Genomic DNA, 62,529 nt, shown 5'->3' on the forward strand with positions numbered 1-62,529 from the left:
GAACTTTTCTTCTTAATTTTTTTATTTACTTTAAACCAACTGTCCACTGTGCAGTTAATGTATAAAGTAATCTTTCATGAGTTCACACAGGTGTCCTAGGAGAATAAAAACAGGTGTTTGACAACCATAAAGTGTCCTGATAATTCCCGATAAAGTGTAATTTTTAAGAGATTTCAAAAGTTTGGGGTCGGCAAGATTCTTGATGTTTTTCAAAGAAGTTTCTTCTGCTCGCCAAGGCTGCATCTAAAATACAATAAAACAGTAATCATGTGAAATATTACAATTTAAAATAACTTTTCTATTTGAATATATTTTAAAATGTAATTTATTCCTATGATGGCAAAGATGGATTTTCAGCATCATTACTCCAGTCTTCTGTGTCGTGATCCTTCAGAAATCTATTTTAATATGCTGATTTGCTGCTCAAGTAACATTTCTTATGCGGCTTAATATTTTTGTGGGACCCTTGATTCTTTGATGAATAGAATGTTCAAAAGAGCAGCATTTATTTTAAATTGAAATCTTTTGTAACATTAGGCCTATTTTTACTCTCACTTTTTTTCCGTTTAATGCATGCTAAATAGAAGTATTAATTTGAATACAAAAAAAAAAAAAAAATGTGAATGATTGTATTGTACATTTGATGTTTTCTTACCGAAATCACATTAATTTAACTACTTTAGATGTGACTGAAGTGTCCAAATACATTGCATTTTGAGGCCACTGTGCATCCAAGGTTAATGTGGGTGTGTTGTACCTGTAAAGGACAAGCCCAGTCTGAACCAAAGATTCTGAATCAGCACTTTCTCTTTAGAGACTTCGACGCCCAAGTCATGAGGTGTGAAGATCCATCCATCTTTCATTCTCCAGGTCTGACAGCATCTGTTACACGAAGCTTACAACAGTAGCGGAAGGATCACCTGCTAAGCATTGGCAGAGGCGCGTTTCACACCGGCACCTCCAATTAATTGCTCCGCTCTCCGGCTGGGAACGTGGGATGTTTTGATGGAAAAAGGCTGCTTGTGATGCACAGGGCTTTCACCGTCTTGCTGCAGTTCCCGTGGCTAACACTCTAACAGGCGCTGGGCGAGCAGGAAGAGACGCCTGGAGAATCAGGGATGCTCATAGTGGGTTAATCATACACATCCTCCACAACTGGCCCACGTCAACTTCCGAATCGGCACGATTGCTCGCTCCATCCGCGGACCTTTTGCAGGTATTTACATCGCATTTCTTAGGGTTTTTGGAGGTGCGCGGTCACGAGCAGGCGCTGTCCAGCGACGGTGGTGCTGAAAACGGCTTGTGTATTAGATACTGCCGAGCCTTTGCGGCGGGGGTTCAAGTAAGGTAATGCACCAAGACTACTGAGGTCGAAACGACTGCTAACGCAAAACACTTTGTAGAGATCCTAGCGAGCTTGGGCCATATGACTACTGTCCTGCACTGGATTAAGGGAGTCATTGGTCGCTAAGTACAAAGTTACCTTCTGGATCTCTGACCCCCGGAAGTTGATAGGTATATATTTTTTTTAATCTAAAATACGCACGGTGGTGATAGACAGTGACGCAAATGAATTGAATTAGCTCAGCACTGTGGGTTTGCTAGTATGACAGGCTAATTGTCGCTATCAGCATCAGTCGCACGGAGGGATTTGATGATCTGTCACTGTGGAAGATGTGAGTGACATTTGCTCGATTATTTTAAGTCAAAGACCAGCGATGAAAGAAAATACATGTGCCAAACCGGTTTCACATTGCACCTTCTGAGCTGAAGGACAAAACGTTCTGATCAAGTTGTGCATGCTTTATTGAGCTGCAGTCTCGTCAATTTATTAAGTCTACGCGTAAAATGTGTTATGTTTATGTATAAAGGATAGATATTAATATTTTAAGCGTTTCATTTATTATCGTCATTATTATTATTGAAACCAATGTTTATTTTAATTACAGATCTGGCAGTAAAACAATATCTGCTCTCACGTTTTTGAAGTGCCAAGGACAAGGACAAGAACACTTGAAAAGCCATCATGAATTTCCTGATGAAGGCAGCTTTGGGAGGTGAGTGTATATTCCCATTAGAAGATTAAAGTTGCAATGAAAGACTTGAATCAGTGCTGTAGTGCTGCAGCAGCGGTCACGTGCGCGCTCCCTGAAAGTCGTTCGCTGTTCAGCTTTACGCACCAGAGAGAAGGTTATGCTACTGTCTGAAGCAACACTAGTCGGCGTTGGGCTTCTCTTGCCGTGTCAGAGACACACTGTATACCTCTGTTTGGAGGACACTGTCCCGTACAGTATGCCATTTGCGTCTCATCATCATTATTAGGCGCTTTCTACGAATGGGGTACAGAAGACCTGAGATTTTTTTTTCTACCTTTCGAAGAAATTGTCCGTGGAAGAAGGTTCTTAACCTTCAGTCTATTCATTTATTGTCTATATTAATTAAAGATCAAAATTACTTAGACCAATTTTATTAAATTAAAATAAACAATGGCAGAATGGCTAACAGGGTTACACATTTAGTCTAGCTAATTTTTACTAAAAAAACAAAATTCTGGTAATAGTTGAATGGTTAAAGGGATAGTTTAATAATAATGTAAATAATTACTCACGGAACACAAATGAAAATCTTTTTGATGAAATCTGAGAGCTTTCTGTCCCTCCGTTGACAACTACGCAACTACCACTTTGATGCTTCAAAAAGTTCATAAAGAGATCTTAAAACAAATTCATATAAATTGAACCGATTAGTCCAAATTTTCTTAAGAGACACTATCGCTTTATATGAACAGCAGGTTGAATTTAGGCTTTTATTCAGAATATAAACATTCATCAACGCACACATCAGTTGTGGTAAACGTAAGTTCAAGCATGTTCACTTGACATGCAAAAAACCAATGAGGTTCATTCTCGTGTTGCGCAGCACGTTTGAGCTTCCGCAAAAACCAATGAGGTTCATTCTCATGTGTTACGCAGCGCGTTTGAGCTTCAGCAAGAACCAATGAGGTTCATTCTCGTGTTGCGCAGCACGTTTGAGCTTCAGCAAGAACCAATGAGGTTCATTCTCATGTGTTACACAGCGCGTTTGAGCTTCAGCAAGAACCAATGAGGTTCATTCTCATGTGTTACGCAGCACGTTTGAGCTTCAGCAAGAACCAATGAGGTTCATTCTCGTGTTGCGCAGCACGTTTGAGCTTCAGCAAGAACCAATGAGGTTCATTCTCGTGTTACGCAGCGCGTTTGAGCTTCAGCAAGAACCAATGAGGTTCATTCTCGTGTTGCGCAGCACGTTTGAGCTTCAGCAAGAACCAATGAGGTTCATTCTCGTGTTACGCAGCGCGTTTGAGCTTCAGCAAGAACCAATGAGGTTCATTCTCATGTGTTACGCAGCGCGTTTGAGCTTCCGCAAGAACCAATGAGGTTCATTCTCATGTTACGCAGCGCATTTGAGCTTCAGCAAGAACCAATGAGGTTCATTCTCATGTGTTACGCAGCACGTTTGAGCTTCAGCAAGAACCAATGAGGTTCATTCTCGTGTTGCGCAGCACGTTTGAGCTTCAGCAAGAACCAATGAGGTTCATTCTCATGTGTTACGCAGCACGTTTGAGCTTCAGCAAGAACCAATGAGGTTCATTCTCGTGTTACGCAGCGCGTTTGAGCTTCAGCAAGAACCAATGAGGTTCATTCTCATGTGTTACGCAGCACGTTTGAGCTTCAGCAAGAACCAATGAGGTTCATTCTCGTGTTGCGCAGCACGTTTGAGCTTCAGCAAGAACCAATGAGGTTCATTCTCGTGTTACGCAGCACGTTTGAGCTTCCGCAAGAACCAATGAGGTTCATTCTCATGTTACGCAGCGCATTTGAGCTTCAGCAAGAACCAATGAGGTTCATTCTCATGTGTTACGCAGCACGTTTGAGCTTCAGCAAGAACCAATGAGGTTCATTCTCATGTGTTACGCAGCACGTTTGAGCTTCAGCAAGAACCAATGAGGTTCATTCTCATGTGTTACGCAGCGCGTTTGAGCTTCAGCAAGAACCAATGAGGTTCATTCTCATGTGTTACGCAGCGCATTTGAGCTTCAGCAAGAACCAATGAGGTTCATTCTCATGTGTTACGCAGCACGTTTGAGCTTCAGCAAGAACCAATGAGGTTCATTCTCATGTTACGCAGCGCATTTGAGCTTCAGCAAGAACCAATGAGGTTCATTCTCATGTGTTACGCAGCACGTTTGAGCTTCAGCAAGAACCAATGAGGTTCATTCTCATGTGTTACGCAGCACGTTTGAGCTTCAGCAAGAACCAATGAGGTTCATTCTCGTGTTGCACAGCGCATTTGAGCTTCAGGAAGAACCAATGAGGTTCATTCTTGTGTTACACAGCACGTTTGAGCTTCAGCAAGAACCAGTGAGGTTCATTCTCGTGTTACACAGCACATTTGAGCTTCAGCAAGAACCAATGAGGTTCATTCTTGTGTTACACAGCACGTTTGAGCTTCAGCAAGAACCAGTGAGGTTCATTCTCATGTTACGCAGCGCATTTGAGCTTCCACAAGAACCAAGACAGAATTTTCATTTTTGGGGTGAACTAACCCTTTAAGCTTAACAAATGCAGTAAGTTTGTGTAAAAATCTACAAGAAATTTGAAAGATATTGCTCACTTGTTTGGTAACACTTTACAGTAAGGTTCATTAGTTAATGTATTAACTAACATGAACAAACCATGAGCAATACATTTGTTACTGTATTTGTTCATCTTTGTTAACTTTAGTTAATAAAAATACAGCTGTTCATGATGTTCACAGATTTTAATAAAGTATTAGTAAACGCTGAAATCAACATTAACAAAGATTAATGAATGCTGTATACGTGCAGTTCATTATTATTTAATGTTTACTAATGTACCACTTGGTTTCCCATCATAGTAAGGGTCCAAATGATGTCACTTCCTGGGTGTCACCAATTTTAAGTAATGTTACATGTTTAGAAATTGGCGAAAAATCATGTGGGAACAGGGTTAGACACAGCTAAATATTATGTTTTTGTTCAATAAAATTAGATTTTTGATTTGAATTGATTTTAAATACATTTTTCAAATTATGTGCTTATAGCTACTTTTCGTGTTCGGCTATTTTTATGCAATATAATAGTTTATTAAAGTCACCCTGAAATCAAAATTATTTGTATGCAATATTGCCTCATTCTAAATGATTTTTTTGTGCACATCATTATTATTAGTATTTTTTTTTATTATTATTAATGTGTACTAGTAATTTATTTTACCCTCCCTTTTATAACATCTCTTCTCTGATGACGTGTTTACTGGCATGAGGGTGGGACAACCTGTCACTCACGTGAAATCACAGCAATAGCAATATGGAAGAAAAGACTATCGCAACTTCCGTTTCATGATGACTTAAAATATCTAACAATTATTTCTGGACTGTGCCATAGGATTCATACCATGAAGTACCATATAAATACCATGGTGCATGAATATAGAGGCAAGGCTCTGGTTCATATAATAATGGACCATCTCTCACCTTCAGTATGCCTAATGTGAAAGCTTGTTTGTGTGGAGTGATGTGGTCCTGTGATGTGGATGCCCAAATGGCCATGCAGTTCAAATATTTGCTTCAGCGCTTTCAGACGCGAGCTGGAGTGTGTTTACAGTAGAAGAGCTGATGTCACCACTGGAGCGAGGCCACAGAGCAGCTGACAGCAGCAGAGGACAGTGTGAAGAGCACCAGCTGCCCTCACTGTTCACAAGACTAAATATTTCAGTCTCAGAGCAGTATATTAAGGACAGTGAGTCTTCAATCACAGACTTGTGTGAAAATACCAGCTTTGTTTCAACGTTTCAGAAGGAGAACCATTTCGATGCCATCTGTCGAGGGGTACAAATCTGGAAAAGAGCACATGCAACACCATATGTTAACACTGTAAAGTGAACCAGACTGGTGAATTTTTGTTTCACCATGTCTATATGGTTGCTGTTGCTCTTTTTTTATATACTCTCTTTTTAAAGGGGTCATATAATGTCATTTTTGTACAAGCTAATATGATTCTTTAGGGTCTAAATTAAAAGTTTGTAATATACTTTAATTAAAAATTCTCATTAGTATTGTAAGAAAACACTCATTTTACCTGGTCAAAAACAGCTCTGTTTTCAGCACGCCGTTTCAGTGCATGTGTCTTTAAATGATAATGAGCTTTGCTCACCCCGCCCCTCTGTTCTGTGCGTAACCATAACGCGTCGTTCATTATAAACGTGGGATTATGAATTATATTGATAACGTCGTACATAGAAAACATGCCATAATGTTTCCTGAGTGTAAAAATAGCCACATTCATCGTGAAGCGTGCAAGCTATTTGCAAAGATTAATATAAAGATTAATATAAAGGTCAATAAAACGTTACACTCACTTGTTCTTCTGGAGGTTCAGCAGGAACACGAATAGTTGGTACTGATCCTTTTTTCAGGAGCAGCTTCTTAGCAAAAACAGCTTTATACTGACCCTCGTTCGTAAAGCAGTCTGGTGTGTGAAATGATTCGCGCAAACATGACAGCATTGACGTTGATCGTGGGGAATATTCCCTTCGAAAACAAACTCAGCCACTGCGTCTTCAGCGGTTCGGATTTAGAAACATCATCAATATGACTGCTGTGTTCGTTATTACACCCAAGAACAGAACACCACAATCGTTAGACGCCATTCTACTCAGCACTCCAGCTATCAACAATGAACGTGCCGGTCGGCAGTATTGAAACGCTGCTGTCAATCAGCCATCGTGGGAGGGGCGTCGATTTTGTGACGTCACAATATCGTACAGCTTGATTTGAGACAGGAGGAAACATATAAGAAGATTAAAAAAAAAACACTGGATGGATTTTTATCATTTTAAGATGGTTGTGTACAGGCACTGCCAACACACATTTCAGTACAATCAACTTGTAAAAGTGCATGTACCATTATATGACCCCTTTAAAGCTAAAATTCAAGGATAAAGGACACTATGGATTAAATTTGCCCCAAATTCACTCACAGGAGTCAAGAACATGACTTCCATAGACATACAATACACTGAAAAATAAACAGGCTCTCAAGAGCGCATACAGACACAGAGAGCATATACATATACACTTATACCATACACAAATACCACCCCCCCCTCCCCCGAAAGTTGGTCCACCAATTGTTATTTGATCTCAAAGTAATACAAAAATTAAAAATTAAAAATAAAAATACTGTATTTGGTTAACCTAATAAGATAAAAGATACTTGGAAAGTTCTCAGGCAATCCAGCCACTTATGGTGTTACAATATTTTTTGGTCTATTTTATTTTCTTACCTGTTTTGTGTTTGGACATCTCATTCTTTATGCGTTCACTCTCCTTCTCCCTTGATTTTGCACTAGTTTAGAACATTCTTCGCCTTGTGGAATGTTCTGATGATGCACAGTTTGTGTTTCAGTGGGTGGTGAGAGCCAGACCACAGAAATTGTTGATACATAGCACTCCCCCTCTTCTTCACATCACACAAAGCCAGATCATTGGCGCATATATCCTCGTTTCACATTTCAGACTTCGCTGAAGACGTCTTGGGAGATCTGAAACTAATGTTCTCTCAGTACTATAGAGGCAAGGTGACATTCCCTCTGTATATTTTTGGAAGTGTGTCGAGGCCTCCCCGGGACAGAGGCAGTGGTACTGTGACCAGTCCATAAATTATTCCTGTTCCTGCTAGGATGCTCTACAGTGTTACTGTTTAATTCCACAGACAGTACTTCATTCAGTGGTTGGATAGATTGTTCATCTGATATTTTTCTCTGATGCTGTGGAATGTGTGTGCGCCTCCAGGTTAGACCAGCTCTGGTGAATGTATTATTTATAAGTACACTTTTGGGTTGGGCTTTTTTGGCTTCGTCATCATTTTATTTTTCTCCTGATAAAGTGGGATGGTGTTTTTCAGTTTATAGCAAACCAATGTCATTTCAGAACTTCCAAATATACACCACCATTCAAAAGTTTTTGGGTCAGCAAGATGTTTTTGTATGTTTGTCTTGGAAAGAAATTCATTTTATTCAGCAAGGATGCATTAATCTGATTCAAAAATGACATTTATAATGTTCATCTATTTCAAATAAATGCTGTTCTTTTGAACTTTCTATTCATCAACAAATCCTGAAAAAAAAAAAGTGTTACTGTTTTCATCATTGATAATACTAAGAAATGTTTTTTTGAGCATCAAGTCCAGCATATTAGAATGATTTCTGAAGAATCACGTGACACAGAAGACTGGAGTGACTTTTCAAAAACTTTTGAATGGTAGTTCTCCTACACTACCTAAATTATAGGCTATTAAAACAACAATATACATTTTAATTTATAACATAACTCATCTCTTATCTGTTTGCAGGAGGCCCCCCTGATGTTGGTAAAATGCTGGGAGGAGAGGAGGACAAAGACCCTGAAGCAGAAAAAGAGAAGGAAGAGGAGAGACAGGAAGCTCTCAGACAGGAGGAGGAAGAGAGGAAGGCCAAACACACCAAGATGGAACAAGAGCGGGAAGTCATAAGACAGGGCATCAGAGACAAGGTTAGAGCAAGCAGTAGAACATCTTACATAAAGCCATCATTATCAAATGCCATCTAGTTTCATTTGCTTCTTGGAAGATAATCATTAGCCATCCTTAAAGTCTCTGCCAAACCTTCTAAAGTCAACTCAAGTCAATATTCATTAAAGGGACAGTTCACCCAAAAATCATTTACTCACCGTCATGTCGTTCCAAACCTGTATGTCCTTCTTTCTTCTGTGGAACATAAAAATAAATTTTGAAGAATGTTGGTAACCAGACAGTTTCAGTTCCCATTGACATTAGCAGACTGTTACACCTGGCATTAAGATGTGTTTTGGCCGATCAGAACACAAGTAGACGAGGGAGACACATACCCGTTAACACCTGGTGTTTTAATCCGTCTCTTTTGTCCACTTTCAACCACTTCTGTCCTGGGGCCGGTTTCACAAATCTATTTTAGACCGGTCTATAGTGTTAGACAAGTCTAAAATTTGCTCATAGACTAGTCTAATGCAAGTTAGACTGTTTCACAAAAATAAAGACTGACTTAATTTAGACCAAAAAAATGACACACCTTACCCCCAGGCTAACTTAGGTCTAAGACTATATGTTACCTTGGCAACCAGCAGTAACAATCAGTTACATTACAAACAGCCAAAAGAAAAGGGAAAATGGCTCATAATTTAAACATTTCTTCTTGTTACTACATTCTCCGCTAAATTTCACAAGTAAAATGTCCTTGTAACTGTTATACTCCTCCAACAAATTTTTTCCACTGGGGTAAACTGCACTGAGCGGTTGAATGCGCTTACTCGATCTGCCATGTTTTTTGTTTTGAAAAGTGTCTTATTTTACCCAGAATGCATTGCAGTGTAGTCCTACTTAAGATAGTCAGAGTCTTAAGTGCTTTGTGCAACGGTCTGATTTAGATGTCTATCTGAAGTCTGAATATCTACTATATAAGCCATAGTCAAAGTCTATCTTTGTGAAACCGGCCCCTGATTTCTTCGAGGGGAGGGTCTATGGGCGAGTAAATGTATGTTTGTTTGTTTTTTCAGATCTTTCGATCTAATGGACAAAATAAGCTTAAGTAATTTACATATGAACGATGAAACAATGGAAAAAGCATAAGGAGAGCAGCAGCTTTAGTTTCTGCTCTGACAGCCGCAAGACCACGCCGAACACTAAGTGCGTGCAGGAACGGCGAGAGAACATTGTGCTTGATATGTTTTCCGTCTTCCACCCAAACTTGGGTCTTCAGCCGACAAAGTTTAAATCCCGTCTGGCTATAGTGCGCTTCTCATAATGTTTACGCATTAGGTCAGGTGGAGAATAGGCGGTCTTTTGTGGCTGTTCAGACACATTCGACCACATGAGCAATTACACTATGAAATCAATGCGTTTTCAACTAACTCTGTAAGTGGTCAAAAGTGGACAAATTCAAAACATTTACACCTGTATTTAGTGTCATCCACTTGTGATACGATGGACCAAAATGCATCTTAATACCAGGTGTAAACAGGGCCTAAATGGGCAAAAAATTCAATGGAAGTCAATGGGAACCAAAACCGTTTGGTCATCAACATTCTTCAAAATATCTTCTGTTATGTTCCACAGAAGACAGAAATTCATTCAGGTTTGGAACAACATGAGGGTGGAGTAAATTATGACAATATTCATTTTTAGGTGGACTATCCCTTTAATGACCATCAAAAAAATGCTTAAAATACCCATTTTAAAATTATTTAAATAAAATAAATGCACACAACTTCCAGTTAGTTTTGTTTGGCAATATCTTGCTAAACTTGGTATTTTGAGTATGATAATCATTCAGTACCATATCACATACCATTCAAAGGTTTGGCCACATTAACTTCATTGAGTTATTAGCATGATTGAAATGAGAGTTTCTGTAGCTGTAAGCACTTTTATGGCCTAGGTAATGTTTTTTATTATACAAATATTTGTAATTTTTAACATTTAATGTCATGTTCTATGGTTGTGTATCAGTACGGCATCAAAAAGCGAGAAGTGGCCGAAGCCGAGGCGCAGGCGGCCATGGAGCAGGCGAGCGAAGGCAGTCTGACCCGTCCAAAGAAAGCAGTACCATCCGGCTGCGGAGACGACGACGAGGAGGAAAACATCATGGACACGATGATGAAGTATCTACCGGGCCCGCTGCAGGACATGCTCAAGAAGTAATACTCTGAATAATCTTGAGCACACCCAGCTAGATATTATTTTAACGTGTACTGACTTCGGCGGGAAGAGAGCACACTAGAGCAAAACACCATTTACCTTTCACACATTTCGATTCGTGAGGATCTTTAGATATTAGTGACCGATCAATCAAGCGAGAGGGGTTAATTATCAGAATATAAGCCATATTTTATCTTTGCGCGGAAACCTGAAATCACATCATCTCTTTGGCAGTTATTTATTATCCAATACGTAAAAAGCAATATATATATGCATGAATTGTTCGAGTGTCTGTTCCACCTGTCCGTGTTCATTTAGCGTTCGAAATGAGGAAAAAGTATCGTTAACTTTGTTGAAGACATTCTAGTCTTGCATGTGTGTGTCCATAGTGTTTGTGTGCTCACTGACATCTTGTTTTGAGATTGCGATCAGATAAAGGCGGCAATAACATTTTCCCACGCTGTAAGCTAAATGACAACAACCTTTATACATTTGTCACTATGCCATTTAGCTCATTCTGGTGAATCTCGTCACTCTCGCACTGTAGTATCATCAGTCTGGAACATGTAATGCCTCAATTCAGTTTAACAGTGTTGTCGAGATGCGTTTTCACATCGTCATTGCGCTTTACGTCAGATTTACGACTGAAACTCAGTTTCACAGGGACACTCTATGTGTTTTGAATGGACTGTAATTTCTCTGTTTGGAGCCATGGGGGAATTTTTGTCTGTGACCTACAACATTCTCAGCAATAATAACATATTCTGTTTGCTTGGCTTGCAGTAAAACAAGAAATAAAATCGTATGAATTGTATGAATGGCTCTAATGTTTTAAAAAAAGATGAAAAGTGATATGTCTGTCTCAAGAATTGATGTGTATGGCACTACAATAAAACAGTCACACAAATCTAGTGTTTGTGTTTCAATACTGAAAACAGAATTTAATGGAATTTGGGATATTTCAATATTTTAAGAGGAAATGTGTAGTTAGCATGATGTACGTTTGATTTTATGAACAGATATTAGGCAGATTGAGAGACTAATATATATACACACACCGATCAAATGTTCGGTGTTTGGGATTTTTTTCGAAAGAAATTAATATTTTTATTCAGCAATAATGCATTAAATTGATCAAAAGTCGAAGACATTGTTAATGGTACAAAAAATTTTTTTAAATACATGCTGTTCCATTTAGCATTTTCTATTAAATCAAAGAATCCTGACAAAAATGTATCATGGTAATTATTACTATTGACAGTAACTAGTGCAAAATGCCCGTGCAAAATCAGTTTTTGTGTGTGTTTTTAGTAATTGTTGGTTTGGTGTGTTTGAGTGCTCATTGTTACAATTACACAGCAAAAGTTTAGTGACTTTTTTTTATTTGTGCATGGTAGAAAGCACACAGTGAACTCTGAGAAAATGCTATGCTTGAGCAAACAGTTTGTGAATAGGCAACTACAAATGATGCCCGTGAAAGAGACTGTGAACGCATTGAATAGGATATGTTTAGTTGGTGAATAGCATAGGCTACTATTACATAGTAGCAATAATGTTAAGCGCACCAGAATGAAATATAATATTCAGAAGTAAACAGCATAGCTGACTTACAGATTCAGTTAACATCCACAAATGAATAAGCGGATCGATTCAGGGAGCAGTGCAAAGTGCCCGTGCAAAATCAGTTTTTGTGTGTGTTTTTAGTAATTGTTGGTTTCTTGGTAAAGAAAACACATTTTTACTCAAATTAATCAAAATGGATTTATCACGTTCTGGAACCAAACTATAATATTCAGAAGTAAACAGTGTAGCTGACTGAGTGTTTATGTCAGAATGTTTATTTTTAAACCACAACCTTCTAAAAATGATATATTTAACGATATCTTTTGCATTTCTCATCCAAACAACGTCAAACTTGGCACTGCACTTACTCGTGCCCGTGGCAAGACACCTGGCGAGTTTGAAATCCATCGGACTAACGGTTCGAGAGATATGCGAGTAACAGACAGACACACAGACAGACAGACACACAGACAGACGTTTCTGTAATTTATAGATAGATAAGAAATGTTTGATTGAAGGATCATGTCATTGTCACGTGACGAGTAATGATGCTGAAAATTCAGCTTTGTATCACAGTAATAAAGTACACTTGAAAATATATTAAAATAGAAATCAGCTATTTTAAATTGTAATAATATTTCACAATATTACTGTTTTACTGTATTTTCAGCCTTGGTGCGACTTCTTTCAAAAACATTAAAATAAATCTTACTTACTCCAAACTTTTAAATAGTAGTGTATAGGTACTTGCATGTTAATCCAATTTCACACTGCAGTAAACTAAAAATAAAATTTACATTAAACAATCACATACATTTTAAACTTGAAGAAAGCACAAAAAGCACAAAGTCTCAAATGATGCTAACACATGAAGCCTACAGATTCTTTGTATCTGAAAAAGGTGCGGCCACCATTAATACACTAAACCATAAAGTGGCACTGTTAGTCAAACTTTTATGAGCATAAATATTTAAATAGCATTCCCGGTATGAATGTGATCACTGAAAAAAAAAAAAAAACTTTTCTGCTGAGGGCAACATTTCCACGCAACTTTTTCAATCTTTATTTACTCAATAAACCACATACAGTAAGGTGCACTAACAAAATGTACATTATGTGCACCAGCCCAGGTACTCTATGGCAATGGTTATGGGCCTGCTTCCAAACACGGGAACAAGACAATCAACAGTGAATTTTCCCTTTTTGGTTCTGAACAAGACAAATGTCCTATAAATGTTCTGTCCTTTAAACAGTAGGAAAATGTTTACATCCATAAAACATACAGACTTTTACTGTACTGGGAGAGTGCAAAAGGAGTAAGGCCTGATCACGGACAAATATCTGAGAAAAACACACACACACACACACGCCCTGCTAAATCACTGCACATGCAAGATTGCAAATGATGCCTAGTCTCACGAAATCTGCCAAGAAATAACCAGGTCACATTTTATCTCAAAAACAAGATGCATGAAATGCTAATTATATTTAGCAAAACAATTATATTATTTAAATTGTTAAGTACAATTGTGTTGTTTGTAATGAACTTTGACCTAAAAACATTACTATAATGAGAATTCAGGAGAAAATGTGCTTAATTGCATGATGCCATCACAATACTTAATACTGGCATGGTAATTTGATAAATGTATGTACTGTACATCCATCTGGTACTGTTCGCGTGTCAGTGACTGATTTATTTTTTACAATTATTTCAATGAAATGATTGTACTACATTTTAGTTCTTATTTAAGTTTTATTTTATTTTTATTTAATATTTTGTATTTTTAGAGGATTTAATGGTACTAAATGTGTATATATATATATACACACACATACATACAGTGGTGTGAAAAAGTGTTTGCCCCATTGGTAAATATGATCAAATATTGCTGTAAAAAATAAATCTGCATTTTTAATCCTTTTGATATTTTATTTAAAAAATTAGCAAAAATCTAACCTTTCATTGAATTGAAATAATTGAAAGTGGGGGGAAAATCACATTATGTTTGCTGCCAAAAAAGCTAATGTTTTTGTTTCATCTGACCATAGAACCCATCCCGTTTGAAGTTCCAGTAGTGTCAGTTACTTTTCAAATGTTCTATGGTCAGATGAAACAGATGGCAGCAAACACTTAAGATGGGTTTGGTGCACACAGGGATAAAAAAGTACCCCATGTGTAAAATGAAATACTCTGCTGTATCTTTAATGCTGTGGGCCTAAATTTCTGCCAGAAGTCCTGGACATCTTGTTCAGATACATGGCATCACGGATTCGATCAAATACCAACAGATAAAAAATCTAAACCTGACAGCCTGTTCTAGAAATCTTATAACGGAGAACAGGATGAGAGATTCTGTATGGAGGAATGGTCTCTGATCTCTTGTCAGGTGTTCTCCAAACTCATCAGGCATTATAGGAGAAAACTCAGAGCTGTTATCTTGGAAAAAAGAGGCTGCAAAAAGTATTTAATAAAAAAGCAAACAATTGTTCCCAACGTGTTTTGGAGAAAAACATTTATTTCATAATGTGATTTCCCCCTCACTTTCAATTATTTTACTTCAATGAAAGGTTAGATTTTTGCACATTTTTTACATAAAATATCAAAAGGATTAAAAATGCAGATTTATTTTTTACAGCCATATTTGATCATATTTACCAAGGGGGCAAACACTTTTTCACACCACTGTATGTATGTATGTATGTATGTATGTATGTATGTATGTATGTATATACAGTGAGGAAAATAAGTATTTGAACACCCTGCTATTTTGCAAGTTCTCCCACTTGGAAATCATGGAGGGGTCTGAAATTGTCATCGTAGGTGCATGTCCACTGTGAGAGACATAATCTAAAAAAAAAAATCCAGAAATCACAATGTATGATTTTTTAACTATTTATTTGTATGATACAGCTGCAAATAAGTATTTGAACACCTGTCTATCAGCTAGAATTCTGACCCTCAAATACCTGTTAGTCTGCCTTTAAAATGTCCACCTCCACTCCATTTATTATCCTAAATTAGATGCACCTGTTTGAGGTCGTTAAATGCATAAAGACACCTGTCCACCCCATACAATCAGTAAGAATCCAACTACTAACATGGCCAAGACCAAAGAGCTGTCCAAAGACTCTAGAGACAAAATTGTACACCTCCACAAGGCTGGAAAGGGCTACGGGGAAATTGCCAAGCAGCTTGGTGAAAAAAGGTCCACTGTTGGAGCAATCATTAGAAAATGGAAGAAGCTAAACATGACTGTCAATCTCCCTCGGACTGGGGCTCCATGCAAGATCTCACCTCGTGGGGTCTCAATGATCCTAAGAAAGGTGAGAAATCAGCCCAGAACTACACGGGAGGAGCTGGTCAATGACCTGAAAAGAGCTGGGACCACCGTTTCCAAGGTTACTGTTGGTAATATATTAAGACGTCATGGTTTGAAATCATGCATGGCACGGAAGGTTCCCCTGCTTAAACCAGCACATGTCAAGGCCCGTCTTAAGTTTGCCAATGACCATTTGGATGATCCAGAGGAGTCATGGGAGAAAGTCATGTGGTCAGATGAGACCAAAATAGAACTTTTTGGTCATAATTCCACTAAACGTGTTTGGAGGAAGAAGAATGATGAGTACCATCCCAAGAACACCATCCCTACTGTGAAGCATGGCGGTAGCATCATGCTTTGGGGGTGTTTTTCTGCACATGGGACAGGGCGACTGCACTGTATTAAGGAGAGGATGACCGGGGCCATGTATTGTGAGATTTTGGGGAACAACCTCCTTCCCTCAGTTAGAGCATTGAAGATGGGTCGAGGCTGGGTCTTCCAACATGACAATGACCCTGAAGCACACAGCCAGGATAACCAAGGAGTGGCTCTGTAAGAAGCATATCAAGGTTCTGGCGTGGCCTAGCCAGTCTCCAGACCTAAACCCAATAGAGAATCTTTGGAGGGAGCTCAAACTCCGTGTTTCTCAGCGACAGCCCAGAAACCTGACTGATTTAGAGAAGATCTGTGTGGAGGAGTGGGCCAAAATCTCTCCTGCAGTGTGTGCAAACCTGGTGAAAAACTACAGGAAAACGTTTGACCTCTGTAATTGCAAACAAAGGCTACTGTACCAAATATTAACATTGATTTTCTCAGGTGTTCAAATACTTATTTGCAGCTGTATCATACAAATAAATAGTTAAAAAATCAAATTTAAAAAAAATTTTTTTAGATTATGTCTCTCACAGTGGACATGCACCTACGATGACAATTTCAGACCCCTCCATGATTTCCAAGTGGGAGAACTTGCAAAATAGCAGGGTGTTCAAATACTTATTTTCCTCACTGTATATATATATATATATATATATATATATATATATATATATATATATATATATATATGTATACAGTGGTGGTCAAAATTGATGGCACCCCTGATAAATCTGATAAAAAATGGCTGTAAAAAATAAATCTGCATTGTTTATCCTTTTGATCTTTCATTCAAAAAATTCACAAACATTTCACAAGATCCAGTCGTGTCTGACCACTGAATATGCTGGAGTTTATTTTTGGAGGAGCGAGGAGGATTTTTCTTGAAACCCTCCCAAACAACATGTGGTTGTGTAAGGGTTGTTTGATTTTTTTTTTTAGGCTTTCTGACCCCCAAGACTCAACTAATCTCTGCAATTCTCCATCTGTGATCCTTGGAGAGTCTTTGGCCACTCAAACTTTCCTCCTCACCATCCATTAAGACAATATAGACACACGTCCTCTTCCAGGAGGATTCATAACATCTTTAGTTGAAAATGGGGATTTTCAATTCTTCAGATATTTTCTTACAGCCACTTTCTATTTTGTGATGCTCAACAATCTTTTGATGCACATCAGAACTATATTCTTTGGTTTTACACATTGTGATGGATGAGCAAGGGAATCTCTGGGAAGAGAGGGAAGTCATAGCTGGACAATTTCATGTTCCTAGTCACCCTGGTGTGCTAAAAAAGGTAAATATTAATGGGAATATACTTCAGAGATATTTTTTTCATAAAAAATTCTAGGGGTGCCAACAATTATGGCCAGCGTTTTTTGAAGAAAAACATTTATTTCATATAATATATATATATATATATGCAATAGTTATAACTAATTTTTTCATTTTTTGAGCATAGACGTGAAAATTAAACTTCAAACTTAAACCGTCATATATATTAAATGCTTTTGAGCTAAGACTTAAGTTTGGTCTCTTTTTAAAAATACCATTTAAATTTTTTATATGATATATATATTTTCCAAAACATTTACTCTAAAACTGTGAGAAAAATCAAAGCCATAAATCTAAACAAGTAAGCTTTCGGTAAGAATTTGTTTGTGCGCAATAACATTTCCAATAGATAAAATTCGTCTTCCATTTAATTCCAATACGGTCATTTTTGACCTCGAACTAGTGTGGCTATTTTTTTCAGGACCATTTAACCTTTTTGAATCATGTCCAGATGGATTTGTTTGGTGTGTGTTCACACAACAAGTGCAAAAACCTTTACTAAGTTTCGTACCATTCTAATAAAGTTAAAAAAAACACTAAAAAAACCATGACGTTACTTCGTGAGAGCAGGCATAGACAACAATACATAGTTTTATTTAAGTTTTCTATTGTGTGTTATGATCCTCACTCAAGAGTAAAAAGCATTTGAGGAACACTACTACAGGGAACACTGTCTACACGTCAATCAAATTCATTTTATTATAAGTGGTTATAGAAAGAGACTATTAGTATAATAAAAAAGAGAGATATTGCTAATTGTGGAAAATGAAATACAACATGAAAGATGTTTTCTCTCATCAAACAAAAAATATAAAATCTATAAATAATTTCATAAATATGATGGAGCGGTGCCAATACACAGAGCTTGGATTTTGTGCTGCTTTCAGGTGACCAATAAAGGTACATTCATACTGACTTTGCAAAATGAATTTGCATTAATTTTCAATGTGAGTTGGTGATTTGAAGCGACAAATATGGACCAACAATGCACTTCCATTGGTATTCGCCGCATAGCGGAGCTCACATGATTCTACAGTCAAATGCGCATACTAGAAACCACAGTACAGTGACTTAACGACAAATTAACCAGTTGTTCAACATTTAAAGAGAGAAGAACATTTCAAAATTACAGCATATCCCAAAAACACACAGTAAAAACATGCTTCTATGCAACGTGCGTGAGGACTACCACTATAGTGAGAACTGAAGTGAGAACTCTCAAACTGGCCCGGAGAAGGCAAAACCACAGCTACAGTCAGTCAAGTTGGAAGTTTGATGCACTTGGTGTGTACCAAACACAGCATAATGGCAGCATTTAAGGTCAAACTGTTTACAGCAAGAAGATTATATCAGCCGAGGACATTGTGATAAACTGAGCGCCATTTTCATCTTTACTGCTTCCATCAACACAAGTAGGTGATTTTTCCCTACTAATGTTATGGCAGGTAGTTTACACATTTATTAAACGCTCTGGTAAACAGAGTGGTGTGGTACCTTCGAGTTTCCAGATCTGGGGCTTTGAAATAAAGCATTCTGAATTGAATAATTTTCTTTAGATGACCCTGTGGGTTACCTGTAAAAGGAACAGAAATGGAGGGAGGATATATGGGATGAGATGGGGTGTGATGTGATGTACAGTGTACTGGTGCAGGTCCCAGGCCATAGAGGGCTCTCCCGCGGCTGCTACACGTTTGTCCGACATTTAGGAAAGATGGGCCCTCCTTCAAGCCTTCTCTTTCTTACTGCACACACAAACAAAAAAGGGTCGATCACTTTTGAGGTCATAAAAAAAGGTGACATACTTAGGAATTATACTTTCATTATAACAACCTACAAAGGGTTCAATAATAAAGATTTTATGTTCTGCTTTGTTTTTACTTTTACTTGCCCTGTCAGAATTTCCACTAGCCCAGCGTCATTTCTTTAAATTCTTAATGTTTTTTTTTATAAATAAAATAATTTAAAAACATTTAATAAATGTAATTTTTTTTCTAAACATTAAAAATAAAATAATGTACTATAATAACTGCCATTTAAAACCATACTGTAACTGCATTAATGCTATGAATTCATACATGCATTTTTTGCTGGAAAACTTTTCTTCCAAGACTATTAAAGGACATTCTTATAATTTCTCATAAAAACTTTATATAAGACATTGGGAAATCCTTATTGCATTTGTAGATACCACAGACAGAAACTGGAAATTGCAATTAAAGGAATAGTTCACTCAATTATAAGAGTCATTTGTATGGCTTCAAAAGACTTGAAATATAGCGCAGGTCAAATGGGATCAAAAGCTCCAGTCCCCAATCACTTTTATTAAATTCTCCTTTAAAAAAAAGCCATATGCATTTGGAAAAATAATCATAATTTGGGGAGAACTATTCCTTAAAGAAAAAGCTCTGCATGCACAGCAAGCCAGAGGCCATTTTCAATAATGTTTATGTAGATGTGGCATCAGAATACTCTCTCTATGCAGAAGAAAGTAAAGACTAAACCTGAAAACCTGAAGACAAGCCATCTGACAGTCGGACAAACAGCACAACACAACAGCACAGACGAACAAAACGACCAAGAAACAACCAGATAATGAAACAGACAGGTTTTGAATTCACTTTGACGGAGGGAAATGCAGTAGTGGAGATGCTGAAGCGGCAGAAGGGAGCTTGAGGAAAAGTATAAAAGTTCATAACGATCCAGAGACTTGAGGTATTGCGAAAAGGCGAATAAGAGCAAAAAGACAGCAGGTAGTGCCCAGAGGGAGAGAAGGAGGGCAAGACTCTGTTTACTTGGGTTTTGATGTGAACTTGAACTTTTTACAGAAGGCTCTTTCCAGCTCAGGGACCGACAGAGTGAATGTGATCGCGCCATCTGCGTCCGACCGAACTACACGTGCTGTAAATACATACATGGCATGAACACACCAATACTTACACTACCATTCAAAAGATTCGGGCCAGTAAGACGATTTTTTAAAGACATTAATACTTTAAGGAAGGCTGCATTAAAGTGATAAAAAGTGACATTTTTATTTCAAATAAATGCTGTTCTTTTTTCTATTCATCAAAGAATCCAGAATTTTTTTTTTATCATGGTTTCCACAAAAATATTAAGCAGCACAATGGTTTTCAACATTAATAATAATATGACATGTCAACTTTGCCATCAGTTGTAATAAGATTTCACAATATTGCCGTTTGTACTGCATGTTTAACCAAATAAATGTAGCTTCGGTAAGCATAAGAGACTTCTTTCAAAAAAAAGAATTTTTTTTTTAACTGGATTGTACCCATTTCAGCACATCCAGCACACAAACACACATGCGTACACACACACACACACAAAACAACAATCAATGACAGCATCAGAGCGTGTATTTCTTACCAAGGTCATTGTTGCTCATCATGGCATTAGATCCACGCAAGCGTGGGCCCTGCTGGGTGAAATGGTATCCGAATTTCAACAGAGTAGTGTTCTTCTCCAAAATGTTAGCTATCTCCATCTCAACCTTATTACCCAAAGGCTGGCTCTGTATCACACATACACAGATGATATACATGTAAGATATAAATACAGAATATAATGCAATAACTCTATTAATCCAGTTCTACCACTTGGCTTCATTTGCCCCTCCATCCCCATTACCTTCAGACTGAACCCCTGACCTCATCGATAACGGCTCAGACCTGTGTATGTGTGTGTGAGCGTACCTGGTTGTCAATCTTTAGCTCCTGCAGTGTAGTGTTGCCCTTTAAGGATTCCACGAGTGCCAGAATTCCAGCTCCAGTAATGAAGTTTGACTCCACGTTTAGACTCTTCAGAGTGGTGTTCACTTTCAGCATGTCTGCTAGTGCCTGAGAACCAAACAACATTACACGTTTAATATCGACACTACCGTTCGAAAGTTTGGGCTCAGTAAGATTTTTTTATGGTGTTTGAAAGAAGTCTTTTATGCTCACCAAGACTGCATTTATTTGATCTAAAATATAGTAAAAACTGTAAAATTGTGAAATATTATTACAATGGGGTTTTTTCTATTTTAATATATTTTAAAATGTAATTTAATCCTGTGATGACAAAGCTGAATTTAGCATCCTTCGGAAATATTCCTTCATTCTAATATACTGATTTGGTGCTCAGGTAACATTTCTTATTATTAGCACATTTAAAAATGGTTGTGCCGCTTAATATTTTTGAGAATTTTTATTTTATTATAATTTTTTTTAATATATTATATATATATATATATATATATATATATATATATATATATATATATATATATATACACACACATATATATATATATATATACATACACACATATAAAAAACTGAATTCTTTGCTGAATAAAAATTAAATGTGTGTGTATACCGTATGTATGTATGTATGTATGTATGTATGTATGTATATGTATATGTGTATATATATATATTAGAAAATTCGAAACTTTGAGAATGAGCATGCTTCTTTAACTCACAAAGGCTACAGGATCGTTACTTCTGGTGCCAACGATGCTCAGGCGCTCCACAACACTGTTCCCTTTAAGAGCTTCAGCATACGCTTTCAAAGTTGGGATTGGAATATTCTACATATCACCAGAAAGAAAAAGAAAAACATAACACATAACAGGGCAAACCATCAAAACGACAGGATAGCAGACACATAAAAACACACTATTTAACAGAAAGTATAAATAAAAGAGTGAAAGTGGCACCTTGATGTTATTTAGGTTGACCTCAATAAGATCTGGATCATTGCTTTTGATTCTCTGTAGTGTTTCCTCTACATCTGTGTCATTGGGCTGTTCATCTGGCACTGGCTTATACTGAGTGCACTGGATTACACCTGTGTTTATAATACAACTCTGAATTACAACAAATCATGTGGTTCAGTGGCAGATATAACACAATACTATATCACACGGCACACACCTATTTAATGTGATCCCAAGCCACATTACAGATGTATGGGTTTGCATTACATTTATTTACATTTTACATATATGTATTTGGCAGACACTTTTATCCAAACTGACAATGCATTCAAGATTCAAATTGTGTTCTACTGTTCTTACTATTTTCTCTCTACCTGAAGAGAAGCTGGTTAAAATTATTCGCGAAAATGTCCTTTAAAAAATGAAAGGTCGAGCATAATTTGTTTGTAGATGCCACATGGTTTGATATTTTGCATTTGACATTCAGGCATGTTTAAAGGTGCAGTGTAAAAAAACGTTTGCAATTTTTACAGAAAGAAATACTGTAAAAACGCTACAGTAAAACATTTTAATTGGTTGACTACGTTACCTTTCCATATACGGAGAAAAACTGTAAATGGTTTAACATTACACATTACATACACTGCATAGATATTTTACTTCTTATTTTTGTAATCAGTAATGTACATTAGTGATATTTTATGTCATTTAGTTCATGTTTATTGCATTATATTAGCGTCAAGTGTGTTACCCTGATGGTGATTAGTCTTTGTACGTATGACCCTGTGCACTGTCTATGCGAGCATCGACCATGTTTTAAGAACAGGCCACTTACGATGAACTGATTCATATGGCTTTCTATTGTGCCACCTGTATTATTGTGGTGGTTATTGATACATTTTAAGGTAAAAAGGCAGATTTTGGTAGTTAAAGTAGTTAAGTTAACATTATATCACTTAATGGTTATAAGTTGTATACAGGCATCCCTGTAAAACTGGAAACATTTTCAAATATTTTTTTTATGGTGAATTACTGTCAACCACAGCTGCCAGTTTTTTTAATTTAACAGGATTTCTTTTTATTACAGTGTGCCTTAAGTTTCCAAGCACTTTCAACTTAACTTTATCCAATATACTATAATATATAACTTGTACTAATATATATAATATGTAACTTGTATTTTACAGAATACAATGCAAACACTTGATTGATCACAAACAATCAATCAGACAAATATAAAGCTTCAAACCAGACAAAACCATTACAGGATAGGTGCTGTATTCACTTACTGTTCAAACCCTGTTTGTTGACGATAGTACTGCTGGCCAGTGCTTCATAATACTGCTGGTTGCTCATCAGTGTGTGCATGCCCAAGATGGCTGCAGCAAGAGAAAAAGATTTTTAAATTTATATATATGATCCTCTGAGTGAAACAGGCAGTGTTTGCTATTTACGACTTGTTCATGTAAATCATATGTTAATCATGTTTTTCAAGGTATCAACTGAAAATCATTCACATTTACCTGACGAAAATATCTCAAGCAGAACAGTAATGGCATCAAATTAACTAGACCAGGCCAAAAAAAAATCAAATAAAATGAAAAAGGATCGCAAAACATCTAAACAGCAAGTCAAGAGGAAAGTACAATTTAAGAGTCGGGAATGTATGCTGCATCTGACAGTTGACCGTGGGCCAAAGACAACTGAACTAACCTCATTCCCATATGAAGCTGTAACCGGTCTGTACACATAAGATGTTCAGACTGTCAAGCCAACTCCTTAAATCCTGCTGTTTTTGAAACATGATCCCAAAGGGGGGAAAAAAACAATTGACCTCATTTTTAGGGAAACCACTCCATCATGTTAAATGGGAGTAGGGTAGCTGACAGTGGAGGGTTTTTTTTTTTTTTTTTTTTGCCAGCAGAAAAACTTTGTTCCCCTTTTTTGGTAGCCAAGTGTCCTTAGTGCACAAGGATGAGTCATTGTTAAGAACTCAAACTTGCATACGCAGTTTCAGGAACTAACACATGCATGCTTCACGTAAAGGACTAATTCACTTAAAAAATAAAAATGAATCATTTACCCTGTTGTTCTAAATCTGTATGATTTTGTTTCTTCATGAAACACAAAACAAGAAATTTTGAAGAATGTTCATGCTGCCCTTTCCTGTACCAGCTGAAGTATACAGTGGAGAAGGAAAGGAAAGGAAAGGAAAGGAAAGGAAAGGAAAGGAAAGGAAAGGAAAGGAAAGGAAAGGAAAGGAAAGGAAAGGAAAGGAAAGGAAAGGAAAGGAAAGGAAAGGAAAGGAAAGGTAAATATGGAACATCATGACTACTACAAGATAACAGTTTTCATTTTTGGTTACAGCAACCTTGAAATAACACTTAAATCACCATGCAGATAACATAATATGCTGAACATCCCATGCAAATATTCAGCTAATGTATAAGAAACATTCTGGAAATGTTAGAGCAGCACACGATGTTGCAGATTAACCTACTGGAGTGATCCGTGGCTTAGAAACGGTGGAGCAGGGGAGAGGACAGAGAGAATTAGGAATGAAGATGTGAAAATGGAGTGGAGAGGACTAAAGGACAGACCAGACAGAGGCACATCGTGAGATAGACACACACAGAGGAGGTTCAAATTAGTCAGTGAAATTACAGATGGATTGACTCATTTGAATATGAATTAATATTGAAATTAGTGAACTGAATTTAATTATTCCTTAATAAAGATTAAGTGAGGTTACAAAATAACAGTAAAAACTGGATTCTTTCAAATCCATTAGGGATTATGTGCATACCTATATAAAGTCCGAATTATATATTTATTTTAAAAATACAATTTTATAATTACATTTATAAAATGGTGTCTTGGATTCAAAAAAGCATAGTCTACTACATACAGGAATTAAATTGATAACATTACACTGTACCTGCTATATCGCACAATTCTGCATCAGTTGCACTAGATAGCGCCTCTTCTAGTTCAGGCTCCAGAGTGACATCTTCAAGGATAGGGTCCACTTTTGTCTTTGGCTCCCACACTTTTCCTACACACACACATATACACAAACAGAGAGTGAGTGGAAAATGCCTTCATGTCCTACATGTGCCGTCATTTCAAAATCATGATTTTGCCCCCAAAAAACTAATTTCAAAATGTCAGTATACTTTTAAATAAAGAAGACAATACCTTCAGTGAAAAACAAGTTTGATGCATAAATGAGACGGAGACATGGAAAAAAAAAATTGAAGAGAGATTGGAAGTAAATGAAGACAAATAAAAAGTAAATACCACTTGTGAGCAATGTAACTGTGTATCATTTCGGTAACACTTTACAATAAGGTTCCTTTATTAAACATTAGTAAATGTATTAACTAACATGAACTAACAATGAGCAATACATTTACTACTGTTTTTGTTCATCTTTGTTAATGTTAGTTAATGAAAATAAAGCTGTTCATTGTTTGTTCATGTTAGTTCACAGTGCATTAACTAATGTTAACAAGATTTTAATAAAGTATTAGTAAATGTTGAAATTAACATTAACAAAGATGAACAAATGCTGTATAAGTGCAGTTCATTATTAGTTAATGTTAACTAATGTAGTTAACTAATGAACCTTATTGTAAAGTGTTACCATCATTTCTAGCTGTAATTTCATCATGTTATGCAAAACGAGTAAAATACAAACTGTGTACGGTATGAATCTTTAATTTAGATTCATACAAGTGATGTGACATTTTTATTAGTTGAACAAAGTAGTTTGTTGTTTATTTAAAATGTCATTTCACTACAAAATGTCAAACACAAAGCTGGAAAAGTCAGTCTAAAGGCAATGTTTATAACTTTCAGGTTAAAGAGAGAGAAAAAAAATGACAAAACTTCTGTGATGTACAGTACATGTCACACACTGTTGGACATTATTAATGGACAAATGACAAACTAATGAAAGTATAAAAAGAGTTTTATAAAAGTTCTAAATGCAAGTCGCTTCTGACCTCTTTTTTCGCCAGTGTAGGGAACAAGATCATCTCGGTCTGGATGTTCTTTGGCTTGTTTCTCCAGGTGAGCTAGAAGGTCATCTCTCTGGAACGTTCCGGTCGGAGATTTCTTAGTCTGATCCCTCTGTCTATATCCTGCTGGCAACAGTGCGTTCTGAAAACAATACAATTCATAAAACATTACTTTTGTTATCAAACTTTCATAAAAAGCACACAGAATGTAAGATAGCATATTAGAATAAAAGATGAATTTGCCATATCTTAAAATGTCATGGATTCTAATACCATCACTTTACCAAAGTACAGTCACAGGAGCCAGTTTCCATCAATTTCCATCTTTTGCAACTATTTGATACAGGTTTTATTAGATGAAGGGTGTGCACCTAACCCAGGTTTTCTAACTTTCAGCCACATACTGAAAAGGCAAACTCCATCACCGCCTGAATAGTGAGCAATGATAACATTCTTTTAAGTCAGGGCCTATCAGCCCATATCCACAAAAAAGGGCCGCAGAGCTAAAGGGGGGGGATGTCAACGTATCTGCATGTTAAATGTGATAGAATCCAGAACACACGGCATTTCAAAGAGAACTCAGAGAGAACAGAACTTTATATGGCACCTCAGTATTGTTTATTCTTAGCGCAGGTAAAATTGAGCAAATGGAGACAAATTAATTCTAAAGTGACATTTAAAATCATTAAAGTAGAGATTTCCACTGCTAAATTTATAGCACAATTTAGTGTTTCGGGAAAAGGCTCGGCTTTGGTGGAGAATGTTTATTTTTGTTACATGTGAACGGATTAACTTTTGTTCCAGCACCAGTATTTATGGTAAACTTCTGCACCTCTGGCTGAACATCTCAGTAAGGGAGAAGAAATTCTCTTTCCCCTCTTCTCTGTTGCTGAACATTTATCCTACGTCTGTGTCTAAATCTGTCAAGAAGTGCTTAGATGCTGGAGTGAAACCAGATTCCTGAAGAGAAAATAAAAAAAACTGTGGTCTGAGTGAGAAAAAGAACACTATATCAACAGAGAGAACCACAGCCTTACGACAGTGGATTCCCTTAAAAACACTAGTGCAATACAATACAGCACACACAAACCACTATAAAACAGCACACACAAACCACTGTAAAACAACACACACAAACCACTGTAAAATAACACACACAAACCACTGTAAAACAGCACACACGAACCACTGTAAAACAGCACACACGAACCACTGTAAAACAGCACACACGAACCACTGTAAAACAGCACACACGAACCACTGTAAAACAACACACACGAACCACTGTAAAACAACACACACGAACCACTGTAAAACACACACGAACCACTGTAAAACAACACACACGAACCACTGTAAAACACACACGAACCACTGTAAAACAACACACACAAACCACTGTAAAACAGCACACACGAACCACTGTAAAACAACACACACGAACCACTGTAAAACAGCACACACGAACCACTGTAAAACAGCACACACGAACCACTGTAAAACAGCACACACGAACCACTGTAAAACAACACACACGAACCACTGTAAAACAACACACACGAACCACTGTAAAACACACACGAACCACTGTAAAACAACACACACGAACCACTGTAAAACACACACGAACCACTGTAAAACAGCACACACAAACCACTGTAAAACAGCACACACGAACCACTGTAAAACAGCACACACGAACCACTGTAAAACAGCACACACGAACCACTGTAAAACACACACGAACCACTGTAAAACAGCACACACAAACCACTGTAAAACAGCACACACGAACCACTGTAAAACAGCACACACGAACCACTGTAAAACAACACACACGAACCACTGTAAAACACACACGAACCACTGTAAAACAGCACACACGAACCACTGTAAAACACACACGAACCACTGTAAAACAACACACACGAACCACTGTAAAACAGCACACACGAACCACTGTAAAACACACACGAACCACTGTAAAACAGCACACACGAACCACTGTAAAACAGCACACACGAACCACTGTAAAACAGCACACACGAACCACTGTAAAACACACACGAACCACTGTAAAACAGCACACACGAACCACTGTAAAACAGCACACACGAACCACTGTAAAACACACACGAACCACTGTAAAACAGCACACACGAACCACTGTAAAACAGCACACACGAACCACTGTAAAACAGCACACACGAACCACTGTAAAACACACACGAACCACTGTAAAACAGCACACACGAACCACTGTAAAACACACACGAACCACTGTAAAACAGCACACACGAACTACTGTAAAACAACACACACGAACCACTGTAAAACAGCACACACGAACCACTGTAAAACACACACGAACCACTGTAAAACAGCACACACGAACCACTGTAAAACAGCACACACGAACCACTGTAAAACACACACGAACCACTGTAAAACACACACGAACCACTGTAAAACAACACACACGAACCACTGTAAAACAACACACACGAACCACTGTAAAACAACACACACGAACCACTGTAAAACAACACACACGAACCACTGTAAAACAGCACACACGAACCACTGTAAAACAGCACACACGAACCACTGTAAAACAGCACACACGAACCACTGTAAAACAGCACACACGAACCACTGTAAAACAGCACACACGAACCACTGTAAAACAGCACACACGAACCACTGTAAAACAGCACACACGAACCACTGTAAAACAACACACACGAACCACTGTAAAACAGCACACACGAACCACTGTAAAACAGCACACACGAACCACTGTAAAACAGCACACACGAACCACTGTAAAACAACACACACGAACCACTGTAAAACACACACGAACCACTGTAAAACAACACACACGAACCACTGTAAAACACACACGAACCACTGTAAAACAACACACACGAACCACTGTAAAACAACACACACGAACCACTGTAAAACAGCACACACGAACCACTGTAAAACAGCACACACGAACCACTGTAAAACAGCACACACGAACCACTGTAAAACACACACGAACCACTGTAAAACAGCACACACGAACCACTGTAAAACAACACACACGAACCACTGTAAAACAACACACACGAACCACTGTAAAACAGCACACACGAACCACTGTAAAACAGCACACACGAACCACTGTAAAACAGCACACACGAACCACTGTAAAACAGCACACACGAACCACTGTAAAACAACACACACGAACCACTGTAAAACACACACGAACCACTGTAAAACAACACACACGAACCACTGTAAAACAACACACACGAACCACTGTAAAACAACACACACGAACCACTGTAAAACAACACACACGAACCACTGTAAAACAACACCGTCCTGTCAAACTAACTCCACCATGATAGTCTAAACTCAGAAATGTCAAAGTCCAGACAATTTTTTTTTTTAAATAAAAATAATAGATAGATAGATAGATAGATAGAAACAACACAGTCCAGTCAAACATACACCATTACACAAACAAACAAGTCGAACAAACACCAAGAAATAAAGTCCAGACAAACATACCAGACTAGGTATCAATACAATGCACTCAAACAAACACCATTATGTGTGACAGAAAATAGTCTAGCCAAACAAACATGAATATGAATGAAACAACACAGTCCAGACAAACAAAAACACAAAAATAAAGTTTGCTTCTTAAACAAAAAATGGCACTGAAAAACAATCTTCAACACCAAATAAAACAAAAATGGGATACAACACAGTCAAGGGCGTAGATTTGGTTTGAACATTGGGGGGGTTGAAGTTTGGGTATGCCTCCTGATGCCTCCTTTTCATGTGGTCATGGTATAAATATTGGGGGGGTTGTAATGCATAGATTTAAATATTGGGGGGGGGGGGGGGGGGGGGGGGGGTTATCTCCCCCCCAACCCCCCCACAAATTGCCCCTGAGCACAGTCCAGTCAAACAAATACCATTACACACACACACACACACACACACACAAAACAGTCCAGCCAAAAAAATAACACCAGGAAACAACACAGTCCAGTCAAACTAATCAGACTAGGTAGCAAAAGTCCGGTCAAACAAACTCCCTTATACATAAAAAAAAAAAACCAGTCCAGACAATCAATCACCTCTAGGAAACAACACAATCAAGACAAGTAGTCCAGACAAACAAACCAGACTAGAAAACAACAATCCCGTCACACAGCTTAATAGTTTTCAGTGCCAAAGCACTACTTAGTGAAAATACAAAAATTACAGAAGACAGGATTTGTTATAAAATAAGTCTATCAACCTTTCATGATGCAAAGTATTCAGAGGCAACTAAACTATGTGAGCACATTTATGAACTGTGTGTGAATTCGTGCAGCTTTTAAGGTCGAATGTGAGATGTTTCACCTTATTTTAAGTGCACTTACATCAGGATCAAGCTCTTCAAGTTCATCCTCAAGTCTCCTGAGCTCCTCTTCACTGAGCTTCTGCAAGAGCTCATCCTCATCCACATCCCGGTACTTCTCCATCTCTTTACGGAACATGATGAATAAGATAAAAGAGAAGAAGAGGACAGAAGAAAAGAAAAAAGAGAGAGGCAGGAACAGTTGAGCCCCCCAACCACAGGACCTTGGTGAAGACAAGAGAGAAAGATCCATAATTAGGCCTATTCTAAATTCAAAGTTTATGATTTTCTGCAGTATTTAAGTGGATTATTCTAGACAAATTCAAATCATATGGGTTATGGAGCGCACAGGTGTACTTCATATTAACTGAGGACACGCTATGCTAACATTGGACAACTAGAAAAAGCACATATTTTGTCTTAACTTTGGACAGTATCTGATCTGCTTTTTAAAACTTAAACGTTTGAATGTCTCTGTGCAAAATGTTTTACTTATGCTTGCTTTTTTTAAATGCATGCTAATTTTATTTAATATATATATATATATATATATATATATATATATATATATATATATATATATATATATATATATATATATATATATACATTATGATCTTAAACAACAGATAAATTGAGTTTATAATAATAATATATCTTATGAGGGGAAAAAACCGAGTAAAACTGAAGACTGGCCTCTGCTCTTTGGACCATCTCCATTGTCCTTGGTAAATCCAATAGACAAGGACATTGACCAGCAAACTCCATCACGGTATAATGCAAATTTATTATTAACATACCGCCTCTAGTTTAGGTTTCAAGAATCAATAAACTAGTTATTATATACACACTTCAGTCTTCCAGACAGCTCCTCAAACAAATTGTTTTCCACTTCAGTAAATAAAACTACAATTAGTGATCTCTGAATAAAGTTGTGTTGGTTCAGATACGTAACTTTGACATTTGAACCGCAAGCTTAATCATTAATAAAAAAATAATCATCTTCGAGCTTCATCTGTCCTGTTAAATGCGTATTTGTATGTTTCATGGCTCTATGCAATGATGAAAACAAAGCGTTAGTGCCGGAGAGTCTATCATTCTCACTTACTTCAGACAGCGCTTATCCCACACTATATATAGCGCATGTGACAGCTGAATACTTTGACCAGATATGGTTTCTTTTCGGAGCCGCTATTTCACACAAATGTGCTGCTGCCTCAAGCAATGATTTCTCAAATCCAAGGTTCATAGAAGAACAACGCCTGACACGGCGGAGAAAGTCCAAATATTAAAAGTAGTCGCTGCTCGAGCCCTCTTTCAAAAAGTCCAGTAGTCGGTGGCGATCAAAGAGTTTCCACAAACCCGGAGATATTCGCCCCGCCCACCGCGTAGACCTGCCAATCACTGACGCCATTCATCCAGCCCACCAATGAAGCTCCAGAGACAAATGAGTCACCCAAGTGTATCGAGTTGTTGTCTTTTCGTTTAATGGTTCGAACCAAATATTAACTTAGAAATTAAACAAACATGAGAACCTAAATACAAATGTTCTTTTACAATTAGGCCATTTTTCCTTTCAGAAGACACACAGAAAGAGCACAGCAAACAAATCAAAGTGCAAAATCAAGAGTATAAACAATACAAAGCAGTAGTGTCTCACACAAAATCAACATAAATAAATCAAATTACTCCAAGACAAATGGCCCATCGTAAAGACAGTAAATGGAAGCTGTTCAGGTAAGAACGAGTTAATTTGGCAATGGTATAATATTATTATTTATCACAACAGCAAAAACAGGTAAAGAAATCCCTTTCCCAGGGCACTCGGAACGATAACTGAAACTATTCGTGAACGTGTAAATAAAATGAGCTGACACAAACAAGCAGGCTTTTGAATTCTAGATCCAGATTTCTTCAGGCTCAAGTTTTCAGCATGGTTCTGGGAAAGGGTAGTTGTAACAGTCTCAAGTAGCACTGCTGATCTCATCTAAAAACTCCACCATAATGTTGTGGATCCAGATGTCATTGTCCTCTTGTGTGGTGTCCACCAGGTAGACAGAGATTTTGCGCTCCCAGGGCCACTCCCCCTCCTCAACTGACTCAATCTGGGCCACCAGCGGCTTTTTCTCAACGTGGTTCCGGAACACCATAGAAGCTTCCTCACACCAGACCCCTTGCTTGACACCTGAAAACAAGTATTTTGCATGTAAATCAGAAGCATTAACACACGTGAATTATTTTTGAGGTAACTTGCAATAGGGATGGGTGATGCATCAAATACTTACAATCTATTTTCTATTTGGTTAATAGCATAAAACATCAATACTGACAACATCAGTATTGTGATGATTTTAACATTTTTATTTGATTGTTAGCTTTCCTAAAGAATATGCAACCAGCCTTTTGTCACGACTGGTTTAAGATAAATATACTTTATGAACTGATTCAATTTAAATCAGAGATGTTATTAATCACCGATTCCATACTTAATTTGTGAAATCATTCAAAATTGTTCACAGAAGTTCCTGTGTGGAATTTCACATGCTTTAAAAAAAGTAGCTGTAAAACAAACAAAAAAATGTGCAGCTAAATATTACTATTTATTATACTGGTGCATTTATAAATATAGCAAAATATCCTTCCTTTTGATCTTTTAGTAAAAAAGGCTTTTTTTTAACCATACTTCCTTTAAAAAAAAATTGATCTACTATCCAACATTTCAGTGTTTGGCTGACATATATGGCTCCTCTGAAAGATACATCACTTTAAGCCATTTCAGAGCAAATACAATGTGTTTATTAAATATTAGTAAAAGTCTGAAAAATAATAAAGATATAATTTTGTTTTGGGTCCATTTGGCTCCAGCTTCTCTCTTACCAGCCAGCTGAGCAAAAATGCCCTGGAATGGCAGCTGCCTGAACTCATCAATGAGTGGTTGGAGCTGGGAATAGTTGATCAACTCGTACTTCCCGTAATCCAGTTCATACACAGAGACTAAGCCATTGGTCAGGACGCCCTTTACCAAAACACGATGCCAACTATAGATAAAGAGAGGTGACAAGACGAAGGTAGTGCGAAAGAAAGAAAAAGGCAGTCAATTATTTAGTTGTGTTATTTAGGTGACGAATTACAATCAGAGGTGCCATTCAGATCTTACTTGTTGTCGATCTTGGCAGCGTAGACGTTATTTTTCTGGATGTTGATTTGGGTTACTTCCTGTTTGTTGTAGAACAGGATCATCTCTCCCATCAGCACTACTAGCTTGTACAGTTCCTGCCACGGCTGCAGCACAAAGTGCCCAGGGTGACATGCAACCGACACAAACACATCCATATTTTGCCCGACCAGTGGTAAGTCCATCTGAGGGGGCAATGTGAGGGCCTTAGACTTCGTGGGAGATGTATAGGGGCTGTCCCCTGCCTCTGACAGGATAGGTTGGGAAACCCTGGCGATCTTGCTGAAGTAGGCATCACGTTGCCAGAATGGACATGAGGCTAGCTGGTGGTTAATGCTGCTCTGACGGTCATGAGCTCCATTTCCACTGAAGAGGTAGACGTGCACAGTCCTGGTCTCATCAAGCTTGACTATCTAAACACACAACAAACATGCCAATAAATGGACACTGCAATATTTAGTTTTTCTGTAACACGAAAATACAGGAACTTTCTCTAGATGACCTGAATAACTCTACTTGGAAAGAATTATATACACACATCTATAAAAAAAAAATAAAAAATAAAGTTTTACTCTGAAGACATTTTTTAGTGCAAACTATCCTTTTCAATCTGAATGATTTGGGAAAACGTGGAAACATTTGGGTGTTAAAATTTGATTAATCAAAGGCTACATTCCCACTGTTTTGACACGTTCACTATAACTATGAAATAATAATAATAATGATTAATATGCAATAAAAATAAACAAAACATTACATATTAATCAAAATGATTAATATTTACATAGTTACTGTAAATAAAAATAAAAGTTAAATAGTAATAGTATTTTAAAGTACAGCTGTAAAATTACAATATTTACATTACAGTTTGTTCACGGAAATTTTGCAATGTGATAAATCGCACTAATGCGATTTAAATATATTGTGCATCGCTAATCAATAATTAAAATCTATTTTTCAGTAAACAATAAATGAATGTGCAAGACCTTCATGCAACTGGGGACTTTGTTGTGGACTGTCTCTCTCAACCACAGAACAGCTTCAGGAGGCCAAACACCCCCATCTGCATTCAGATCCTCCAGGAGACACTTTATAGCCTACAGGGGCAGAAATATAAAACAATTCATTTTATTCATAAAGCAGACTAATGCAATTACAGCACTCCCTACATGCTAAACGAGTTATTTTATTATTCAAAAACAAGAAAAAACAAAAACTCACAGCTTGACTCATGACTTAAATGAGACAATGGCCTGCACAGTTGTAGTAAGTGATGAGCATGAATGGAAATGAGTGAGGGGAAAAAATAACTGAGATGTGTGTACCTGAGGTGGTATGGTGATGAGCTCTCTGAGGTAGATTGGTGGGATCTCCCTGAGCTCGCTAACCTCCAGAGAAGCAGGAAGTCCCAGATCCAAAAACTGGATGTCCAACACTTGACTGCCATGAAGGGTAACGATCTACACACAGATGAAACGCACATTCATATAACCAATTGAACTAATTTAATTTTCACTAGGGCTGCACAATACTGGGGGGAAAAAAAACGGACAATGCGATATTTAGTTTTTCTGAAACATATTGCGATATAAAAACACAGGAATGTTTACACAATGACTTGAATAGCTCTATTTGGAAAGTGATTTTGTAGGAGAGTACATCTGCAAATAAAATATAAATGCTGAATATTTACATCTATTTCTTCATTTTCAAACGTTAGTCTATGAGTCCATGTTTCTCCTTTGCCGCCAACAGGTTCAAAGACACTTCTCATTACAAATCTAGTGAAATGAGTGCCACACGTGCACTCAAATGCACGCTATTAGCAAACCAAACTCACAGAATATACAAAGATGAGGTTTGTGTGGAATAGCATTTACTGCCAATTTATATGTGCGAGTACAGTTGGGCATCGTTTGATTTTATCGATTCCGATTTTATCAATTCAGATTCTTTTAGATTTCAGTAAAGTAAAAAACAATTTAGTCAAACATTTATATCTAACATATTTATTATGTCTTTTGGCAAAACGTTTTGTTGCAGATGATTTCCATTAACAAAAATCAGCAGCATACAAAAAAAAATTAGCAGCCTAAAGAACACTAACTTTTTCCTATGGTTTTAACAAAAATACCAAAGCAAAAACAACTGGACTAAATAATAAAAATGTTAAACATTTCTAGACAAGTGAACAATAATACTATAAGAACAAATACAAATTAACAATAGCACAAATAAATACAAAAATTGTAATCAAATGCAAAATAACAATGCATAGTTTTCTTTTTATACAATATAGATAGATCAATTCTGATTACAGTTAATAAAGTTATTCAGTCAAGATGAGTGATTTTTCCCTTTGTTCTATGATTAACGTCCAATATACTATTTGTTACACGTGCGTTTTCTTTCTCAACTGTTTACATTCACATAAGACCGAAACGACTGCGTTTACAAGGAGATTTTGACAATTTTTGTATATGTGTGTTCAAGCATAAGCGTAACTCAAATCAGTATTGCACACTAAGAGAGGAGTCCCGCTGTGTGCGTGCACAAAGAAAACAGAAAACGCATCTTCTTGCGCTTGAAAATGGTTTGAAATCACATTTAAAAAAGCGCACACAGGAATCGATACCTGACCTTTAAGCATCCGATTCCAGAATTGGAATCGATTTTCAATTTCCAACCCTATGTGTGAGGAGATTTAACTCCAGAGTTAGAACATGACATGAGTGATGAAGGGAAAAAGTAGAATGTCTTCTCACCTCTGCTCTTGCCCATTTGCCCTTGTATTTAGCTAGACACACTTTCCCGCAGAATGGTTTGGACACCAACAGCTCCCATGTTAACTTAAAAACACATAAGAGACATGTAATGCTCCCATGATCATATACAGCTAACAGAAGCCTAAAATCAAAGACACTGAATTTAATTATTTTACCTGAGAGATGAAATGTGCCTCAATCTTGTCCATGATGTCTTTAAGTTTGGCCTGGCCTCGAGAAGGCAGCTGACAGTAAATACTGCCATCAGAGCACACATTTGTCACACACACGTTTGTGTACACACTGTTCACCTGAAGAGACAAGAGGGAGAAAAACACATTATTATTATTCATTCATTTTGTTTTGTTTTTTCAATTTAATAATTTAATGATTTTATTTATAATTGACCTGTAGAGGATTCTCCATGGACTTATCCTGCAGGGCCTTCAAGCATACAGCGCTCACATTGACATCATCGTTATGAGAAGTGTCATAAAGCACAATAAGCGGTGTGTCCCCTCGCTCCAGAATCTCAGCCAATAGCGTACGACCAACAGCTAATGATTTCAGAGTTTTCAGGACTACCGCATCTGTACTAAATTGCTCCAGACCTAACAAGCAAGTGAATGTGAACACAAAAAGGAATTAAATAACATGTTACTCTCACACATATACACAAAGGCCTCTGATAAATGTTACCTGCAAGTTGACATATCGTTCCCTGAAAAGGAAGAGTCAGGAATTGATCCCTCAGCTGGAATATCTTCTTCTTGCTGACCACCTCAAAGAACCCATGATCCACACAATACACCTACGAAAAGGAAAGATGAAGTTATAGATGCACAGGTCGACTGCTAAAATAACTAGAAGCAGATGATCCAGGAAGCCTCACACATTCAAGTTACAAATAGCCGTATCTGCTCTTAAGTTGTCAATGAAGTGGATGGAGAAGTGTCTGGTACCTTCACGTTGTCCTCTGTGACCTGGTGAACCTGAGCTCTTAGTACTGCATCTTCCTCCATAGCAACTGTCACCAATTGTCCAACTTTTGGGGAGAGAAGACGAAGTCCAGCGCCAACTGTATTATAGAATTGAAGCATAGCCTCCTCCATCACCTCCAGAGCTTTAGAGTAGCCTTCACTGACAAACCTGAAAAATAAGACAGCATCATGAATCCACAATCTAAAATAATGAAAATAAAAGAACTAGAAATTCATCTTGTATCTAATAATAAAAGAGTGGTTTTTTGAGCGTTACCGGAGAACAACGTTGTTGGTGCTGCTGACCTCCATCACCAAAACAGATAGATACTCTGCCGCTGGGATAACCAGAGGAGGCACATGTGGATTGCTTTCACAGTGCATAAACAGCGGTGGCGGGCGAGGACGGGGCTGTGTCTGCACCTGGCATGGTAGTGCGTACAGTATGGCTCTCTTTCGATTGTCCGGCATGGGGTACTCAACCATACACGTATCTGCCAACAAAGACAGATCCTCCAACACGTACTGTGGAAACTCGCACCTGAGAGACGAGCAGAAAATATATATTTTTTTAAAGGTGCAGTACCTGGAAAAAACCTCTCTCATACATCTCATTAAAGCAATGATCAAAAGTGACAGTAAAGACATTTATAATGTTACAAAAGATTTCTATTGCAAATAAACGCTGTTCTTTACCATTCAAAGAATCCAGGCCAATACTGTGAAATGTGTTTCCACAAAAATACAAATTGCAGAACAAATGTTTTCAAAATTGCTAATAAGAAATATCTCTTGAGTAGAAAATCTGCATATCAGAATGATTTTTGGATCATGTGACACTGGAGTTATGATGCTGAAAATTCAGCTTTGCAATCACAGAAATAAAAACTTTAAAATATTAAAATAGAAAACATTAAGTTATTATAAATTAATATTTCACTGTATTGCTGTTTTTAATTTATTTTTGCTCAATTAAATGCAGACTTCTTAAAAAAATATATATATATGTTTTTAAAAACGTACCGACCCCAAAGTTTTGAATGGTAGTGTGTATACTACATTTTGCTACACTAGCGCTTTTAATGCGTTATTTGGCCAAGATTGAATATTCATTGATATTTCTTCATATTTTATGCATTAGCATACTTCTGTTCGAAATGTCCATTGCATACTGGATAAAGTATGCACTCTACAAATATACAGTAATCAGCATAGCATCCTACCCAAAGGCCTCTGGGAAAAGTTGTGGAAGTGCATGAGCCCACAGGCCATGGCTGTATTTATTGAGCAGCTGCCGCAGCTTCTGCTTGATCTCTGGAGTCAGAGGCTTTTGAGAGGGTGGAGTGGATGGAGGGGTGATGAGCGAGTTGGAGTGAGATTTGGGTGTTTCAGGGAGAGTAAAATCCAGCATGGTGGAGTTGGGCGATGTTGGACTCAAGGGTGCTTGGGATTTCTGGGTTGAAGGAGGAATGTTAATGGCAAGAGTTCTGAGGATGCGGGTAGTTTGCTGGGCAGGTGATGGCTGTTTCCTAAACGCAGTGTTAGGAGACTGTTTGCATGGAGCTACAGAAGGCACAGTGCTTGGTTTAGGGGCAGGATCCATGACAGGGTACACCAGGCGGTCCACTATGTTATTGCTGCCTGGCTTTTCAACCTAAAGGACAGCAGAGAGAAAGAAAACAAAATGATCATTTATCATATAACAATCACCAACTTTATTACATTAAAGGTTCAGTAAGTGATTTCTGAAAACACTGTTGATATTTGAAATCAACCCAAACAAACACACCCTCCCTTCATTGCATGAACACAAAATGCAAGATTGGATCTCTTAATCACAGCTGAAGCAAAGCAAAATAATGCTTCGCAAAAATAGGCTAGTCAAGCTAATGCGCAGTGGAAGCGCACGTCTGACTGTTTCTATAGGAATTTTTATTCTTTTAGTAATTTTGTCATATTTATTTTATTTATTTAAATTTAGTTAGTTATTTAGTTAGCCAGAATGGTTTCTGCAGGTTTTATGAAGGTATATTTAATAATCTAAAACCTTTTCAAGATAAACTAAAGAAAATTTTAAAAATAAATTGAAGAGGAAATATGTCAGTGTGTTCTCTAAATGTAAATGTCTATAGGGAGTAGGGGTGGAGCCGAACCCGAATACGGTATTCGGAAAGGCACAAATAATGTGTTTTTTACGAATACTTATTTCGAACAAATACTTTAAAAATATTTGTATTCGGGAACAAGAAAAACTTTATATCAAAAAGCTGCGTTTCCTCATGAGACATGGCGACCGGCGGTGCTGCTGAGGAGGAAAGAGCCACATATGGAAATATTTTGGATTAGGCTAATGTCACGTTGTCATAAGGGGTCGTTCACATAGCGCGTTTTTTGCATGTGCAGATTTCAAATGTAGGCGCGCGGCAAGCGCGCTTATAATAGAAGCGAGCGGCGCGTTCGTTTTTCCAGGTGCGCCTATGTCCATGTTTGCATAGCAACGACAGACGCCACGAGAGAGCAAGCGCTTGTGGAAAGGAGAAAGCGGTGCGAACTGCGCTCTCCATGATGACGAGGAAGTATCAGCAAAGAATTAATTAATTTCTATCCCTTGCATTAGCTTTAGATATATTTATGGAGATGAGAAATGAAATAAAAAGCCGTCATTAATATCAGTCCGTCAGAAAAGCAGTTCTAGGCTTATTCTTGGCTGGATAACTCTCGGTAATTTAGACAATAGGCTGTTGACAGAGTAACGTTAACATAGGTAATGGCTGTTATGTTATTTTCTTTTCAATGACGTTCCTTGTTACATGTTCATTGCTGGATTTATGGAAAAACATGAATCAATATTGCATATCCATAATTATTATAATGGATACAATTAAAGAGTACTTACACTATAACGTAAATTAGAAGTGTAACGCAAAAAAAATGGATTTTTACACCTATTTTGAATTTTACTCGAATACAAATACAAATACAAATACTTTTCCCCCCTCAACAAATACAAATACAGATACAAATACCGGCTGCTTTGCACACCCCTAATAGGGAGAAACAATGAGTTGTATTAACAACACTTCAGAGTTTGAAAATACAACTTTCAACATATATCCATTACTTTTTAATTCATTTAACAAATAAAAAGTAGCTTGAATCACTCCCAACCACTAGAATACGAAAATAACTCTTGAAAAAAAAAAATGTTTTTTTTTTTCTTATTTTCTAGTGCAGTTGTCTAAAGATTCTTAATTCAAGATACATTTACTTAAGATGCAAAATGACAAAATATAAAGTACTGTTTTCCTTGAAATCGATCAAAATTAAGCGAATTTTTGATTAAAACAAGTACAAATCGACTTAATTCAAAAGGAAGTTTTCATAAAACTCATTGACAGATATTTGTTCTTGTTTTAATCAAACTCAATTTTGTTAGATTTTTCAAGACTATATTTTACATTTGCAGATGGCCGTAAACATCGATTTACGGCGAAAGAGTAACCCCTGACTTGACGCATGACATATTGACAAACTTATTGAAGTCATGTAGTTAGATGGGAGGGTACAAGGTGATTTTAGTCATTTTAGTCAGCATGTGTTTGTGTTTTTCAGTTCTCTCACAGTGCAGATGTGCGTCCACGTCTCCACTTCTTTGTGCATGTGGAGCTCTTCCTGGAACATATTCTTGTATAGCTGAGGGATTTTGGACAGCCAGACTCCACTGCAGTACTTCTGCAAAATCTGTTTGATTCGACCCTGAACCACCTCAACATTAGCACGGTTTACGGACTTTTGCTGAGCTGAAGAATGCAACACAGAAACAAACGTCTCATTTAAATTAATTGAGTACATCAAAAACAGAGATTATAAAACTAAATGAATTGGCATATCCTGAAGACAATACAGTGCTGCAGTGATGAGATATTTTTGTAGGCCATCCCAGAAGTTACCTTCACCCTGGTTTCTTTCTTAGACAAAAAGCCAACAGGATTTTCCCATTTGGCTTTTGGATTATTACAGAAAATAGGCTCTATGACAGACAAAAGTTAATGATGCTTATAGGTTTTGTTAATCAAGTTAATCTTCAGACTTGAACTCAACTTATGAATTCTGAAGTCTAAATACAGTCGGCAGTTGTACAGCACCGATACAGGACTTCAACGTCACCACCACTAAAGCCCTATTCGGACGGGACTAGTTTCACAGGGGGACGTTAGAGAAATTTCTGTTTCACAGACGTACTTTGAGATTTTAATCCTGTCCGAATCTGCCACGTCTGTCTTTTTCTCACACGACCGCTGCAAAAATTCCAGAGCAAATTACCTACTGTTTTTCGTCAAACTCGGCGGTCCTCAGAGAAATCTAATCCCGTCCGAATGCGAATGTCTGTGATTGCCGGAATTTTTTTTTTTTTCAAAACGCTTTTTCTTGTGTGTTTTGGTCAACGTGAACTACCGTACAATCTCTCGCTATCGCGCCGATATTCAAGTTTCTGCTTTTTGCGCACCGATAATGGATGTAGATGTGTTCGGTACACTGCGAAGAAATAAAAAAAATGAAATCAACAAGAAGAGCCAAGTCACGTAAACTGTTAAGACTGGCTACTGTAATATCAGTTTCAGGTAAGATTACTTTCATTTCTGCACTTAATTACATAACGTGTAAATTATATAAGTTAAAACTTTTTATTCCAGTGGGTTTATTATAAGAACCCAGTTCTATAAAATCATGATGATAAATGTATGTTTAGTTTTTTTTATACTACAATTTTTATAAAATGTTTACAAGACACTAAATACGTTAGGACGTTTTACTTTATATTTCAAAGTGCTTAATTTTAAAAGTACTTAATTTCAAAATACATTTGATCAAATTTCATAAATTGTGTTCAATGGCAGTTTTTAAGTTATATTCCTGAAATATACTTGTATATAGTTTGTAGCATGACAACTGCAACTTCTGAACACGTGATCTTCTGCAATGCCCACATGTAAAACACAGACACTCCTACCTCGGTAATAAACACGGAGATGTTAGTCCCGTCCGAATCCGTACATGAAATCACAGACGTAGGTTGATAAGAATTGTAACTCAAACGTCATTTGGAAAACTAGTTCCGTCCGAATAGGGCTTAAGCTGGTGAAAATCTTTAAATCTGACAGTTTGATGACATTTAATGTCCCAAGAGTCTCTGTAGTCCCATTTAGTCACTTGTGGGGTATTACTGATGTATTATATGTTGTAGAAAAAAAATGTGAAAATGAACTGACTTAGCTTGTCAACCGTAAACATTATTTCAGGCATTTAACCAAAACCCCATTCAAAAAAAAATTAATTGACTAATAATGGAACGAAAAAGCAAAAATGCTAACTTTTTCCGGGTTTTATGATTCATTCCTGCCGCACTATACAGTCCATCATTGCTCGCAAGGCAGGAAAATAAAGCCTAGATTTTAAGCATTAGGTTTGGTGATAAGTTTAGGTTTCAGTTAGAGCCGCACAATTAATTGTTAAAAGTTCGCAATTTCATTCCTAAATGACAACGATTTGGCTATATCTATTAAAGGCACAATATGTAACTTTTTTGCTTTAAAAATAGCAAAAATCACTATATCTAAGTTATATTTTTTTTTTAGTTGTGTACTTACATTATCCCGACTGTTTCCAACAACTTTCAAACCATGAGAAATTTGTAATTTCATTCGAGAAACGTCCCGTTTCTTTATTTCCGTTTTGTCGCCGCCAATGCCGTCATATCCGCGTTGTCCCTGGTTTCCGCTCGTGCTGCCATGGCAACCAGAGCTATGAACCAGAGCCCTCTGATAGTAACCAAAGCTACTGACGCGGACAACTTTGTAGTTCGCAATGTCTATCTGCACGCTGTTGTTGTTTCGTTCAAACATTATGGACCATGGCAAGCAGACTTTGGATAAAAAAGAGAACTAAAACGAGAATCAATATCAGCGCGGTGTTTTCGAGATGCCTAGAGCTCCCATAGACAGTATATAAACGAGAGCTCCACGTCCGAGACTTCGACCTTTCCTAACTTACATGTACTTTATTAAACAGGTGAGCACATTTACATACAACTAATCAATGTTATTAGTTCAACAATGATAAAATGTCAGAATATGATCTGCATGTTATTCTAATGTTGATCTAGCTTACTGCTAGTCTCATACAGACAGACTAACACATACATTTAAACACATTCAAATGCAGTTTAGTGTAATGTTAGACCAAGTGAAACAGCGCTGCGTTACCTCACAAGTTTAATTTGTCTAATAAACTGACCTGTGAGTAGTAATTCTGCACTTGCGTGTAGTTCGGTAGAATGAAATGTCCATATTCCTTTTAACTGTTATATCCGCGGGATCGCGTCGCGTGTGGAGCTGATAGCTGTCTCTTAGCAATCCCGAACTGCTTCATATCACAGTCATGATAAAAGCATCTGTATTCAGTCATCCATAAACATTATTAGATCGGTCGGCTTGACGTTGACGACAAGATCCATAATTCTTAGCAAATGTTGCGTCATCAAACTACGCCTTTGTTATTGTAAAGAGGTTAGCGACCCCTAGTGGTGAAAAATTCCATACTGTACGTTTAAACCTTTGATAAAATCACACCGAAACATTCAAATCTGTGTTGGCGCTGCCGCTGAGCCAGAAAAAGCAGTTTGGCTGTCTAGATATGAAACCGCTCCAACAAAGAGTCTTTTTAATTACACAGTATCACACTATTTCCATGTTATAAATATTCAAAAGATCACAGAGGTACGGATAAAAGTTTATAGTTCGGATATAAACACTGATGTCTACAGAAGCAATCAAAATAGAGCAAATCACCTTTTGAAAGTAAATTACAATTGTATCGATTACATCGTTACACCACTGGGTGGCAACAAGTGATTTAAATTTATTTGTGATTGAATCATTCAAGAGATTAGTTCAGAAAAACGAGTGAAGTATTTATGAGTGAGTCGTTTGAATCATTCATTCAAATTGATTTTTTAAATAATTCATTCAAATTAATTAACAAAATGTAAATAGACAGCAGAAATTAACATTTTGTCAGAACCTCTAGTAAATTACATGTGATTTTGTTTAGTTTTATATTCAGAATCATGGGAGAATCTATTTTAGACACACACACAAAAAAAATCCAGAATTATGCAATTTATTAATAGGGCAAAATGTGAGGTTTACCTGGTGTCCCGCTGGTCTTATGAGGTGAAGTCTTTATTTCTGTATTGATCTTGCTGGGTACAAATGTATTTCCCCCCAACCTAAAATCACATAAGTGTTTTGATGAATATTTTGAGAATGTATTAATGCTCACAAGTGTTTTGACTCGCATCACTCACCCTGGTGATTTCCTGTTTGGTTGACGGGAAGGAACCCGGGAGGAGGGGAGGTCACTACTGTAAAGCTGCCGCTGGTTAGGGTAGAAACTAGATTTGGATGCGTTGCCTCGAGCGGGATGAGTCATGTGGCCAGGTTGCCGCAGAGACAAGCGAGGTTTGGCTGCAAAGACCAAAACAGTTAAACCACATCAATTAAACAAGCACATACCATGAAGGGCTAATTGACGGACTGCAGGATGCCAAACAGTTTGTGGCATTAGTGTGCAACAGTGACCAACTGGCACAGGTATAGTCACCACACACATACAGACAAGGTTGGTGGGCAAAGACACATCATTAAACCCTTTAAATAAGCTCTCTCTTGGGACGTGGGCACACAAACTAGATTTTCAATGTCATTAATCCCATTTACTTGATTTATGTGGTTAACGTTCTCTTTTAAGGTGATGTGTATTAAAACACTTTTCCTATTTTACAACTAAAGAAAACCATTTGACATTGTAACACACACACAGAAAATAATAAAATCCATTTAAGGTTCTGCACCTCACACAATTTAAGCTTAAGTTTATTTTAAGATATACGCCGTTCAATTATGAATATCAAAATAATACAAACGTTACATTTACATTTATTCATTTAGCAGATGCTTTTCTCCAAAGTAACTTAGAAATGAGGACTTCAACAAGTGATTCATCTTAAGGAGACAATAACACGAGAAGTGCTTGCAATACAAAGTCCAACTCAAACATCGCCTAGAATAGTACAAGCTAGAAAAAGGAGTGATTAGGAAATCATTATGAAATGCAAACTTGATTGATTTGAAATTAACCACAAAAATTGCATCACATTAGCCAAACAGCATCTCCCACTGGGGCCATTCGTTTGTCTGTGCATGTGTGTTACCGTTATATGAAAACAAAGAGGAAGACTTTGCTCTCATTTGGAAGTTCAGTAATTTAGAGCAACCAGACTTCTTCACATTCTTCTGCCGGGCGACCAGCTGTGCGATGTGTGCCGTCTCCTCACACACACCAGCAAAACACATGACCTACAAACATACACATAAAGTCTGTCACATTATAGTTTGGTTCTGGCATGATGATATATAGACTAATCAATAACTGAACATTTTCTTTATCGTAGTCGATTGTCGAGTTCACGCGCGTGATCATAGGTAACTAAGCAACAGTGGAGACTCGGCGTGAACTCGACAATCGACTACTGTGGACTTCGACCGAAAACAGGAAGTAAATACAGGTATGTGCGCTGGCTGAATTAACATCACTTTTATTCATATTCACATCTACTGCAGTCAGATTCACCGTGTTCACTCTGAAGGAATCACTCACAATGGCTGGGCACTTGTAATGACACATCAAGGATGTTAAGAGGCTAAAAGCAGGTTTAAAACTTGCCCCATTGAAGTCAACAGGGTGCAAATTTTAAAAAGAGGATAACACGGTGTAGGCAACACCGATTTTTGTTGTTGTTCTCTGTACTGACAGCACTCCAAATTTACAAAAAAATGAGCTGTTCTCCTTTAAGATCAAGTGAATGCATCACCTCTCCAGCACTGGAGCGCTCAAGCCGCACCACACCGGGAATGCTGCGCAGAAAGCTCTCGAGATTGGAATGGCCAAACTGCCGGAAAGGAATCATCTCTCCTGTCAGAGCCCGGTAATCTCCCGGAAGACGGACCATGGCCACACCGTGCTTACTGCTCTGAAGAACAGCTCGCAGCATCTTTTTCACCAACTCCACATCACTCATCCTGCACTCAACACAAAGACAATCAATTGAAGGCAACATTTTTGTAACCTAATGAGTTGCCAATCTATAGAATTTTGGGCATCACAGGCGCATTCAATCATACGAATAATGCTAGTTATCCAAAAATACTGTCTAGGTAACGTTAGCCATCTTTCTGTGAGACTAAAATGCTTTTAAGGTTTATAGTTAGTTATGTCTGTGGTAATTAAGGAATGCTTTGAGTCTACATAACAATAGAGCGACCCATCAAAATCAAGCTGTATAACAGAACAATGGTACACTTTTAAATGAAAAGTTCAGGTCAAATTAATTAACCCAAATAAAACCCTGTTTGAAATTAAAAAATAAAAACTATTTTACTTACAAATGATTGCATAACACAATTAAGCGTTGTACACATATTAATTTTATTTTATTGTTGTTTAAAAAGGTATGGCCTAACGTTACATGTTTTTTTTCCAAAAATGTATGAACACAAAAATACATATATTACAGTACATAAACGTATCATGTTTAAACATTTTAAAAGATTTCTCATATTATTATATTGTGAACTTAAACTCTTATAAACTTATTTGTTCACTGAAATCATTTTCATGCCAAAAGTAAGTTAGCCCAGTGGTTTGTGCTTGGCTGAATGTCGTATATTAATGATACAAACATCCCCCAAAAAATACAGTTTTTACACAATTTTATATTTTAAAGGCTGACTAATTTTGATAGTAGGTATCAACCTTACACTTACTTAAAACATTAGCATTAAATCATTCAAATATCAGAAAGACAGGCGGGAACTTGGAAGCTAACTTTCATCAGACCGTAATTAACCAGCTAACGTTAACGTTAAGCATGCGATGCAACTGATTTAACATTATTATTCCGTTTCTTTAAACTTGTAAAAAAAAAAAAAAAAAACTTCTTATTTGCCAAATCATAAAAATATCACCAAAACTTGATCAAGGGAAGAACTGTTAATTAAACTCACCTGATTGCTTTTTCTCTTCACACTAAATTAGCCGTTGAATATCGCGAGCACACGCACGACACGTGTATTTGGTATCACTCCGGATACGTCATACGTCATCTGAAAACGTCCTGAAGTCAAATTTTAGAAAGCCAAAAAAATAATAAAATAAAATAATTCAGCTGAATCCAAGTACGTTATTTACCAATTCTATGATATGTACTCAACAAATAAATAAATATATAAATAAACCCCAACGTCCCTGACTAGACTTGAAGGGCCACCCAGACATCCTTTTAGGCCTATGCTATATATAAAGAGTAAATAATATTCTTCTGCAGCATTTAATATAGCCTTTAAACACCTATTAAAATGGGTAATCTTGCTCTGTAAAGGTGCTGAAGGCAAAAAGCGATAAATAAAACTCATGCTGTGAGAATTCAGGGTGATGACAGTCATGTGCTCACACACCAGCGTCTGACTAACTAAATTTAAAAACTATTCAGTAAGGAATCAGTGGAGAAAAAGCTTAAGCTTCAGAAAAAAAAAAATATTCAAATAAGTGAATTCTTATTATAGTAAAATAATATTCATGGACTTAGACTTTCAAAACTTACCAAAAAGTATTACGGTGGTATTTTATTTAATAGGCTATTTATTTATTTTTAAATTTTTGTGACATACACCATAATGTTCATTCACCAAAACAAATATTTCATATTTTTATTACAAAATACTATTTGACCAATACCACTGAACAAATCAAAATTTGTTACAGAAGCTCATGAAAAGCATTAACCCCGTACATACAACCGAATCCAGCATTTTCTCAGTCCAGTTCGCTGATAAAATTGAGTTCGTTACACATTAACGGAAACGTTCTCATTCTAGAGAACATTTTATTAGTTAAAAAAATTTGACATGCAGATGAGTCATCAATCATTTTGGTTCTTTGTATCAAAAAGACAGAAGTCTCTTTTGTCAGTAGTGCAACAGCATATACAGTGGATGACCTCAAAGTTTCAGACACAATCTTCAGTTTTGCTTTCCAGGAACCAGTTTCAAGAACTAAAGGTCTTTCAGATGTCTAACTGTGTTGGTTCTGTTTCTGGAGTTTTGTTGTTGACCAGTTCATTCGCTTGTTGAGCCTGTGAGGTGATGGTTCGGGCCAAGAGGAGTGGGTCTTGGTTGTCGTTCTGTGTCAGTGTTTTTCTCTTTCTCATCATGATGAGTGCAGGGTTCCTCAGCAGTGTGTAAAGCAGCAGCCAGCGCACACGTACTCTGCCCCCTACTGAACATCCTGTTAAACAGCAGACAGGCGAAGTTATTTTATTGGATTTAAAGAAATGTGTGCTTTGGTTTCAGATATCTGTTATTATTACCTGTGTTATTGCTAAAAGTTGCATAAGAGGGCACTGCAGGTCCCCGTTTCTCCACTATTCTCCCAAGCAGTAGATGGCAGAAAGACACCATAACTGGGTTGCTGTGGTAATGATCAGCAAATATCATCCCTATCCATGTGCTATATCCTGCCGCAAAAAAAGTAAATTATAACCATTGTGCAGAAAAACTGGAATTAATCTTACATTTTAGAGCCTGTAAAGGGAAATATTCCATCACCCAATTATAATTAATAAAAAAAAAAAAATATATATATATATATATATATATACACTGCTCAAAAAAATAAAGGGAACACTTTTTAATCAGAGAATAGCATCAAGTCAGTTAAACTCCTGGGATATTGATCTGGTCAGTTAAGTAACAGAGGGGCTTGGTAATCAGTTTCAGCTGCTTTAGTGTTAATGAAATTAACAGCAGGTGCACTAGATGGGCAACAGTGGGACAACCCCCAAAACAGGAATGGTTTTACAGGTGGAGGCCACTGACATTTTTTCCCTACTCATCTTTTCAGACTGTTTTTCACCAGTTTTGCATTTGGCTAGGGTCAGTGTCACTACTGGTAGCATGAGGCGATACCTGGACCCTACAGAGGTTGCGCAGGCAGTCCAGCTCCTTCAGGATGGCTCATCAATACGTGCCATTGCCAGAAGGTTTGCTGTGTCTCCCAGCACAGTCTCAAGAGCATGGAGGAGATTCCAGGAAGACAGACAGCTACTCTAGGAGAGCTGGACAGGGCCGTAGAAGGTCCTTAACCCATCAGCAGGACCGGTATCTGCTCCTTTGTGCGAGGAGGAACATGATGAGCACTGCCAGAACCCTACAAAATGACCTCCAGCAGGCCACTGGTGTGAATGTCTCTGACCAAACAATCAGAAACAGACTTTATGAGGGTGGCCTGAGGGCCCGACGTCTTCTAGTGGGCCCTGTGCTCACTGCCCAGCACCAGGGAGCTCGATTGGCATTTCCCATTGAACACCAGAATTGGCAGGTCCGCCACTGGTGCCCTGTGGTTTTCACAAATGAGAGCAGGTTCACCCTGAGCACGTGACAGACAGGAAAGGGTCTGGAGAAGCCGTGGAGAATGTTATGCTGCCTGTAACATCGTTCAGCATGACCGGTTTGGTGGTGGGTCAGTGAGGGTCTGGGGAGGCATATCCATGGAGGGACGCACAGATCTCTGCAGGCTAGACAATGGCACCCTGACTGCCATTAGGTATCGGGATGAAATCCTTGGATCCATTGTCAGACCCTATGCTGGTGCAGTGGGTCCTGGGTTCCTCCTGGTGCACAACAATGCCCGGCCTCATGTGGCGAGAGCATGCAGGCAGTTCCTGGAGGATGAAGGAATGATACCATTGAAGGGCCACCACGCTCACCTGACCTACATCCAATAGAACACCTCTGGGACATTGTGTTTCGGTCCATCTGACATCACCTGGTTGCACCTCAGACTGTCCAGGAGCTCAGTGATGCGCTGGTCCAGATCTGGGAGGAAATACCCCAGGACACCATCCGTCGTCTCAGTAGGAGCATGTCCCGACGTTGTCAGGCATGCATACAAGCACGTGGGGGCCATACAAACTACTGAGAACCATTTTGAGTTGCTGCAATGAAATTTCAGCAAAATTGACAAGCCTGCTGCATCATTTTTTCACTTAGATTTCCGGGGTGTCTTTGAATTCAATCCTCTGTAGGTTGATTATTTTCATTTCCATCAAACGATGTGGCATCCTTTCGTTCATAACACATTACCCAGTCCATATTAGTATAGATATCCAGCGTGATATTTTTCCCCATTGAGATCTGATGTGTTTTCAAAGTGTTCCTTTAATTTTTTTGAGCAGTGTATATATATATATATATATATATTTAATAATGAAATAATTAGCATCATAATTATCATGTTCCTATTATCAACTTTAAAGGGTTAGTTTACCCAAAAATGAAAATTCTATAATACATAAAATACTCATATTCATGTCGCTCCAAACCCGTAAGACTTTCATTTATAGTGATCATAAAACTAATCCATATGATTTGAGCAGTTTAGTCCAAATTTTCTGTCCAAAGCCTTGATCGCTTTATATGATGAACAGATTTAATTTAGGCTTTTATTCACATTTAAACATTGATCAGCAAACATAAACTGAAGCTCAGCTGAACCTGCTTGACATGCGAGAACAAACCTCATTGGTTCTTGCTGAAGCTCAAACGTGCTGCGTAACACGAGAATGAACCTCATTGGTTCTTGCTGAAGCTCAAACGTGCTGCGTAACACGAGAATGAACCTCATTGGTTCTTGCTGAAGCTCAAACGTGCTGCGTAACACGAGAATGAACCTCATTGGTTCTCGCACGTCAAGCGAACATGCTTGAACTTTTGTTTACCGTAACTGATGTGTGAGTTGATGAATGTTTATATGTGAATAAAAGCCTAAATTAAATATGTTCATCATATAAAGCGATTGAGTCTCTTCAGAAATGTTTTGACTAAACCGCTCAATTCACATATATTTGTTTTACGATCTCTTTATAAACTTTTGGAAGTGTCATAGTGGTAGTTGCGTAGTTGTCAATGGAGGGACAGTTGTTTTATTTCATCAAAAATATCTTCATTTGTGTTCCGAAGATGAACGAAAATCTTACGGGTTTGGAACGACATGAGGGTCGACATGAGTAATTAATGACAGAATTTTCATTTTTGGGTGAACTATCCCTTTAAGACTAAAATGACATTTGGAAATTTACATTTTCACTGCACAGCCCTGCATATGCCATTATTACCTGGATCCATGGACTCATAGCCGCGCTGCATGATGGTCCGATCAATGCGCGACACCAGCCATGTACCCACAATGCAGCTGCTTAAAAGGCGCAAAATACAGTTGCTCAACCCCATAATCACATTATAGAAGAAGAAAAAGTAGTTAAAGCAGTGGAACGCTTTTCTGTGGAAGAACAAAAGAGAGATGAGTTATTTCAGAAATATCTTTAAAAAAAAGATTTTATGTTTCATATTTATAATTATACATTTCACTCAGGGCACTTTAGAAACCACATTGAATCATGACTGTTTAAGGTCATATATTTATAGCCTCTTCTATTTGTTTTTAATTTGATGAAAATTGCTTTTTAATGGTCCTACCTGTTGTTGATTGCAAGAGGCTTTTCTTTGTCTTCAGGTGAGAGTTTGTCCTGCAGGAAAAACACTTGGACCAGAATAATCTGCCCTACCACCAAGGCTATAACTATGAAGATTGTGAGCCTGAAATTACATAAAAACACAATTTAATGCTACTTAAACAGCATCTTTAATAGATAATTATTAGATTATCATAAAATGTTAGGGCGTTGGCTATAAAACACACTACTGTTCAAAAGTTTGCGGTCAGTAAGACTTTTCTTAACACTTTCCGTAAAGATGCACTAAATTGATCAAAACTGACAGTAATTTTTCAAATAAATTTCAATTCCACAAACATAAGAAGAAGCACAACTGTTTTCAACATTTATGATAATGAGAAATGTTTCTTGAGCACCAAATTAGCATATTAGATTGAAGGATCTGAAGGATCATGACACTGAAGACTGAAGTAATGATGCTGAAAATACAACTTTGCCATCACAGGAATAATTTACATTTTTTTAAATATATTAAAATAGAAAAGTTATTATACTAAAAAAAACTTACTGACCCCATTCTTTTGAAAAGTAGTTTATAATGTTGTCATGCAAATTCAAAAAATGGCCTAATGATTATGCTTATGAAAATAATGTGGACTTGAAATGTCAGAACTCACAGGATGACGCCAACACTAGAAAGCCAGCTGAGAAATTGCCCCTTCTGGATTGGTAGAACAACTCCATACACAAACATTAAGGCAAAAAGAAACTGCACAAAGTGAACTATCAGAAACCCTGCAGAAACAAAAATAATTTTAAGCAATGCAGCAAACCATGTCTTCAAATTATTCCATATATTTGAGTCACGCTGACTAAAAATAGGAAAATAGCAATGCATGCCAAGGGACAGATGCCCGTGAAGCTAATGACCTCTCTGAACAGAAGGTAAAATTTATAAGCTGATCTCACCACATTTTCTGAGGACAGGATATGAGGTCACAAGAAGATCAATACATGGAAACTGAATAACACAGTTCAAATTTTCAAGAGTTTTACATACCCCACAGAGTGAAGGCAATCTGCCAGCCTGAATATCTTGTTATAGCAGCCTGAGAGAGAAAAGCATTCGGTATTATGATGAGCCACCTAAATGCCACTGAGTTTGTCTTTTTAATGACGTTGTTAACCTCAATCTTAGAGGAGACCCTATGAATCCCTTCACAAATCTTTACTCACCACGCTGACTGCAGGACTTGGTTTATGGAACTTCTCAGGAAGAAAAGTTTTTTGCCCCCTCCACAACCTCTTGATATGTTTCCTGCAGTCATAAATGCAGCTCAATGTTTGGTAAAGTTTTTTTTTTAATTAATGAAATTGCTATAGTGTTGAATTTTATTGATAAAACCTGCTTAAGCAACCATACCTGTAACATACTAGCACATGAAACGTGTAAGTAACAGATGTCAGAGTGGAAAAAATGGTTGTCGCCAGCCACGACCCTAATACAAAAATATTAAACATTAAATCACTTTTCAGCATCTATCTATCTATCTATCTATCTATCTATCTATCTATCTATCTATCTATCTATCTATCTATCTATCTATCTATCTATCTATCTATCTATCTATCTATCTGTCTGTCTGTCTGTCTGTCTGTCTGTCTATATCACTACTGTTCAAAAGTAAAAGTTTTTAATGTTTTTAAAAGATGTCTCATGCTCACCAAGGCTGCATTTTTTAAAATAAATAATACAGTAAATAAATACAGTAAAATCAGTAATATTGTAGAACATTATTACAATTTAAAATCATTGTTTTCTATTTTACTCTTGTAATGCCAAAGCTGAATTTTCAGAAGACATTATACACCAGTCTTAAGTGTCACATGATCCTTATAATATGCTGGTTTGGTGCTCAAGAAACATTTCTTCTTATTATCAATGTTGAAAACAGTTGTGCTGCTTAATATTTTTGTGAAAATTGTGATTTTTTTTCTTCAATAAATAGAAAGTTCAAACGAACAGCATTTATTTGAAATATAAATCTTTTGAAACAAGTCTTTACTGTCGCTTTTGATCAATTTAATGCATCTTTTCTGAATAAAAGCATGACATTCTTTTTTTTTTTTAAATCTTACTGACTCCAAATGTTTGAATAATATTGTCATATGTACAGACTGTAAATATAAACAAAAAGACAAGAGAAAAAGAAAAAATCTTACTTCGTGCAACAATGCTGAACTCATTCATTCTGGGAATGAGGGATGTGAAAATGTTGTCTGTTTGATTGCAGGATGATGCTATCTCTGCAAGTGAGTCCTTCAGAGCATCTAGTTTGTCAAAGGTGTAGTCACTCAAGCTGTAGTCTGCTAGGGTCATCTGCATATAGCCAAAAACATTTGCATTGTCTGAAGTTACTAATCAAAAAACAAAAAACAATAATGCATGTCCACAAGTGAGTGCCAACTGACCATGTACAAACCAATCAAAGAGATAATGCTTGTGCCAATCATTCTGTTAGGGAATTTAAAGTGAGGATCCCAGTCATACACTTTTCTTCTGAACCAACTCTTTTCTTCCGGCCTGAGGGACAATAGAAGAATGAGTATCGGCTGATTGGTTTGAATACAGTACAGTGATAAATGCTTGTTCATGTTGGATGAGTGCTTACTGTTCAGAGGGGCGTTTCAGTAGAGTCTGTACATATCTGAACTGATGGAATTGTAGATCCTCCTCATTCTATTTATCAGAGAAACATTTATTTATTAACTACTGTTAATTGATAAATATACTATTGTTTAATCTTAATTCATATCCGTTTATTAAGGGGCACATACTAATGTTCATTTATACAACTTAACTCTTTCCCTGCCAGCGTTTAAAAAAAAAAAAAGTTGCCAGCCACCGCCAGCATTTTTGATCACTTTCACAAGTAGTTGTATGAATATCTGAACATGCAATATATGAAAAGAAAGAACAGACCCTCTGCTTTTTTTCAAAAAAAGTTTTGTTCTAGCTTCAGCTTCATGCATTTTTTTAAAATCAAAACTTGAATGTGGGTAAGTTTAATTTAAAAAACGCGTTTTTGTCAAAGACAGTTTTGCAGTCCTAAAGCAGTAACATCAGGCAGATTTATCTGCTGTTTAATGTTGGTGATCGAGTTATTTTATAGACCTATATGCATATAATAACATGTGATATCGATATGTGATGTGTTTTGATCAGGAGATTTAATCAGTATTCCTTCAGAAGATGTATAATAGCCCCCCCCTACCATATAACAGTGAAAACACAGAAAGCCGGAAATTTCCGTCAATGGTGGGGAAAGAGTTAAAATGTTAAAAATGTAGTGCATATGTAGAAATTAACAATCTTAAAAATGGTTCCAAAAGGTGTCATAGAAGAACCATTTTTTGTTCCCTAAAGAACGTTTCAGTGAAACAGATCTTACATAAAATAACCTTAATGAACTCTTAGTGTGAAGAACATTTTAATAACCTAAATAATCTTTTTTCCACTATAAAGAACCATTTGTGCAAAGGAAATGTTCCATGAATGTTAAAGGTTCTTCATGAAACCATATGCTAATAAAGAACCTTTACTATTAATAAATGCTGTAAAAGTAGGCTACTTTATTATCTAATGCCAACGAATTGAACCTTATTGTAAATTATTAACATTCCAACAAGACTGTCTCATGATCTGACCTCATCAGCTTGTAGCTGCAGGTGGATTCTTACTGCCTTCACAATGATATACACAAACCGTCCCAGGAGGAAAAGCAGGCACAGGAAGAACGGCCACAGAATGATCAATTTCTCGTGAGAACCTAAAAGCTGCAACCAGCAAAATGTGTTTTAATTATCCACTATCCCTACAACTACAATGCTATATCAATTTTATTCATTCAAAGACACCATTGCATGCTTTGTATACTGAGGGATAATAATCTTAACATGCAAACATATGATAAACGTAATAATATAAAGTTAATAATTAATAAATGAAAGTTAATCATTAGTAATATTCACCAACCCTTCCAGAGGGACAGCTTATCGTGGCATACAGTCTCACAATGAGCCTGAAACCCACAGAATAGTCAACAGTCATTTCAACAACACAATACAAAATCCTACAGCTACAAGTACAAACAGAGGAGTAAGTAGTGAGCTAGGCCAAGATTTCAGACTAAAGGTTTTATCTACAGTGTGTGTGTGAGTAGTTTTTTTATGTACCACATGAGTGTGTATAGAAGACCTAAAGCCCCTCCTAGGACTCGGTGTGGCGTTGACAGACAAGCAAAGAATGGCAGGTACGCCACGCCAACTTCTATCGCTCCTACCAGGTACAAAATAGCTGCAAGAAATGCACATATAGATCAACTGTAACTTTCCTTTAAGTAACATTACGTCATTTTGTTACATTATAAATGTGTTTACTGTCACTTTTGATCAATTTAATGCATCCATTTCTTTCAAACCTTTGAACGGTAGTGTATAACAAATATAAAATATTTGCATTGTTATAATTAAACTACCTTTAGCCCAGTTAGGCACATTAAATGGTGTGTAGGACTCAGAGAAAAGCTGAATCACACTGGGAGCAATAGCACCAAATGCAAAACCATAAGACCATCGGTTACTTAGATTGCCAATGAAATCCAATGGACTGCAAAGGAAAATACACACACAAACAAAAAGTCTTTAGACAACTAAAAACACAGATGAATATTAAATGCAGAACTTCAGATTTTGTTTCGAGATCACTCACACCACAATGCCAAATCGACCCCTGAGATACGGAAAGCGGTCCTCAAAGGGCTGAGCCTTCGCTCTGCGCTGCACAAATGAAAGCAGAAACACAATGCAGACCTGAAACACAAAGAAAATAAACCCCATTACAAATACACTCTGAGAGAAGTCTAATGATGCAATATTCTAATAAAGTAGGGAACTTGCAGTGGCATCAAACAGTATTTAGGCAGCAGTTCACACAAACTGATTACGTAGCTGCAAAAATGATATTCATGTAATCGTGACAATTCTTATCTAATAGTGTAGCAGCATCAGTGTAGCAAAAGTGTTGGATGTTAAATCCTGAGGGAAGAGAGTTCTGTCTGGACAAATGCAGGCATTACTCACAGCAGGAACAAGAGAGCAATGCAGGAACAAATCCAAGGAAATTCCATTCTGACATTCCTCCCTGAGAGAAAGAATAGAGAGAGAGTAAAAATGAGAAAGAATGAGCAAGGGTTTAGAGCACAGCATGAATGTATGAATGAATAAAATGGAAGCTGAATGAAAACAGCTCAGATGATTCAATTCTGTAACACTTTAATCAAAACATAAACTAACCCACTTACTTTAATAAAAGTGGGCATTATTTTCAGGGTAATTATCAATATTGTTTTATTGTTATTATATAAGATGTTGTGTCCTAAAAAGAGTATCTATCTGAACATCGACAGATAAGATTTATCACACACCAGTGAGTGACCTAAAACACTTCCCCTTATCAACAGAAAAATGATTTTTGCTCCATCATTTTGCAAGATTTGACCTAATTCTAGGACCTTTGTTTGCAATACACTTTGCCTTGGTTTAAAATACACTATTTTTCTATTTTATTTTAAAATAATTGTAATGATTAATTAAATTTTACAACAATTTTAACCATTAGCTTGTCTCACAGAACAAAACATGCGTTTAATATGTCTGTTAATGACTTATTATTTTTAAAGAGACCATTACTAATATGTTTTTCTGTGATCGGTTTTATTGGTTTAGGTAAAGGACATTTAATAAAAATGAAACAATACAAATGTAAAACTTTTAGTGAAGTTTAAACTCTTAGCATGAACAGTGGCCGACTCATATTAGGCTACCAACTAAAAATATTAAACATTAAAAGGCAGAATGTCTTTGCAAGTACTGTAAGTGTCGACTATTCTTTTCCTGTTATTCTGAAAAGTGTTTCAAAAGCAGAAGTGACTCACATGATTTCTGCGATGACTCCCGTTCTGCTGGTGAAATACAGGAGCGATCTATTGCTCTGTTGCAAAGACTAGTTAGAGTAGCTCTCCGTCATAACAGACACTATAGTTCCAATAAACTATGACATGAAGTACAGCTTTCACTTCATGAATAAGGATATAAATACCTAGTCACATGGCTGGACAAACTTCGACCTAGGCCACACATGTAGTGTTACTCTCACAGAGAGAGAGATGTGCTAGTGCGTTTTATTGACTGTACTGTTACTGTGTAATAGGAGTTCAAACATAGATAAGACTTGCTGTTGAACTAGAGCAGATGCTTTAGAGCTCACTCCTTCTGTTTGTGTGTTATTAGCATTGCCCAGTGGCGGTATTAACATTAAATGGCATGGCATCTTACGCACAGAAGCCATTAGCACAGGCCGCTTGTGCTTAGTGATACGTCCGGTGACATTTATTTTCATTGACTTGAGCTAACATGAACTAACAATGAACAGTATTTTTATTAACCAACGTTAACAAAGATTAATAAATACTGTAACAACCACATTGCTCATTGTTTGTTAACCCTTATGTGCTGTTGGGGATGTTTTCATCCACTATGGGGTATTTTCTAGTCTAAATTTGGCCATAACTTTCTCTGTGTTTCAGCAAATGGAATGATTTTTGGTGACAAATCTTATTTTGACACATATTTTGGGAAAATGCTTTGAAATTTTTCAAAAACTCAACAGTACACTGTGGGCAAATTTACTACCCTTTCGTTATGTTTGTGGCTGAAAACAGCCACTACTTTAAACTGCTGTAAAAATATATCAGATAAATATTTTTTTCAAATTTTTTTGCATAAATCTATTAATCAACCTCCGTCCTGCTCAAAAATACTAAATGTGTAAAAAAAAAATCAGGATTTTAACTCTTTAATTGCCAAATTCGTAAATGATGTCACTGATTTGGGAAAAAACACACACAAAATGACTAATTTTCAATATAAAATGTGATTGTGGACTGGATTTTTTTTAACCTTTTATCACAGTCTTGGACATGTCAAAGATCAGAAACAACATTAGTTTTGATGCATTGTTAGTTTTTGTGCAGCATCAGATTTTAACTTTTTCTCCCTCATTTACTGTTCGTGGCTGTTTTTGCCCCATTGACTTCCATTATAACCACATTTTTTGATTGCAAAGTCATGACACCATATAATTATGCATTTTTGATTGTTGGTGGTTTTCCCTGTTGGGAAGAGGTACAATTTGTAATTTTTACTGTTGATAACCAGGTGGCACCATTAACCCTTTAGATAGGCCTGTGCAAAAAAAAGCTTAGTTTCTGGCTTTTACATGGAGTTATATGAAGTGTATATGGAGTATAATAGCATAATAAAGTGTGTGTGTGTGTGTGTGTGTGTGTGTGTGTGTGTGTGTGTGTGTGTGTGTGTGTACTCACCTTGATGCGTCTGAGAAAATCAAAATATGCACCTCAGCTCTCAGAACTACATGGAGTAAACAAAAACAAAGTAAGTGTATTTATGCATCTGCTGCCTTTTGATGGTGAGAAATGCAGACTAAACAAATACAAAGCAAGTGGATTTAAACACTTGCATGCAAGCCTGCTGGTCATTTGATGGTGAGAAGAGCAGCAAGCAACATGAGAAAGGGCTTGACTTGTAGTGAAGTTTCAGAGATGATTATGCAGCCTGACCCCTCCAGCGAGCTGCACGATGTATCGTCTTCTCCCTCTGACACCACAGACTCAGGAGAGTCAGATCCTGATTTGGATGTGGCACCCTCATCATCCTCTCTAGCTTCCACTGAAGGCGAGGAGGATTCGGAGGATCCTGGATCTGGGTGGATTGGGAGAAATGGCGAAGTGTGGTTTTCCACCAACGCGGAGACAACTCCCTTTCTTCAGCCTGCCAACTCCCGTGACTCCAGGGCCGACGTGCTATGCCATCGCAAGCGTCCAGAACATGGATTCTGTGTTCAATCTGTCTTTTACGGAGTAAAAATAGGAGGGGAAGGCGATGATCCCACAGGCAACGTGTGGACTCCCCTCTGGACCTGTAGACGCCAGCCAAAATCAGTAGCCCCCATGTAGGCACGGAGATCTGTGGAGTCCACCCCGTTTCTCATTGTGCGGCGCCCATGGAGGTTGGTCATGCTGACAATGAGGTCAATCATCTCCTCAGTAAAAAAACGAATCCGTTGAACACAGAATTCATGTTCTAGATCCTTGCGATGGCATAGCGCGTCGGCCCTGGAGTCACGCCTCTGACAGGCTGAAGAAAGGGAGTTGACTGAAAACCACACTTCGCCATTTCTCCCAATCCACCCAGATCCAGGATCCTCCGAATCCTCCTCGCCTTCAGTGGAAGCTAGAGAGGATGATGAGGGTGCCACATCCAAATCAGGATCTGACTCTCCAGAGTCTGTGGTGTCAGAGGGAGAAGACGATACATCGTGCAGCTCGCTGGAGGGGTCAGGCTGCATAATCATCTCTGAAACTTCACTACAAGTCAAGCCCTTTCTCATGTTGCTTGCTGCTCTTCTCACCATCAAATGACCAGCAGGCTTGCATGCAAGTGTTTAAATCCACTTGCTTTGTATTTGTTTAGTCTGCATTTCTCACCATCAAAAGGCAGCAGATGCATAAATACACTTACTTTGTTTTTGTTTACTCCATGTAGTTCTGAGAGCTGAGGTGCATATTTTGATTTTCTCAGACGCATCAAGGTGAGTACACACACACACACACACACACACACACACACACACACACACACACACACACACACACTTTATTATGCTATTATACTCCATATACACTCCATGTAAAAGCCAGAAACTAAGCTTTTTTTTTGCACAGGCCTATCTAAAGGGTTAATGGTTCCACCTGGTTATCAACAGTAAAAATTACAAATTTTACCTCTTCCCAACAGGGAAAACCACCAACAATCAAAAATGCATGATTATATGGTGTCATGGCTTTGCAATCAAAAAATGTGGTTATAATGGAAGTCAATGGGGCAAAAACAGCCACAAACAGTAAATGAGGGAGAAAAAGTTAAAATCTGATGCTGCACAAAAACTAACAATGCATCAAAACTAATGTTGTTTCTAATCTTTGACATGTCCAAGACTGTGATAAAAGGTAAAAAAAAATCCAGTCCACAATCACATTTTATATTGAAAATTAGTCATTTTGTGTTTTTTTTCCCCCAAATCAGTGACATCATTTACGAATTTGGCAATTAAAGAGTTAAAATCCTGAATTTTTTTTAAACATTTAGTATTTTTGAGCAGGACTGAGGCTGATTAATAGATTTATGCAAAAAAAATTGAAACAAATATTTATCTGATACATTTTTACAGCAGTTTAAAGTAGTGGCTGTTTTCAGCCACAAACATAACGAAAGGTTGTAAATTTAAACGATGCACAAGGGTTAATGTTAGTTTATGCATTAACTAATGTTCCCTAATGGGAATTTATTGTAATGTGTTACCAATCTTTACATTATTTTAAAAGTAAGGTAAATTGGTGTATACATAGAGTGTTATCAAATTTATGTCATGAAAAATTATCTGAGAAATCATGCACAGAAATGATCATATAAGTCAGAATTAAATTAGTTAATATTGTCATATCATTCATCACACACACACACACACACAAAAAAAACAAAAACAAATAAACGATAATCTACAATGCATCAGTGTTAAGAACTTGGCATTTATGATGGTATTGAAACGATGCAGATGAAAGGCAGATAACAGGTGAGAATCATGTTATGGCAGGATATGCTGCTGCTGATCACGGAAATCAACACACGGGGGCGCTGTTGATGAGATGAGAAGAGTTGATGTGAATCATTTGCAATATCTGCATCTTCAAAATATCTTTGAATTTTTGACGTTTCTGAAAGAAGCCCTTTTTACGGTAGTTTGATTATTTGTCTGTTTGATTAACATATTTTCATACAGTGACCTCAAAAGGTCAAGATAAAAAGACACTTGAACTCTTAAAAACCCTTAGCCTAAAAGTGTATGAGAGTTATTGCATTACATAACAAAATATCAAACGTGACAACAGCACACTTTGTCACAAAGCATTTAGCAAAGAAAGACGTTTGTTTGGTCAGAATGTACTTTTGACACTTTCAGCTTGTCAAACGTTAGTGAAACATTTCTGGGTCAAACTACACCTGTGGTTACACTGTATATATCTGTGTGGGTACTTGGCCGGTGCTACAGGAAGTATGCAATTGCCTAGGGCCACTGGCTTTGAGGCAGGGCCTCCATAACCGTAACCTCCTAATCGATAACCCACCAATCAAGACGGGCAGCAAAATACTAGGCTTTTTTACCCCATTGGATATAGATGAATTGTCACTCACCTAACCCCCAATTTTTCTCACTTTCAAGAAGATGTTAAGATTTATATAAAATCCTTATCTACCTCTTGTA

General features: G+C 37.3%; 4 protein-coding genes across 8 annotated transcripts; 1 reads left to right on the plus strand and 3 right to left on the minus strand.

The window, feature by feature from the left end:
* The first annotated feature begins 889 nt into the window (after window positions 1–889).
* Window positions 890–11,678, plus strand: cplx2a (complexin 2a). 3 transcript variants are annotated; one of them, XM_084099503.1, is made up of 4 exons: window positions 890–1,216; window positions 1,950–2,057; window positions 8,414–8,592; window positions 10,583–11,678. In XM_084099503.1, exons 2-4 carry the CDS (start codon window positions 2,027–2,029, stop codon window positions 10,772–10,774), a joined length of 402 nt encoding a protein of 133 aa, XP_083955629.1. In that variant the 5' UTR covers window positions 890–1,216; window positions 1,950–2,026; the 3' UTR covers window positions 10,775–11,678. The 3 variants fall into 3 exon arrangements, with proteins under 3 accessions (XP_083955629.1, XP_083955631.1, XP_083955630.1); XM_084099505.1 differs by having other exon boundaries at window positions 1,130–1,515; XM_084099504.1 differs by having other exon boundaries at window positions 1,213–1,676.
* A 5,803-nt stretch (window positions 11,679–17,481) lies between these two features.
* tmod1 (tropomodulin 1) lies at window positions 17,482–31,906 on the minus strand. Of its 2 annotated transcripts, XM_084107274.1 has the most exons (11): window positions 31,627–31,906; window positions 30,541–30,742; window positions 26,090–26,246; window positions 25,021–25,137; window positions 23,372–23,461; window positions 22,083–22,213; window positions 21,846–21,953; window positions 21,076–21,219; window positions 20,750–20,894; window positions 20,155–20,260; window positions 17,482–19,104 (listed from the first exon to the last, which is right to left on the minus strand). In XM_084107274.1, exons 2-11 carry the CDS (start codon window positions 30,655–30,657, stop codon window positions 19,086–19,088), a joined length of 1,134 nt encoding a protein of 377 aa, XP_083963400.1. In that variant the 5' UTR covers window positions 30,658–30,742; window positions 31,627–31,906; the 3' UTR covers window positions 17,482–19,085. The 2 variants fall into 2 exon arrangements, with proteins under 2 accessions (XP_083963400.1, XP_083963401.1); XM_084107275.1 differs by lacking the exon at window positions 20,155–20,260.
* A 211-nt stretch (window positions 31,907–32,117) lies between these two features.
* On the minus strand, window positions 32,118–46,577 carry tdrd7a (tudor domain containing 7 a; the record flags this gene model as incomplete). The annotated part of the gene is made up of 17 exons (XM_084090728.1): window positions 32,118–32,703; window positions 33,396–33,556; window positions 33,676–34,106; window positions 34,680–34,790; window positions 35,019–35,153; window positions 36,459–36,542; window positions 36,635–36,769; window positions 36,867–37,069; window positions 37,158–37,269; window positions 37,421–37,607; window positions 37,716–37,979; window positions 38,662–39,092; window positions 41,060–41,238; window positions 44,647–44,726; window positions 44,805–44,964; window positions 45,711–45,855; window positions 46,371–46,577. The coding sequence occupies 17 exons, from the start codon at window positions 46,575–46,577 to the stop codon at window positions 32,483–32,485; spliced, it is 3,246 nt and encodes a 1,081-aa protein (XP_083946854.1). The 3' UTR covers window positions 32,118–32,482.
* A 1,593-nt stretch (window positions 46,578–48,170) lies between these two features.
* Window positions 48,171–58,306, minus strand: stra6l (STRA6-like). 2 transcript variants are annotated; one of them, XM_084092176.1, is made up of 18 exons: window positions 58,064–58,306; window positions 57,210–57,270; window positions 56,839–56,939; window positions 56,606–56,736; window positions 56,304–56,424; window positions 56,104–56,149; window positions 55,776–55,904; window positions 54,740–54,807; window positions 54,540–54,651; window positions 54,291–54,447; window positions 53,491–53,566; window positions 53,304–53,385; window positions 53,128–53,176; window positions 52,745–52,862; window positions 52,090–52,209; window positions 51,729–51,892; window positions 48,924–49,070; window positions 48,171–48,841 (listed from the first exon to the last, which is right to left on the minus strand). In XM_084092176.1, coding segments are annotated over exons 1-18 (1,905 nt in total). In that variant the 5' UTR covers window positions 58,066–58,306; the 3' UTR covers window positions 48,171–48,620. The 2 variants fall into 2 exon arrangements, with proteins under 2 accessions (XP_083948302.1, XP_083948301.1); XM_084092175.1 differs by lacking the exon at window positions 58,064–58,306 and adding an exon at window positions 57,966–58,036 and having other exon boundaries at window positions 57,210–57,271.
* Window positions 58,307–62,529: the final 4,223 nt, after the last annotated feature.

The sequence above is a fragment of the Abramis brama genome (genome assembly GCF_963993115.1).
Source record: "Abramis brama genome assembly, chromosome: 2".
Taxonomy (NCBI): Eukaryota; Metazoa; Chordata; class Actinopteri; order Cypriniformes; family Leuciscidae; genus Abramis; species Abramis brama.

Coding starts and splice junctions, on each gene's coding strand:
- cplx2a (XM_084099503.1), top strand. CDS start 2,027: ATGAATTTCCTGATGAAGGCAGCTTTGGGAG. Junction 2,058..8,413: donor GATGAAGGCAGCTTTGGGAG/GTGAGTGTATAT, acceptor ATCTGTTTGCAG/GAGGCCCCCCTGATGTTGGT. Junction 8,593..10,582: donor GACAGGGCATCAGAGACAAG/GTTAGAGCAAGC, acceptor GTTGTGTATCAG/TACGGCATCAAAAAGCGAGA.
- stra6l (XM_084092175.1), bottom strand. Junction 56,737..56,838: donor GGTCGATTTGGCATTGTGGT/GTGAGTGATCTC, acceptor TTTCCTTTGCAG/TCCATTGGATTTCATTGGCA. Junction 49,071..51,728: donor CTATGAGTCCATGGATCCAG/GTAATAATGGCA, acceptor TTTTTGCGGCAG/GATATAGCACATGGATAGGG.
- tmod1 (XM_084107274.1), bottom strand. CDS start 30,657: ATGTTCCGTAAAGAGATGGAGAAGTACCGGGATGTGGATGAGGATGAG. Junction 25,138..26,089: donor CTACACTGGCGAAAAAAGAG/GTCAGAAGCGAC, acceptor GTGTGTGTGTAG/GAAAAGTGTGGGAGCCAAAG. Junction 21,220..21,845: donor GTAACGATCCTGTAGCCTTT/GTGAGTTAAAGA, acceptor TTTGGTTCTCAG/GCACTAGCAGACATGCTGAA.